This window comes from Vulpes vulpes, chromosome 8 (assembly GCF_048418805.1).
Source record: "Vulpes vulpes isolate BD-2025 chromosome 8, VulVul3, whole genome shotgun sequence".
Classification (NCBI taxonomy): domain Eukaryota; kingdom Metazoa; phylum Chordata; class Mammalia; order Carnivora; family Canidae; genus Vulpes; species Vulpes vulpes.
In genome coordinates, this window is record NC_132787.1 from 31,258,312 (window position 1) to 31,329,648 (window position 71,337).

At 38.4% G+C, this 71,337-nt stretch overlaps 4 protein-coding genes across 6 annotated transcripts; 3 read left to right on the forward strand and 1 right to left on the reverse strand.

Moving 5' to 3' along the window:
• Nucleotides 1–11,958: 11,958 nt before the first annotated feature.
• ART4 (ADP-ribosyltransferase 4 (inactive) (Dombrock blood group)) lies at nt 11,959–40,120 on the forward strand. 3 transcript variants are annotated; one of them, XR_012002952.1, is made up of 5 exons: nt 11,959–12,760; nt 14,761–15,469; nt 22,141–22,440; nt 31,412–31,607; nt 38,815–40,120. XR_012002952.1 is itself a non-coding variant. In XM_025995589.2 (3 exons), the coding sequence occupies exons 1-3, from the start codon at nt 12,575–12,577 to the stop codon at nt 22,230–22,232; spliced, it is 987 nt and encodes a 328-aa protein (XP_025851374.2). In that variant the 5' UTR covers nt 11,959–12,574; the 3' UTR covers nt 22,233–22,956. The 3 variants fall into 3 exon arrangements, 1 of the variants encoding a protein (XP_025851374.2); XR_012002951.1 differs by lacking the exons at nt 31,412–31,607; nt 38,815–40,120 and adding an exon at nt 25,394–28,287 and having other exon boundaries at nt 22,141–22,715; XM_025995589.2 differs by lacking the exons at nt 31,412–31,607; nt 38,815–40,120 and having other exon boundaries at nt 22,141–22,956.
• Nucleotides 28,286–29,172, reverse strand: C8H12orf60 (chromosome 8 C12orf60 homolog). Its single transcript, XM_025995590.2, has one exon. The coding sequence runs from the start codon at nt 29,158–29,160 to the stop codon at nt 28,429–28,431; it is 732 nt and encodes a 243-aa protein (XP_025851375.1). The 5' UTR covers nt 29,161–29,172; the 3' UTR covers nt 28,286–28,428.
• Nucleotides 38,831–40,120, forward strand: SMCO3 (single-pass membrane protein with coiled-coil domains 3). The gene has a single exon (XM_025995179.2). The coding sequence runs from the start codon at nt 38,831–38,833 to the stop codon at nt 39,506–39,508; it is 678 nt and encodes a 225-aa protein (XP_025850964.1). The 3' UTR covers nt 39,509–40,120.
• A 1,770-nt stretch (nt 40,121–41,890) lies between these two features.
• On the forward strand, nt 41,891–58,420 carry WBP11 (WW domain binding protein 11). Its single transcript, XM_025995181.2, has 12 exons — nt 41,891–42,127; nt 43,915–44,032; nt 44,497–44,528; nt 45,372–45,465; nt 48,312–48,508; nt 49,574–49,707; nt 49,916–50,115; nt 50,694–50,885; nt 53,479–53,580; nt 54,010–54,303; nt 55,290–55,472; nt 56,544–58,420. Exons 2-12 carry the CDS (start codon nt 43,969–43,971, stop codon nt 56,975–56,977), a joined length of 1,926 nt encoding a protein of 641 aa, XP_025850966.1. The 5' UTR covers nt 41,891–42,127; nt 43,915–43,968; the 3' UTR covers nt 56,978–58,420.
• Nucleotides 58,421–71,337: the final 12,917 nt, after the last annotated feature.

A 71,337-nucleotide genomic window follows, 5' to 3' on the forward strand; every position in this document is an offset into this window, starting at 1 on the left:
CTTTTTATGGATGTGTAATATTCCACTATATATTTTATATATGTAATATATTGTAATATATATATAACATTATATATGTATATATATAAAACATTTTCCTTGTCCATTCATCTAGTGATGGACACTTAAGTCTCTTCTATGTCTTGGCTTTTTTAAACAATACTGTAATAAACAGGGAGTTGCATATATCCTTTCCGGTTCGTGTTTTCATTTTCCCTGTAAAAATACTCAGTAATGGAATTATTGGGTCATATGGAATTTCTATTTTTAATTTTTTGAGGAACCTCCATACTGTTTTCCACAGTGGCTATAACAATTTACATTCCCTCCAACAGTGCACAAAGGGTTCCTTTTTTTCCATATCCTCACCACTTGTTTCTCATCTTCTTGACTTTAGCCACTCTAACAGGTATCAGGTGATATCTCATTGTGGTTTTGATTTGCATTTCCCAGGTGATCAGTGGTGTTGAGCATTTTCTCATGTGTCTGTTGGATATCTGGATGTCTTCTTTGGAAAAATGTCTATTCAGGTCCTCTGGTCACTCTTATTTAGATTATTTAGGGTCTTTTGGTATTGAGCTGTATAAATTCTTTATATATTTTGGATATCAATCCCTTATCAGATATTTCATTTTCAAATGTCTTCTTTTATTCAGTAGGTTATCCTTCTGTTCTGTTGATGGTTTCCTTTGCTAAGCAAAACCTTTTTAATTGTTTATTTTTGCTTTGGTTCCCTTGCCTTAGGAGATATAACTAGAAAAATTTACTATGGCTGATGTCAGAGAAATTGCTACCTGTATTTTCTTCTAGGATTTCCATGGTATCAGGCATCAAGTTTAGGTCTTTAATCCATTTTGAGTTTATTTTCGCCTATGGTGTTAGAAAGTAGTTTTGTTTTATTCTTTCCCATGTAGTTTTCCAGCACCATTTATTGAAAAGACTATCTCTTCCCCATTGTACATTCTTGTCTCTTGTCATAGATTAATTGGCCATCTAAAAGCGGGTTTGTTTCTGGGGTCTCTATTCTGTTTTATTGGTCTATGTATTTGTGCCAAGACCATATTGTTTTGATTACTACAGGTTTGCAGTATATCTTGAAATCTGTAATTGTGATATCTCCAACTTTGTTCTTTTTCAAGGTTGCTTTGATTATTTGGGATCTTCTGTGATTCCATATGGATTTGATATTGTTTGTTCTAGTTTTGTGAAAAATGCTGTTGATATTTTGATAGGGCCTGCATTGTACTGTAAATTGCTGTAAGTAATATGGACATTTCGACATTAATTCTTCCAATTCATGAGTTTAATACATTGTTGTATGCAGTTTGCTAATATTTTGTCAAGGATTTTTGCATCTATGTTCATCAGAGATATTTATTGACCTGTGGTTTTCTTTTTTTGTGGTGTCTTTTGTTTTGGTATCAGGATAATGCTGGCCTCACAGAATGAATTTGAACTCTTTCCTTACTCTTCTGTTTTTTGGAAAAGTTTGAAAAGAATAGGTATTAACTCTTCTTTAAGTGTCTGGTAGAATTTACTTGTGAATCCATCTGATCCTAGACTTTTATTTTTCGGCACTATTTTTTTATTACCTATTCAATTTTGTTACTTGTAATCCATCTCTTCAAATTTTCTATTTCTTTTTATTTTTTTAAGATTTTATTTGTTTATTCATGAGAGACAGAGAGAGAGGCAGAGAGAGAGGCAGAGGAAGAAGCAAGCTCCATGCAAGGAGCCCAATGCGGACTCCATCCCAGATCCTGGGATCATGCCCTGAGCCAAAGGCATACACTCAACCACTGAGCCACCCACCACCCAGGCACCCCTTTTCTATTTTTTTATTCCATTTTGAAAGATTGTAGGGGCACCTAGGTGGCTCAGTCAGTTAAGCATCTGCCTTCAGTTCAGGTCATGATCTCAGGGTCCTGGGATCAAGCCCCACTTCAAGCTCCCTGCTTAGCAGGGAGCCTGCTTCTCCATGCCCCTTGCTCATACTCTCCTGCTCTCTCTCTCTCTCTCTCAATGTCTCTCTAATAAATAAATAAAATCTTTAAAAAAGGATTGTATATTTCATGCTTACTTTGGCAGCACATATACTAAAGGAGTTTATGCATTTCTTCTAGGTTGTCCAGTTTATTGGTATATAAATTTTTGCTGGTATTCTCTTATAATCCTTTCTATTTCTGGACTATCACTTCTTGCTTCTCTTTCATTTCTGATTTTGTTTATTTGGGTCTTTTCTCCTATTTTTTACTTGATAAATCTAGTTAAGGGTTGTCAATTCTGTTTATCTTCTCAAAGGAACAGCTTTGGCTTTTATTGATTTTTTCTGGTTTTTTTTTTTAATTTCTATATCGTTTCTTTTTGCTCTCATCTTTATTATTTCTTTCTTTTACTCACCCTGGGTTTTTTGTTTGTTCTTTTTCTAGTTCCTTTCAGTGTAAGCTTAGTGTTTTTATTTGAGGTTTTCCCTGTTTCTTGATATAGCCTGTATTCCTATATACCTCCTTCTTAGAACTGCTTTCATTGTGTCCCAGAGAATTTGGACTTTTCTTTTTTTCGTTTTCATTTGTCCCAATGTATTTGTTGCTTTCTTCTTTCATTGCTTCATTGAGCCATTGGTTGTTTAGTATCGTGCCATTTAGTCTCCATGTGTTTGTGTTTTTTTCCAGTATTTTCTTGCGATTTATTTCTAATTTCATACTGTTTGGTTGGGAAAAGATGCATGGTATGATTTCAGTCTTCTTAACTTTTTGAGGCTTGTTTTATGGCCTAATATGTGATCTATTCTAGAAAATGTTCTATGTGCACTTGAAAAAGAATGTGTATTCTGTTGTTTTGGGATGAAATGTTCTGTATGTTTCTGTTATGCCCATCTGTTCCTATGTGTCATTCAAAGACATTGTTTCTTTGTTTATCTTCTGTCTATTGTTGTAAATGGAGTTCCCTACTATTATTGTATTACCATCAATTTCTCTCTTTATGTCTGTTAATATTTGCTTCCTGTATTTGGGTACAAAGGTATTGACAATCATTTTATCCTCTTATTGGATTGACCCCTTTATCATTATGGAATGCCCTTCTTTGTCTCTTACTACAGTCTTTATTTTCAAGTCTATTTTGTCTAATATAAGTATTGCTACCCCAGCTTTTTTCTGCTCCCATTTGCAGGGTGAATGTTTCTCTATCCTTTCACTTTCAGTCTGTATGTGTCTTTGGGTCTGAGGTCAATTTCTTTTGGTAGCATACAGATGGGTCTTGTTTTTTTATCCATTCCACCACTCCATGTGTTTTGATTGGAGCATTTAGGCCATTTACATTTAAATTAATCGTCGATAGATATGTACTTGTCATTTTTAAAAAAGATTCTATTTATTTATTTGAGACAGGGAGAAAGAGTGAGAGAGAGCATGAACAGAGGGAGAGAGAGAAGCAGATGCCCCACTAAGCAGGGAGCCTGATGCTAGGCTCATTCCCAGGACCCTGAGATCACAACCTGAGCCACAGGCAGATGCTTAACTGACTGAGCCACCCAGGTGCTCCTACTTATTGCCACTTAAAAAAATTGTCTTCTGGTTGCTTTTATAGTTCTTCTTTGTTCCTTTCTTCTTCCCTTGCACTTTCTGAGTGGTCAAGAAGTATTTATAGTGTTTTGTTTGGCTTTATCATTATTTTTTATGTATTTGTTATAGGTTTGGGGGTTGTGGTCACCATGATGTTCATATACAACATCTTAAGTAAATGGCAGTCCATATTAATTTGATGGTCATTTAAGTATAAACATATTCTAAAATTTGAAAAGAAGAGAAGAAATCTTTTTCTTCTCCTCTCCTCCCTTTTAACTCCCTTCTCCACATTTTATGTATATGTTGTCATATTTTTTCATCTTTTTATTCATATTTTTCTTACATCTAATTATGGCCATTTCTTTTCCACTTAAAGGAGTCCCTTTAACATTTCTTGTAAGGCTGGTTTTGTGGTGATGAACTCCTGTATCTTTTGTCTGGCAAATGCTTTACCTCTCCTTCAAATCTGAATGATAACCTTGGTGGATAGAGTACTCTTGGTGGTAGATTTTTTCCTTTCAGCATTTTGAATATATCATGACACTCCCCTCTGGCTTACAAAATCTTGCTAAAAAATCAGCTGACAGCCTTATAGTTTTTCCTTTATAGGCAACTTTTTATTTCTCTCCTGCTGCTTTTATGATTTTCTCTTTATCTTTAACCATTGACGTTTAATTATTACATGCCATGGTGTAGACCTCCTTGGATTCATCTTGTTTGGAACTCTCTGTGATTCTTAGAGTTGGATGTCTATTTCTGTCCTAAGATTAGTTTCTAGTTATTATTTCTTCAAATAAGTTTCCCATAACTTTCTCCCTCTCTTCTGGGACCCTTATAATGTGAATGTTTGTTCACTTAATGTTGTCCAAAAGCTCTCTAGCCTCATTTTTTTTTTTATTCTTTTCTCTTTTTGCTGTTGAGCTAGTGTGTTTTCCATTACCTTGTCTTCCAGATCATTGATCCATTCCTCTGCATCCTCTAACCTACAGTTGATTATCTCTACTGTGTTTTTTACTTCGGTTATTGTATTCTTCAACTCTGATTGTTCTTTTTTTTATATATTTTTCTATCTCTTTAGGTCTCATTGAGTTCTTCCACTTTTTTCTCTAGCCCAGTGAGTGAGTATCTTTACGATTATTACTTTAAATTTTTTATTAGGCATATTACTTATCTCTGTTCCATTTAGTTATTTTCCTGAGCTTTTCCTTATTCTTTCTCTTGGAGCATGTTCCTATGTCTCCCCATTTTGCTTGACTCTCTGTGTTGGTTTCTATGGATTAGGTGAAAAGGCTACTTCTCCTAAAGTTGAAGGAGTGGTCTTGTGTATGGTGTCCCCTGTGCAGCCTACGTGTGCTTGATGATTTTTGCTGGGTGTCTGGAGCTATGGTTATATATGCTAATTACCCTTTAAAACCATGGCTTCTTACAGAAAGAATAAAGAAAAATAACAATAATGATAATGATGAATGGATAAAAGAAAGAAAAAAGTTTAAAGAAGAAAAAGAAGAAATAAGAGAATAAGAAAGAAAATAACAAAACCAAAAAATAAAAACAAAACAAGACAAATTTTTAAAATAAAAAATAATAAGTTAAATTAAAATATTTTTAAAAATTTAAAAGCCCACAAAAATTACAGTCTGTTTTTGCACAACAGGGTGGCTGAAGTAGACTTGTGTACCCAGATCTTACTAAGGTCTTTACTTTGGTCTAGGCTTTTTAGGTGGGTGAGGAGAAAGAACTTTCCCACATTTCCTCAGTCCTCTTTTTTTTTTTTTAAGGTTTTATTTATTTATTCATAAGAGACACAGAGAGAAGCAGAGACATAGGCAGAGAGAGAAGCAGGCTCTTTGTGGGGATCCCCATGCGGGACTTGATCCCAGGACCCCAGGATCACAACCTGAGCTGAAGGCAGATGCTCAACCACTGAGCCACCCAGTGTCCCCCCCTCCCCATCTCTTTTAAACCTCAGCCATCTTACTGTGCCTCAGTGCCACCAGGGCTGGTGTGGGCTTAAGGATTCTAGGCTTGCTGAGGTTACAAGCTCCTTGTGATGACTGGACTCACCAGTTATGGTGTCTGAACAGGCCTGTTAGTTCCTCCAGACCCTCCAATTATGGAATCTGAATCTGCGTTTGGTGGAAACCAAACACACCTGATGGTGTCCAGACCCTGCTCTGGTCTATGCTTTTAAGGTGGACGGAGAGAGAATTCCTGCAATTTCTGGATACTTCTAAACTGTGGCTTTTTTCTGTGTCCCAGCACAGCTAGGGCTGGTGTGGTCTGGTGGACCCTGGGCTTCTGAGGTTGCAAACTTTCTGTGCCAATCTGACCCACCAGTTTCCGGACGGGACCTACTAATTATGGCATCCCAACTGGGGCCTTATGATGTCCAGACCCAGGCTGGGCTTTTTAAGTGGCATAAGGAGAGTGTTCCAGTGTCTTCGCGCTTTTAAAATCTGGCTTCTTTTTCCGTGCCCCAGTATGGCTAGTGCTGATGTGGACTGGTGGACCCTGGGCTCGCTGAAGTCCCAAGCTCACTGAGACAGCTGGACCTGCCCCTGACAGTATCCAGACCCTGCTCCCATCTAGGTGGAGTGAGAACAGAAACCATGTCCCTCTGACCAGGAAAGCTTTCTCGGAGCAGAATTCTAGCGCTGTCTCTTTTATAAGCTAGTTGCTCTTTTAAACCAGGACTTTTATTTCCTGTGCCCCAGGACACAGGGATCTGTTCCCAGGCCCTCAGTACTGTCCCTCCACACTGTGTTTACACAAGAGTGGAGGTTCCCTTCGCCACTGTGCCTCCATTTCTCTTGCTTCAGTTTGCCATTCTCTCTACCTTTGGTTGCTCTGTATCTATTTAGTCAGCCCTCAGTTCTTCTCCAGAAGGAATGGTTCTATTAACAGGTATAATTTGGTGTGTGCCCTCAAGGGAGTAAGTTCAGAGTCTTTCTATATCATCATCCAGAACTTCCTAAAGGACATTAAAGCACCACCTCAAGGTGCCTGGGTGGCTCAGTGGGTGAATGTCTGCCTTTGGCTCAGGGCCTGATCCCCGCAGGGGTCCTGGGATCAAGTCCCACATCAGGCTCCCCCACAGGGAGCCTGATTCTCCCTCTGCCTATGTCTGCCTCTTTCTGTGTATCTCTCATGAATAAAGAAATAAAATCTTTAAAACTAATAATAATAAAGCACCACCTCATTAACATAACTCAGGGGTGGTTGAAAGAGTCTGGTTCTGAATAACAAAAGACATCCATTTTAGCCTTTTGGCTCTGGATCTATTTCAGGAACCAGAAAAGATGCCCCTAAAGGCTCTTAGTGCTTCAGAAATTACAAAGGTCTTAGGAGGTGCGTGCCATAAACCACAGACAAGAGCAAATACATATTTATTTTTCAATATCTCAATACCCTAGGAACACACAATGGAAGTGTTCTGTCCAGAATGTTGAGGAGGAAATTCACAGTGGGTAGATGATGAAAACAAAGCTTTCCCAACACTGAGGTCCTATACTAAACAACAAAAAAAAAAAAAAGTGGAAATGAGAAAGATTAGATAACATGTTTCATAATGAAGCTATTGATCTAACAACTATTGTTACAAATATATTGAAATAATGGATGCAAACACACATCTCTCCTGCAATTTTCCTACTAACAGTGTATGACCGGAGTCTAATCATCAGGAAATAATAGATAAGTTCCAAACAAGAGACATATACAAAATAACTGGCCTATAATTTTCAAAAATGCCAAGATCAAAAAGCAATATGGACACTGAGGAAATGCTCCAGTTTAAAGAGACTAAAGAAACTTGACAACTAAATGCAAATGATGGTCCTGGAAAATAGAAAGAAAATTATAGGAATAGTTGATGAAATTTGTGTATGGACTATGCATACAATAATAGTATTCTCTTTTTTTTTTAAGATTTTATTTACTTATTCTTGAGAGACACAGAGAGAGGCAGAGACATAGGCAGAAGGAGAAACAGGCGTCCTGTGGGGGGCCTGGGATCACTCCCTGAGCCAAAAGCAGGTGCTCAACCACTGAGCCACTCAAGTGCCCCAGATAATAGTATTCTATAAATGTTAAATCTCTTGATATTGGTAATTGTATTGTGGTTATGTAAAAGAATGCCCTTGTTTTTAAGAAATAAATTCTGAGCTATTTGATGGTAAAGTGTGTTAAATTAGTGAAACAAGGAGGCCATTTGACTGAGATGGTTCTAATACCTTAGCAGTCTATTGTAAGCAAGCCAAAACCTAAGTGTGTGAAGACCTCAAATTTAAGAAATCAAAACCTAAAGGCAACCAATCACAAATAACCAACGAGGCTTTCCCAAATGAAGCAAATGCTTAATCTGTAGCCAATCAAATAATGTCCTTGCTTTGCTTCCCTTTTTTTCTATAAAAATCTTGCCCCTAACTCATGTTGGTAGAACTCTCCTAATCACTTCTGTGCTGGTGCTGCCTGATTTGAATCTATTTTTGCCCAAAAAAACTATTTAAAATTTTAATATGCCTCATCTTTTCACAGGGACATGATGTCTGTAATTAGTTCTTGAGTGGTTTAGAAAAAAGAGCAAGAATGATAGATCAAGTACAGCAAAATTTAGAAATCTAAACATATGTGTTACCTAACATGGATACAGTATATGGGAGTTCCTTAGACATATGCATGTTCCTTGTACAGACTTGCAACATTTCTGTAAGTTTAAATTTTTATCTAAATGAAAGTTAAAGACATTTGAAACGGAATTTTGCTCACTTTTGTAAGGGTATTGAGGGTAAAAAAGAACTGACAAGTTAAAATGTTAAAGCCACTCTGAATTACCAAATTTGGGGGGCTCTATCAAACTAGATATGTTTGAATATCTATGAATAACAAGGACTTTTGGCAGTAAAATATCCCCATTAAACTGACACGGGTCCAAAAGAGTTTAATAAGATCCAAACAGGAAATACTAAGTGCCATTTCAAAACCTTTAGGCTGGCAGCAAAATATACAGTTCCCCCTGGACAAGACCTTCTAGCAATTACTTTAACCTATGCTCTAAAAGTAGTTTTAGAAAACTAGTCTAGGGGCACCTGGGTGGCTCAGTGGTTTAGCGTCTGTCTTTGGCTCAGGACATAATCCCGGGGTCCTGGGATTAAGTCCTGCATCAGGCTCCCCACAGGAGCCTGCTTCTCCCTCTGCCTATGTCTCTGCCTCTCTGTGTGTGTGTGTCTCTCATGAATAAATAAGTCAAATCTTTAAAAAAAAAAAATAGAAAACTAGTCTAGAATGTTTAGAAAATTGGCAAAACCTTTTCTTAAACAGCTGCTTATTTAAAAAATTAATAAAAATTGACTTTCACTTTGTTGGATAGCCATGAGTTGGTCTTCAAAATCTTTGTAGAGCAAAAGAGGAGCCAGCATGCCTTGAGAAGCTGCTGTCAGTGGCACTAGGAAACAGGAAATTGAGGAAGAGAGAGGTAAAATACCTTGCCCAAGATCAAACATTAAGGACATGATAGCTCTAGGAATTAAACCAAAGTGTCTCTTTCAAAAGCCTGTGTTTATTCACTAATCAATCTGCTTCTGAGCCAGTATGGTTCATGGATCCGTTCCATGATATTTCATAGAAGTATCTCCATGTCTCGTGGTGACAGCCCTATAAGAGTGATGCCATCTCCATTTTTACGTGTGAAGAAAATGCTACTGGGAACTAACATATTCAAATTCACAAAAATGAGGAAGACATGGAGGCAAAAAACATCAACATAGTTATGTGCGATTTCAAAACCCATATCCCTTTTACTCATCAAGACAGCAAGAAATAGGGATGCTTGGGTGGCTCAGCAGTTTAGCATCTGCCTTTGGCTCAGGACCTGATCCTGGAGTCCCAGGATAGAATCCCACGTTGGGCTCCTTGAATGGAGCCTGCTTCTCCTCCCTCTGCCTATGTCTCTGCCTCTCTTTCTGTGTCTCTCATGAATAAATAAATAAAATCTTAAACACACACACACACACACAGCAAGAAATAGATTACATTTGGAAAAATTTGGTATCATCAAGAAAGTGATAACTAAGTGAATCCCAAGCTCTAAATTAACTAATATTAAATTATCACATGGGAACTTCCCTAAAACAGCCACCAAGGCAAAAGATGATTTTTTAATAACTCTAAACATTGTCAGAAAATATTGTTTTCATTTTAATCCAAAAACGTACACACTCTCACGTATCAGACTTCTTGTCTTTCCCTATTCCATTTCATGATCAGTGTTCTCTCTTCCCTTCCTCCCTCCCTCCTTTCCGCCTTCTCTCTCTCTCTCTCTCTCTCTCTCTCTCTCTCGTTCTTTCTCTGCACTCCGTCTCTGTCTCTCTCTCTCTTTCTTCTTTTTTTTTATTTTTATAAATTTATTTTTTATTGGTGTTCAATTTGCCAACATATAGAATAACACACAGTGCTCATCCCATCAAGTGCCCACCTCAGCATCCGGCACCCAGTCACCCCCAACTCCCGCTCACCTCCCCTTCCACCACCCCTAGTTCGTTTCCCAGAGTTACCTTCCCTTTCTTCTTTCCCTTCCTCTCTTCTTCCTCCTTGACATTCTGGACACAGTTGTATAAAAAGGTTAAAAAGGTTTCTGCTTCCCCCTAGTGGTATTGGTCTGGAAGTGGCAGTCACCATAGAAAATTCTGGACCTGGCAGTCACATTAGGAAAATAGCAAAACTTTACAGACAGTAATAAAATGACACTTTAGACTCCTCTAGAGTTTTTGGAGACAGGGGCCAACAGGATGAGAGGAAAGAACCTGTGTTCACAGACAGACTAGTTAACCTCACATGGCCTCAGGAAATGCACCTGTGACCAAGAAGTTAAACTATCTCCTTCTCACAGTTGTTTTGTGGATTGAGACAATATACTAAAGGGTCTTGAAGCACAGTACACTCCCACTAAAAGGTAACTATTATTTGCTTTTGACAGCTCTATAAGGTTAGGAAACTGAGGCTCAGAATGGCTTACTTAGTATCTTAAGTTAACTCAGCCAGCGAGCTGCAGAACTAAGCTCATAATCCAAGTTTTCAGACTCTCTAGTGTTCATCCTCACACCTCAGTATCCCAAATTAACAGGTGATAATGAGGAATCTTAATAATTTTAAAAGTCTTAAGGGGATATTTTCCAACACTACCTGTGTTTTCCATTAAATCCAAAAAAATATGCATTTCAATGATCTGTGGTCATACCTTCCAGAATTACGTCTTAAAATTGTGAGAAGCACAGATTTGTGTCCAAAATATGTTCACAGATCCTTACCTATAATAGTGCAAAGTTCAAGTCAAGCTAAACATAAGATATTTATGCAACAAACCTTTGTACAAATAATGACAATTGTTTTTACTTATTTATGTCATTTATTTCTCGGTGCCGGATGCTGTTGTAACAATTAGGAACAGATCAAAGCATTCAGTGAGGTAGGTGCTGTTCTGTTCTAGTCACTGATCAATCTGCTTCTGAGACAGATCCAGGGATCCACTCCATATTTCATTGCATGGTAACACCTATGGTGAGATATTGTGCAACAGTAAAAAAAAATCATGTTTTCAATAATTATTAAATTATATGGACAGGTGCTTACATTTAAAGTGTTAAGGTAGGGACGCTACATGGTTCAGTGGTTGAGCGTCTGCCTTTGGCTCAGGGCATGATCCGGGGATTGAGTCCCGCATTAGGCTCCCCTTAGGGAGCCTGTTTCTCCCTCTGCCTATATCTCTGCTTCTGCCTCTCTCTGTGTGTCTCTCATAAATAAATAAAATCTTTTTAAAAATAAAATAATAAAATGTTAAGGAAAAGACAGTATGAAGAATTGCATACTGTATCATTTCAGTCTAAATGTGTGTGTGTGTGTGTGTGTGTGTGTGTGTGTAGTATCTAAATCTAAATAGTACTGTTCTCCAGGTTATAGATTATGAGTAATTTTGCGTCCTCTTTCATATTTTTCTGAATATTCTGAACTTTTGTAATGAGACAGAACTGCTGTGATCATCAGAAAATTTAGATGAAAAACTATTTTAGGGTGCTAAAAAAAAAAACAGAATTTCTAAGAACAGGCTTTAGTTTCCCTTCACAGTTAAATAATGAATCGGGAAGTATAAATGGGAAAGATTTGCAAGAAAAACAATTACCCCAATGATGGGGAATGAAGGAAGGATGTTGAAACTAAAAGGGAAGTGCCTGAGGGAGGGTGTTTAAAGAACACATGTGTGGCATTAACTTAGCCTACTGGATCCTACTTTTGATTGATGTCAGCTGTTCAGAAGCTGTCTTCTGACAGTAGTTGGATTCACTATAGACTGAACTAGTGCGGACAGAGGGTGCGACACCTTCAGAAGAGAACACAGGGAAGACCTGTGACCCCAGAAGGTATAATTTCTGAATTGGAGAGTTTCAAAGTTACAATGGAAAAGCTGCAACAGGAGCCTTCTTTCTGACAGAAATCCAGAAGAGATGTGCTGCTTCCTACCAGCCCTCTCTGGCCAGGGCCTATCAGCAGCACCAAATGAGCGCGACAGAGGCCCACCTCTGAGATGGCATCTTCCCAGCCACTCGCGGGAGCCAATCATATCATCGCAATGGAAACCTGCAGCTCCAGATAATGTCACTTGGCCCCAAACACTGTACAGCGTGTGCCTTTCCTGTCTTCCTGAGAAAGTTGAGGTTGAGCTGCTGAGCCTGACCCTTGAAAAGCCTTTGGAATTCCTCCCGACACAGACTAGATAAGGGATTTATTTTTAATTGGAAATTTTAAGGCGTTTACTTTACCATCCCTTATTTGGTGCACAGATCTAGCTATTTCACGGAGATTTCAGCTCTGCCAATGAGCGGGAGCTGATACCTTTCCTCAGAAAAACTGGTTGGGGGTGGTCAGCAGAAGATTCAACAGGACATGAACAAGGGAAGTTCTTGCCTAGACCCACCCAGAGAAAACCCCAGAGAAGAGCGCTGAGCACTCATTTCATCATGAAGCTTCAAGAGCAGACAAGTGCTTTTAACACAAACGAATACCGTCCAGTGCCCAACAGAAGCAGGAGGATTCTTCTCCCAACTCCTACTGCAGCCCCTGCTCTGAGGATCTGGCTTCTTCCCAGGCAGCTTCCTCTCTTGATGCTGTTCTCGGCCCTGCAGACACCCACCCGGAGTTCTGAGGTAGGGCACAACTGAGCTGATTTCTTCACTGTCCATGCTCCCCGTGGCACTTTCCTGGTGCCAACCTTTAAGTGACCTGTGGTCACTTGGGATCTGATTCCATTCAGATATTTTAACAAATAATGCTGAAGGGTGTTGAAGGATGATGAAGGGTGCTGTGGTAGTGAAGAGTAGTGAAGGGTGTTGAAAGCAATTATTAAAAATCGTGGGATTCTTTGGAGTTTCTACATTTGGCATTATGGAAGCTAGAGGCATACTGTTACTTATATATTTTTTTAAGATTTTATTTATCTATTCATGAGAGACACAGAGAGAGAGGCAGAGACAAAGGCAAAGAGAGAAGCAGGCTCCCTGCAGGAGCCCGATGTGGGACTCGATCCCAAACCCTGGGATCACGATCTGAGTTGAAGGCAGATGCTCAACCGCTGAGCCCCCCAGGCATCCCTATAATGTTCTTTTCTTGATTCTCCATAAAATTTAAGTAAAATACTGCTTCTGTATTTCAAATGATGCAAAATATAGTCTGTTTGCTTTAGATTGTTTCATATGGATCAACTCCAAAAGAAGTATTATCATTTAAAATTCTATATAATGAAAAATAACCAAATGTTGAGAGATAATAGAGTACATAATTGAGATCTCATAATATATTAAAGTTTTTAGAGCTCACAAGATTTAACAGCACATAATGAGATGGATTTTGTTTTGTTTGGGCTTAAATAGATTCTGTAGACCTATTTGTAAACCTTCTGTAAAGAGTTGGTGAAAATCATTTAAGCAGTCTTAAAAATCTCCATTTTAGACACAACTAGATGTCTTCTCATCATAAATAACAGTAAAAACACAAAAAGGTATGTTTCTGAGTTTCAACTGCAGCATCTTTGACATTGCCTGAATGGAATCTTATAAGAAGCGCTGTTCACTAGAAAAGCACTATTTCTTTGTCAAGAAGAAAACATCTTGGAATTTAGATAATTGAAAATATGGCTCTAAAAAATAGAATGATGATACTTAATGAGCTTGTATTCAAATCTCTAACTTCAATTTAATCTGGGCTACATATTGACAAGTAGAATTCAATTGACTACCCATGGGAAAATGTCTTTTTCCCAATCCTGGGTTCTAAGAAAAAGGATGGTCCTAGGCACACCTCTCCTAACCACTATACCACTCCCCTGGTGGTTGGCAAGTTTAGTTTACTGGGAACATCAGGAACAATAACTGGGCATTCTGACTTTGACTCTGCTCTTCATCCTCCTGGGAGTTAGGCACATGCCAAAGGGCCTGAGCCCTGTGTTCCTCATGACAAGAATCTTACCTTTGGGCAGGCCACAATCCAACACTGTCTGCAGCTCAGTGGGCAAGTTTGCCTTGTTCCAGGGTTTACTCTTAACGAATCTTGCCATCAGACGTAAATATGTGTGCCCCAGCAATTCAGTAGTAAAGATGATATTTTAAATTTCATACATATACTCTTTTCCCCCAATTTTTTCAGATCCAGGTCAGAAGAGAGAGCTGTTATTTACTGGGGACCCCTTGGGAGAACCCAACATTACTCATCACTGAAGCTTTTTCTTAAATATGGTTCAGAGACTTAATATAGATTTTAGGTATTCAAAAAAGAGATATTTCTTAACACCCATGAGAGAATATGAAAGGGGTCAGCAGGGAAAAAGAAAGTATACATAAACTTCTAGATGATCATTTGTTTTCTTCAAAGCACTATGCAAAAATACTGTTTTTGTTTATACAAGAAGGTCACACCCTCCCTGGGAAGGTGAGGGGTTTTTTAAGCTTCTAGTAATATTTATCAAACCAAATTCAATCTCTGGCACAAGTCACTGATCCAGGAGGTATTAGGGCAGTGTAATGATTATGAGTGAAACTTCAGCAAATAAATTTTGAGGAAAAGACTCGGCTTTATGGAAAATAGACAGCAAGCCACCACAGCCTACCATCTGATCTGAAAAGCTATAATGAAGATTTTTCCTTTCCTATAGGTTGCAGTTAACATCGACTTTGACTTGACACCAGATTCCTTTGATGATCAGTACCAAGGCTGCAGCCCACAGGTCATGGAGAAGCTAAATCAAGGGGATTATTTTGCAAAAGAACTAAAAGCACATAGAAATTACTCTAGGATCTGGGCAAACGCCCACTTAACCTGGTTGAACAGAGCAGCAGATCTCCCCAGGAGCATGAATATTACACATGCTGTGGCCATCCTGGCTTATACATCAAACAACATTGTCCGCACAGATTTTACTAGAGCCATGGCCACTGCTGGCAGGTCCCCACAGCAGTATAAACACTCATTCCATTTCAAATACCTCCACTACTACCTGACTTCAGCAGTCCAGCTGCTAAGGGAAGAAATGATCCTGACGAATGACTCTTCATGTTATGAGGTACATCATGAGATGAAGGGTAACTATTTGAAAGCCAACAGAGGGGCCACCATCCGATTTGGCCAGTTCCTCTCCACTTCCCTCCTACAAGAAGAGGTACAGAAGGTTGGGAACCAAACTCTACTCACCATATTTACCTGCCTGGGAGTGCCGGTACAAGAATTCTCTCTCAGGAAGGAAGTCCTGGTCCCTCCCTACGAGGTGTTCAAAGTTGTAAATACGAGCTACCACCCTCAAGGAAATTGGTTGCAATTGCAGTCAGCTGGGAACCTGAGCACATACAACTGTCAGCTGCTAAAAGGTATTATGTTATTGTTCTAAATCAAATCTACTTGTGTCAGGATCCCAGAACACCAGTCTTTTTAAAAAGTTATTTTTCTGAGTGGGCCTGTGGGGGAAAATTGACCTTCAGGAATGGCAGAACTGACAGATTAGAAACCTGTCTTATTTCTTTTCCCTCCCCTTCTTTCTCAACTATCTCTAGAAAAACTGTGCTTCTTCAATGGCACTAATATGTGGAGACTTCTAGACACAGAGAGTAAACCTCTACTGAAAAAGATAGCACATAAAAATATAGCATTATTACCTTCACCCTCAAACTCATTTTGGTTTTTCGGGGGTTTTTTTGTTTTGTTTTGGGGGGGTTGTTTTCGTTTTTGTCATGGTCACTACAGGAATACGGAGTGCTAAGAGTAAAGCAGGAGGCATGATTTATTCATTCACTCTTATCTATTACTCATCTTCAATGTTCCAAGCACTGGGATGCGAGGCCCCAGGCAATATGAAATGAATAAAGCAAAATCACTGTCGTAGGCAGATTTTAAGTCTACTGAGACATAGAAATATGAGCAAATGTCCACACTCAAAAGCACTAAGCAATACACCAGATGTTTAAGCAATGGTTGTGGCTTCTCAGTGCTGGAAGCTACTCATTCTCTCTGGAGAAAGTGAGAAAGTCTTAATGATAGAGGACCACATGGGACTTGAAGAAGGAATGGGACAGGGTTGTAAAAGAAGAGAGGAAACGTCATTTTAAGCAGAAAACAACATACGCTGAATCAAAGAGATTTCAAACAGCCAGTGTCTTTAGGGAATCTGCACAATAGGACACAGGAAGAGACTAGGAATGGAAAAGGAATAGGGGATCGATTGGGGTGGGGAGACTTCTGATGGGCCTAATGGTTAAAATTATTGTGTTCTATACTAAGGGCTTTCTAACTTCATGCTAATGAGAAGTCATTGGAGGAGTGGAGCATCAATTATATCAGTATTTTAGCAAGAGTTCTGACAATATTGTGAAAAATGAACTGAAGCAGGAGAAACTGGAGATATCACAAAACAAAAAAATGTTGTTCAGATCTTTTTTAGAAAAATATGTGGCTAACTCCATTCCATCTCTGTATGATGCCAGCCACAGTCCCTGCACAAAATGGTAGTTCTGTGGCAAGTGCTATGCCCCGTTTGATTTATAAGGAAGATTGTCCTTATCCACATGTGCACTTGTTCACACTCACACTTAACTGCAGTGTCTACCTTTGAAATATCCCCAATCTTTCTCTATTCCATCATGATTGCTACTGTTAGTAATTCAAGCTATCAGCATTTCTTAGCATTTGGGGGCTGCAGTGTAACAAAGATCCTAAAACAGGCATCCACATTGAGGTCTTAGGCTTGCTTACTCTGGCCTATCTGCAAACACAAACCAGGGAAGAGGTGACCTATCAACACTTTTATCTCCTCCTGCCTGGCCTTGGAAGTGTGACAGGCAGCAATATGAGCGAACTCAGTCTGTTCCATGGAACCAAGAGATTAGTGTTTGCAGAGGAGAATGAAAACCTAGAGTATAAAGCAAACAATGAGATTCTGATAATAAATAAGGACAATCATAGCTACTTTCCAGGGTTCTCTGGAACTACACTTGACTAAGGCACTGTTGCTTTATTCTCATCATGATGAAGTTGAGAGAGAAAAATTTTTTCTCTAGGTCAATTCAATGAGCACAGTAAAATACATTAAGTAAAAAGTTGTAGAACATTTACATCAAAGAGGAGGAAAAAAGAGTATGTAATAGAAACTATTACCCATATTCTCTACTCTGTAAGTCTCAAAGAAAACTATTTCAAGACCCTCCCCCACCAAACTAATGATCTTTGCTTTCCTGTCAGGAAGCTGCTCAAACACAACTTTGAGTTAAGGCTTAGTTGGAGCAGCCATGCACATTGCTAGACCTTGGAAGCTTGGTTGGTCTTGACTGGATATTTGAAATCACAAATCATACGTGAGGGAATCAGTAATCTTTTGTTGCTCTGTAAGCTCTCTGTGGGCAGGGACATGACTACATAGTATTTAAGGGTTTGGCTTGGAATCCAGGCAATTTGATTCCAGATCCACTCTTTCTGGATTGCTATCCAACTTGTACCATTTTTTAGCTGTGTTCTCAGTCCAGTTGCTTAAACTCCCTATGTTTCTTTGACGATGTAAGGAGCATCATGATAGAGCCCCACAGGGTTCTTGTGAAAATTTAAAAAATAAACAAAATACTAAATTCCTTCTACGTGACCTACCATGTAATAAATGGCAAATAAGTGTCTTAACTGACAAGTAACACTCTACCTATCCCACCATCCTGGAGCAGTATTGGATTGATCCATACATGAAAAATGGGAGGAGGGAGGTGGTGTTTTTCTTTTCTGGGAGTCCTTCATTGGGAGGGAGTAAGAGCAGTGGACTCTTTCCAGACCTGTTTTTCTAGATAACTCTTATTGCACCGACATCAACCTCAGTTTAGAGATTCACAAATGGTCCCTAGGAGGCTGTCTCTTATCCCTTCAATTTTTTTCCCATGCAAAAGCCACAAGCTATTTTAACATCTCAAAAGATCCCTCTGAGTCAGTGACTTGTTTCCTTTCCTGTTCCCTCTTAATCTGACAAATATCATACTTAAAAGACAACATGAAGACCTTTAAAATTGGTCAGCCAGGATACCGTAATTCTCCCAATGAAAAGACAATAGGTCCAAGAGTACAGTTTCCCCGTCCTTTGATTTATTTCAAAATTGTTTCTGTTAACTTGTAACTACAGTTCTCAAGTTCAAAGAGTACTCAGGAATCTGTCAACCTCAGAATCAAAAGGTCAAATTGGTAGCATAAAATATTTAAGCAAGTCCATTTGCAAAAGAAAAATTAAGAGATTCTAAACTAACAGCTCTCCCTTCTAATTCTTCTCTCACCCCTCTTGTGGCCTATAGTGGTTACCATAGAAACAGATGTTTTCATGCCCATTGAAAGACTCAAAATATGTTATTTTAGCTATTTGTCCTTAAATGTTGCTTTGTTCAGGAAAATAATCCATGCCAAAAATCTACAAACACACAAATACATACTCTGTTCTGTACCATTGGATTCACAAAGAAGGATTTATTTGTTAAAATGTTTCACATAATCAAAATTCTTAAGCATGTTTCTAGAAAAAATACAGTCAACTTTTGTAGTAAGCCTGGTTTTACATACTAACTTTACCAGTTACTAACAGTGAGAACACGGGCAAATGGCTTAGTCTCTGTGTGCCTCTATTATGTGTAACATAGGGAGGAAAATCTAATGAAAATCTATCTTAAAGGATTCTGGTGAGTATAAAATGACTTATGCGTGTTAAAGCTCTTAGAACAGACTCTGACACTAGTAAGTACTCAAAATTTCCCTAAGCTACTACTACTGTCACATATGATTTACTTTATTAACTTCCTGTTCTTGTTTTCTTTTACTCTGGGTTTTATCTCAAACTAGTTTTCCCTATTTGTACCATCACATTAGCCTTGAAATTGAGTGTCTATCTGAGCTGCATGGATGAAAGAATGAGTAATTGAGGGGCACCTGGATGGCTTACTTGGTTAAGCATCTGCCTTCAGCTCAGGTCATGATCCTGAGGTCCTGGGATTGAGCCTCAGTCAGGCTCACGCTCTCTCTCTCTCTCTCTCTCTCTCAAATAATAAAAAAAAAAATTTAAAGAAGGAAGGAAAAAAAGAAAGAGAAAAAGGAGAGAAGGAGGGAAGAAAGGGAGGAAGGAAGGAAGGGAGGGAGGGAGGAGGGAGGGGAGGGAGGAAGGGAGGAGGGAAGGGTGGAAAGAGAATAGATTTTGGAGCCAGGAAGGGCTGGGCATATATGTTAGTAGCTATGTGACCTTGTGTAAATGACAACCTCTGAGCCTGTTTCTTCATTTATAAAATGGGGGCAAAAAGAACATTGTGCAAGTACTTGGCGTCCACCCTCTCAAACATAATTGAAAAACCCTGGGAGGGACACCTGGGTGGCTCACTGGTTGGGCGCCTGCCTTTGGCTCAGGTCGTGATCCCGGGATCCAGGATCGAGTCCCACATCGGGCTCCCTTCGAGGCGCCTGCTTCTCCCTCTGCCTGTGTTTCTGCCTCTCTCTCTCTCAGCCTGTGTCTCATGAATAAATGAAGAAAGAAAGAAAGAAAGAAAGAAAGAAAGAAAGAAAGAAAGAAAGAAAGAAAGAAAAAAGAAAAGAAAGAAGACCGACCCTGGGAAAGCACTTTGCATGTGGAAGTGGGATAATAGTTTCATGGCACAAATGTGTGCTTCACTGGTATTGACAGGCAAGAAAAAAACAAAGAAGAGACAGAAGAAACAATGCTTATCATTGTTTGAGTGCCAAATTTTTCATAGATAACTCTCTAAAAAAAAATAACACTTGTTAATCTCCACATTCTGATAGAAAGAGACTATAGATAGCATTTCCCTCCAAATATCAGATTAACTAGATATACTGCATATCAATTTTAGCTTCTGCTTTTCTTCAAGGGGTTGACTGTTTCTTTCTGAATAATCCAATATAATTCACAGATTCAGAGTTCATGAAATACAAGGTATAATAATTATGTATTTCTCCCCAAACTGTATACCCTAAGGCAGAGATAACCAAATTTATGTTATAATCCACCAAAAATAAATGATACTTATGTAGCAAATTTCATTCACAGAAGGTTTTCACACACATTATCTGTTTGATTCTTACAACTACCCTGTACATTGGTTATTGACCCCACTACACTGATTTGAATACTGAGGTTGAGAGAGGTTACATGGTTTGTGTGAGATTATTCAGCTTATAAATAGACAAAAGCTTAGAAATATGTATGCACTATTAATTTTCCTTGTCTACTCTTATTGGTAAAAATGAGATTTTAAATATTGTTTATATATATAGAATTCCAAGAAATTTCGGAAAACACAAGGGATTTTATGTATTATTATGTGAAAGCAATGGGAAAATACTTCTCTGTCATCTCATCATCCTATTGAACAATATGTTCAAATGTTGAGGCAATCACAGAGTTGAAGTTTTCCTAAATCAAACATCTTTTCTATCCTAAATAGTCACTGAAGGCTGGTTGAAAAGGAGATCCCACTCACTATTTAGAGCATTTTCTAAAGGTTTCCATCTTCCATCTCATTCTATATCCTCATCCCAGCATATTGCCAATCAGTAGTTTCTTGTATTTATTTTGCTTTCATCAGCCATACCCTAACTGGTTGCCAGTCTTCTCCATCTTTCCATGAAGAGCATGTAAGTATAGGAAGTACACACACACACACACACACACACACACACACACACACACCAAGCAGGATTGTATGAATACTTTTTGCCCACTTTGTAATTTTTTTTAAGATTTTATTTATTCATTCATGAGAGACACAGAGAGAGAGAGAGGCAGAGACATGGGCAGAGGGAGAAGCAGGCTCCATGCAAGGAGCCCGATGTGGGACTTGATCTGGATCCTGGGATCATGCCCTGAGCCAAAGGCAGATACTCAACCGCTGAGCCACCCAGGCATCCCATCCCACTTTGTAATAAAAAAAAAAAAAGAAAGAAAGAAAGAAAGAAAGAAAGAAAGAAAGAAAGAAAGAAAGAAAGAAAAAAAGCAAGCAAGCAAGCCTATGTGTGGACATGCCATATATGGAGAAACAATACTGTGGCTAAAAAGATAGAGTTGAGCCAGACTGCCTGAGTTGGAATGCTGCCTTCACTACATACCATATGTGAGATGTTTGGTTAAGTTTCTCCACAAATCAAAATGTCACCTTTTGATCAGCGGAAAATAAGGAGAATAAGAATAAATACCTCATAGATATCCTGTGAGGATCAAGTGAGTTAATTGATAGCATTGCTTAAAACAGACCACAGCACAGAACAAGTTGCTAATCAATGTTAGCTTTCATAATGGTGATGAAGATGATGGTAATTAAAATGGGGATACTGGTGATGGTGATGGTGTTGCTGCTGACAATAAAGACAGAAAATCAGGAGATCTCACACACTAAAGAAGAGATGGGTCACCTGGGGTAAATCTATGGACTTCTTGGTGCTGTTCCATTACCTGTAAAATAAACAAGCTCAGTTCTGTTAGTTAGAAAACAATCTACGAGGATACTTTTTTTTAAAGCAGCTAACTGGGGATCCCTGGGTGGCGCAGTGGTTTGGCGCCTGCCTTTGGGCCAGGGCGCGATCCTGGAGACCCCGGATTGAGTCCCACGTCGGGCTCCTGGTGCCTGCTTCTCCCTCTGCCTCTCTCTCTCTCTGTGTGACTATCATAAAAAATAAATAAATAAAGCAGCTAACTGCAAATATTTGTATTAGGAGTTTTCTACATTAAAAAATGAATCAAAGGACAAATTAGATAGTTTTTTTGGAGTTTTTTAAGATTTTATTTATTTATTTGAGAGGAAGAATAAGAGACAGAATGAGGAGGGGGGAGGCAGGAGGGAAAAGCAGAGCCCCCTGCTGATCAGGGAACCTGATGTGGGGCTTGTCGCAGGAGGAATCATGACCTGAGCTGAAGTCAGATGCTTCACCAACTGAGCAACCCAGGTGCATCAAGGTAGTTTTTCAAAAAACAAAAACAAAAAAGTCTGCTACCTAAAAAATCTCTAACTTTGTTTTGTTTTTACAGGTTCCGGCAAAAAGTACAATCCTGCTCCTATGGTTATTGCTTGTCTCTCCTTTTTGACCAGTGTTGTCATCTCTTCCAAAAGTGGAGTATAAATGAAACTTGTGGTTTTGCTTTTGCTGTGCCCTTTTGCTTGATGCCAGCCAGGGCACCCTGAATACCCTTGGGGACTCACTCTGCCTGGTTATCAACTGATATAGTGCTGGCTCAGCCTACTGCCTGTGAGTGGACCTAGAACTCAGTGTATTTCTTCTTCATGGACACAGATTTATCCTGGGATAGAAAAGGACCCAATCAAAGCTGGTGAGATACAGTCATGGTAATTTTTTGGAATTCAGATTGGGAATGGGGTGGGGGCCTTTTTACTGAATGAAGATTAATGAAAGCAGAGTATGAGTCTACAGTTGCTGGCAGCTATCTTGCCACCAGTAGGGGAAACTCTATCTCCTTGAGAATAGAGTGAACACAATGAAGGAAGAACTAAAAAATGATGGGGATCCCTGGGTAGCGCAGCGGTTTAGCACCTGCCTTTGGCCCAGGGCGCGATCCTGGAGACCCGGGATCAAATCCCACATCGGGCTCCCAGTGCATGGAGCCTGCTTGTGTCTCTGCCTCTCTCTCTCTCTCTCTGTGTGACTATCATAAATAAATAAAAATTTAAAAAAAAAGAACTAAAAAATGAAAAGAAACAGTTCTGATAAGAATATATGAGCCCCTAGATCCAACTATGCCTGAGTCAGAATCCTGGGCTTTTTTTATTACATAAATCAATAAATTGTATATTTTCATAAGTAATTTGAATTAAATTTCCTATCTCAAGTGATCAAAGGACTTTTTGGAGTTATGAATACAAGGATTCTCCATTATTTTTATTAGCCATCCTAAATGGGAACAAATTGAGAAGCTTGAGTTAGAAAGCACAGAACAAATTCTTCATCAAATGGAAAAGCTTTGAAACCCAGAGAAATAATTAAAGCAAATTTTCTTCAGAGATTTTTAAATCAGCATTCAAAGCCAAGCCAGTGTAGTCTCAAATAGGAGGAAATATGAAAACTTGAGAAATAAAAGGGAAAGTTAATCAAAGATGTTAGTGAAATCTCATTCACTGGCAGTAATGGGATGCCACACCTACTTCTACAGTATTACAAAATTTAGAATTTAAATTCATATGTTAATTTACAGAGGGACTTTATGGCAAATTGGATTTTAAGTCATCTTCAAAACTTTAGGTACATTTATTAGGAAAGCACATGGATGTGTGTGGATTTAAAGGAAAAGATATGGAAGAAAAAAATCTGATAACCAAGCAAATATCAAAGATATATCAAGTCCCCACTATGTGACAACAATTAAACAAAAGGAAGTATAAATCACCAAACCTCACAGCTGGGAATATTCTCTTACTGCCCTCAGGGGGTGACGGGGGTTGTTCTCCTGATTTCCAAAGACCCTGGTATTGGGCTAAATGGAGTAAAGGGGGAGACTAGCTCTATCCTTTGAGTTATGAAAGTCTATGCTACTTAGCCCCCCTGAGATTTGAGTAATAAACAATGAAAGTGAAATCAGTTCATCTGACCCCAGTAGGAATGTCTAAAGGGATGGTGTCTTGACAGAAGAGACACAATAGAGAGTTAGCTGCATAAAATCACCCAGTAGAGAATTTAGGCATCTAGTACTGTCATTCTTTACATGGCATTTTGAGAACAGGGCCAAGGGCATCTCTATCATCTAGCTTACATTGTCCTCTACACCAAATAAGGCAAGCATATAATTTCCATAGACACAGTTTACATGATTTATTGCCCAGGGACCTTGGCAAGTTAGTGGCTCCTGAGTAGAGAATTCTGTGGGCCTGGTTCTGGGAACAAGCTTTGCTCTGAGCCTTAGTGAGGCAGAGAAAAGCCTCCCAACATCTTGCATATTTTGTTTCTGTGCCATATAAATGCACTTATTGAGCCAGACTATGTACAAAACATTTTGGGGATTAAATGTTGAATATAATATGCCAGATCTTCTGAGAGTTTATAGTCTCTTGGGAGAAATTAAGAACACAAACAAGTCACGGAGGAATACCAAAAGAAAGGGGCAAGTCAAGTTTTCTGTTCAGAAGAGTTCAAGAGAGAAACTCCTGAGGCAAGGGAAGAACCAATGAGGCTTCAGGAAGAGGCAGCATTTGAGCAAGGCCTTGGGACACTGAGGTGGGAGCGAGAGACGAGAGGAAGAAGACAGTGAGTGTAGGTATGTGTCAAACGCTTAGAGCCAAAATGCATACAAATAGTAAGTACTTCAAATTTAGAGAAAAGTGAGATCCCACTGTCCTATGGTTGGAAACAGCTTTCTATGGGAAATGAGGCTCAAGGGAAGGCTTCAGAGGGAAAAGAGAGAGCTGAGTAGAAAGGAGACAGAGGATATAGGAATGATCAGTGTACATAAGGGTCAGGAAATAGGTGTGAGAGAGTGAAGCTGTAATGTGGACTGGAGAGGAAATTGCCACCCAAGCCAAAAAGTCAGCCTAATGCATTGGGTCTTCGTGAGAAATCCATTTTCTGAGTAAGACATTCTAGATAAATGACTCTTACAGCCACAGCATCAGTTTCCCTTAAGAACTTGTTAGAAATGTGAACTCTGGAGCCTGATCCCAAATCCGTAGAATCAGAAACCCAGGGCCTGTGTTTAAGAAGCCCTTCAGGCTTATGACTTATGGGATTATGATCCATAAAGGAATAACCAGGTTTTTGAAAAGATAACTTAATTCTTCCTCCTGCTGCTGCTTTATAGGGCAAATCTCCAGAGATAGAAGTTATTCTCTTGAGTGGTATAGATTTGTGGGTTGAGGATGAATATGCATATTTTACATTCCCTCAATCTCTCCCTATAGTCCTAAATTTTTGTGCAAGTAGCCAGTGAAATGGACATTTATTTAAATCAATTCAAAGTTCATGAAATCTTAGGAGATGAGTTTCAAAAAAAATTCACTGTAATTTCTTCTTTTAGTCTGAGATATCTTTGAAGATAAAATGGATAAATTCACATGGATTGCTAAAAGGGCTGACACTATAAAGTTGCATAGTATTTATCTCCTATAGTAACTTTTATTAATGCTTCTCCCTTCTTGTGCACACGAAAAAATAATCTGGCTTCACTTGTTTTATTTTTATCTTTATGATTCAATGTTCTTTTTTTAAAAAAGATTTTATTTATTTATTCATAAGAGACACAGAGAGAGAGGCAGAGACACAGGCAGAGGGAGAAGCAGGCTCCATGCAGGGAGCCCGATGTGGGACTCGATTCCAGGACTCCGGGATCAGGCACTGAGCCAAAGGCAGATGCTCAACCACTGAGCCACTCAGGTGTCCCTTTGATTCAGTGTTCTAATATGCCTATCTGATTGTCCCAAAGTTCCCTATTTGCTCTCACTTTAAAAAATAATAAATCCACTGAAAGAAAATTCCTATAGAGCTTGATTTTGCTTAGAGAGCCAGGACTCTTGGCCTGAGTTGTCCAATGATCTGAATCAAATTGAATTATAGTTTATGAACCAGATCTTCATTTGGTAAAATTGAACATTTATTGAGCTAGATGATTTCAGAGATGCCAACATGTACCAAACATTGGCAAGTGATAGAACATGGGAAAAAAGGGTATTACAAGCATTACAGGACTCCCTCACTGGCTTCCTTATCTTCTTGTAGTAAATACCCATGTGTTTTTTGTTTTGCTTTATGGCAGTTCACTTTTTCTTCCTCACTTATGCTTCATTCAAGTAGTGAGGTCACACTGTGCTCGCGGAGGAGGAATGAAACTAGATAGAAAGTAGAAACTAGTGAGTCTTCCCCCAGGTTGCTTTTCAAAACCTGAAGGAATTGAGAGCAATGAGAAGAACCCAAAATAAAGAATCTGAAAGACACATGCAATAAGAGTAATAGGTTTGAGAAGAGTGCATCCCCCCCGCCCAAGCCCCCAGTATACCCACCGGCTGGAAGCAACGGCAGAGAGGCAGTCATCAGAGTGGGCAGATTAGAAGTCCTTGGTGATGAGACAAGGCCTTTGAGAGGCCCTGTCAGTGATGGCCAGCTTCACAGGAGCCACCTGCCTCTGAAAACCCCTGCTGTGACTGAAGTATGCATGGCCCTTCCTAACCTCACAGGGCTATACTAGCTGCCATTCCCATTGACGTGTGGTGAAGACCCCCCCACTTGAACTGCCACTAGTCATGCTTCCTGTCATTTCATAGGAAGACTCTGCCCAGGACTATTCCTGGCCCTTGTCCCATTCATTTCCAGATGACTCCCCCAGCTGTTGCAATATCCCTGGACAGTCTGACGACCAAGAGCAGGCAAGTGAGGACCTGAATACACACAGGTTCAGAGAAAGTAACAAAGTGAGAGCTCCACCTCCCTTCTCCCACTTATATACATTTATTTTTGAGGACAGAGTAGCAAATGAATCAGAGCTCAAGAATGTCCTCAAAATAAGCCCTCTAGAGGATCACCTGGGTGGCTCAGTGGTTGAGCATCTGCCTTCGGCTCAGAACGTGATCCTGTGGTCCTAGGATCGAGTCCTACATCAGGACTATGTCTGCCTGTGTCTCTGCCTTTCTCTCCATGTCTCTTATGAATAAATAAATACAATCTTAAAAAAAATAATAAGCCATCTACTAATGGATACCTATTTCAAATGCTCAAGGTTTCAGCTTTGGAGCTGAGAGATAATGTAGAGTTCACGTCTTGAAACTCATCCTTTTCTCAAGCCCTCTAAGTCCTGAAACTTTCAAATCCCCTTGGCTCTTGCCACAGGACATTCTGAAGGTCTTCCTGTTTAGAGGGTACGGAAGAGATTCCTAATTCAAAATTACAGTGGTGATTCCAATGACAGCCTTGGCTTTGGGAGCTGAGCTCCTAACTCAGGCTAGCAAAAATGCAACTTCAAAGTATCCACAACTGAGGAGGTCATGGTGGCAACCTTGGTGGATGTGACTGCATCGCAGACTTAAAAGTACAGAAACAGAGTGTCTTTTTCCCCAACTCCATCAAATGCTCACAGTTTTTTTTTTTTTCTCTTTCAGTTTTTCATATTTCAGCCTAGTTTTTAAGTGTAGGGAAGTATGTTTTATTTGTAGGAGGAGAAAATGAGATTTCAAACTTGAGATGAGAACATGTTTGAATGAGGACAAACCTTAGGTATTCTCAGAAGAAAAATTCCAAGAAAGAACTAGTTATTCATTGCTTTTTTAAAATTCTCAACAAAGTTCCTGTTAGGTATCATGTAGAATAGGGCCGTCTTGAAAGCATACACTCTTTCCCATGGATAAGGGCCAAAGACTTTCTGGTAGGCAAGGGATTTGTCTAACCTTCCTTCCCCAATACAAGCACATCTCAGAAATCCTACTTCTATGAGTGTTACAGTGTTTTCTTTGAGAAAGGTTAGAGTACCTCCATTTTTGAAACTCCAATAGCTCCTAATTATAAGACCTCAATAGGAGACAGACAAGAATAAATCATTTGCCCTGGTCTTATCCAAGTAAGAAAACTATTACTCTTCATTGATTGTTCTTATTTACTCGTGGATAAGTCATACCAAAAGAATCTAGTGATGGCTTATGATAGGTAAGGCACTGATGATACACAGATTGGTATATGAGTGACAAAAATGCAGAAGGTAGGGGCACCTGGGTGGCTCAGTTGGTTAAGCATCTGCCTTCAGCTCAGGTCATGATCTCAGGGTCCTGGGATTGAGCCCCACAGCAGGCTCCCTGCTCAGCCCCACAGAAGCTCAGGAGTCTGCTTCTGCCCATGCCACTACCCCTGCTCATTCTTTCTCTCTCAATTAAATAAAATCTTTTTAAAAATGCAGAAAATTACTTTATATGTTTCCTGTGCCTGAACAGTAGTTTCTGCCAGATTATCTAATGATAATGTTTACATTTACCTGGACTTCTCACTGTAGTATCTAGAAATAGGACTACTAAGAGTAGAAATTAGTTTAGGGTTATTTTAATTATGCTTTAAGATGATATGTAATGTTTAGAGACATCCTCAAATGTAATACATTTCCTTGATGTTCTGAACAATATGTTATTTTTAGTAACTGCCATTTCAAGTAGATTTTCTTTGATTATTTTTATTTGAATAAAGCAAAACTTGAGGTAAATGGTCTACTGGGTGACTACTCTTTGTACTTCTGTCCTAACATAACTCATTTGTGGCATCAAAGGTCTTAAAACATACTCCAAATATTCACAGGATACGAAATGATTTTCTGATAGAAATGAGCAGTTCTGTTGCACTCCTACTAGTAATTGGCTTTCTTGGGCAGAGAAACCTTGGTTTCCATAGTATTTATGGCTTTTTGGAGGACTTCTAAGATTGGTGCTATTGTTTTGACAACTTCCTCCAACTGAACTGCGATTGACTTGATGGTATTCTTGGAATCCTCAGTTTCTAGCGCATCCTGCAATTTTTTCAAGATGTCTATTGTACCAATTTTGGATGGACCCGGACTTGTGTTTTTCTTGGATGTGTTGGCATCTGATTGCTCTTTGATGTCTTTTCTATAGAGGTCACCTAACTGAAGATTCATGACGGGATATTTCATCAAGTGTGAAAGAGAAGATTCCAAAATCCCAAGGATGTTACTACTATTCAATGCAGAGACAATGACTGGTGTTTGAACGGTTTTGAACACTTCTTTAGCTGACTGCTGCAACTCCTTTACATTGGTGGTATTCTCAACCATAGAGCAAACAGCTGTTGCAATCTTGGAATATAAAGGTTCCTTTTGCATTTGGTCATACTTTGTCTCCACTACAGATTGCATCTCTTTAAAAATTTTGAACATTTGTTCAAAGACATCCTTGGCATTATCATCTTCTTTCACAGTCATGGACTGGATCTGAGTATTCATAGTGCTGTTAAACAATTCAATAAGCATGTTAGTGAAGGCAGCAAGATCTTGCATGTGAAGGAAAAATGTTTTGGCAGCTTGAACCAGCCTCTCTTTATCCTCTTCTGATTCTGAAGACATTTCTCCAACAAAAATGTTTCAGTACTGCAAAATAAAGTAGTAATAAAGATGAAAACTTAAATTATATTTGTCAGCCATAAAGAGATTGACAGTATAATCTAACTGCGAAATTAACTACTGTCAAGGGTAGGAAAGCCACACAGGCTATAAAGCAGAAATGATCCTGTGCTTTAATAAAAATAACAACAAAAATAACTAAAAGACAGAATAGGGATGTTTCAAAGAATTTAAGCCACATATCAGATTTTGGATGGTACTGGATTCTCAATTGGATATGCTGATATTTTCTTAGGTATCACCCTAAATAACTATCCAATCTGGTGGAAAAGATTGTATAAGGCTTAAAACTTACATAGAAAGGCTCTGGTTCCTGTTAAGATAGAGCAAGCACACTGAGTACAACCAAAAATCCTGAACAGAATATATAAAGTAATTCTCAGATAACTCCGAAAGGTGGGTAACAGCAGACCAAAAGGATAGAATACAACACTTCAAGATGATCAAGGCCATCTCATGCAGACTCCCAAGATCTCTGTCTTGCCTAAGAATGTGTCTGTACTTTCACTGTAACTCACCCTCTTCTGCTATAGAGGGGAGTGTTGACGTCTCTAACCAATGTTGACAAGTAGAAGTCTGGGGGAGATACAAAAAGATAGGATTATAAACATTGATCCAGGGATCCCGAACTAGCAATCTGCAGGCATAGTCTGACCAGCAGGTGTATTTTGTTTGAAAAACAAAACCTCCAAAGATTTAGTGTTGCCTAGAGAATAAAATACAATTTCCTGGCATGGCATTTAAGGTAATCTACAAACTGCTCTTAATTTTCCACTAGTCCCCTTCCCTTCACTGTATTCACATATATCCTGGGCCACTAGCATAGTGGATTAATTTTGTTCCCTGAAAATGCTCTACAACATTAGCTCCTTTGTTCACAGTATCCCCTCCACCTGCATTAACTCCTCCCTGCCCTACTACCTACACACCTATTGAAATCCTACTTATCCATCCACATACTCTTCTTCCCTTTTTTCCTCTGTGCCCTTACACAGTAAGCCCAAGATATGTCAATTGCAAAATGACACACTGGGCCAAAGTAAAGTAACACCCCGCTTGGTCCTCCTTTAAAACTATAGAGCAGGGGATCCCTGGGTGGCTCGGCGGTTTGGCGCCTGCCTTTGACCCAGGGTGCGATCCTGGAGTTCCAGGATCAAGTCCTGCGTCGGGCCTCCGGCATGGAGCCTGCTTCTCCCTCCTCCTGTGTCTCTGCCTCTCTCTCTCTCTCTCTCTCTCTCTCTCGCTCTCTCTCTCTCTCTTTCTCTATGTCTATCATAAATAAATAAAAATAAATAAATCTTTAAAAAATAAAATAAAACTATAGAGAACTTTAGATTTTACACACCTCCTAGCTGATGTCCCCGTTCTGAATCCTCTACTCACCCATTAACAATAGAAATTACTGTTATTAATGTAAGAAGAATGGCTACCATTCAGTAAGTTTTTGCCATATATTAAGCACTATCTCAAATGCTTTACATGCATTATCTCAGTTGATCCATATGACAAATCCATAAATTACAAACTAATATATCACATCAATTAAAAAAATGAGATTAAGAGACTTTCCCAGGGCTACATGGCTAGAGAGTGATTATTTTGGGGGTACACAAAATAAGGACTGTCCAATTCTAAAACCTTTGTGTTTTTTCCATTAAAGTTTTATGGGGACTGGGTGATCTTCCTGCTTCTGAGATGTCCCCGCTGTAGATGAAACAATGGGGATGAGAACAGAATCAAGAAGAAGCATGGAAGACTCTAAGCTTTAAGAGAAAGAAGTTGATCTATAAGGCATTCCTATTGTCAGGGCATTCACCAACACAATAAGAGACGGTGATAAAGAGAAGAACTAGCCAGGAAAGAAGAGCACACACACAAAAACTGCATTTGGCTACAAATAATCTGGATTTCTAGCTCTTTCAAGAACGTAAACAAAGGCATCAGCAACAGATGTAGTATAAATGCAATAGAGACTAGAAGGAAACTTAATATCTGGAATAGCTAACAAGACAGAATGCCAGAAGCTGAGAGCTGCAATCAAAGAGCCATCTTCTCCGCTGAACTGAATTAGCTCAGTTGTACAGCACTTCTCAACAATTAACGTCCATGAAAGAACAGAAAATTAAATGTTTTCCCGTGTTATTAGTTTTTCAAATTAGACTGTTTCATACATACTTATTTTATATTAATATAGGAAACAGAAGAATTCTGAGAACTAGGAATGCAGAAGTACTCTATAAACCAGACAGGCAGAGGGACCCAGCAGAGACTAGCAAAGGCTGTAAGTCATCACATTCCATGGAAACACCCAGATGAAACCAGATGAGAAAGCTCTTCAACAATGCTCCTAAACCAACTGCTGGGACTACTGAACTCAGAAACACGGCAAGGTAAGCAATGTGGATATTTCTACTTGTATTGATATGATAATTCTGTTTCTCCAGATTAAAGGGTATTTGAGGTAACATGTTAATCTTCAATCCTAGCCATAAATGTGATAAAGTCACAAAATGACTTTGTTTTAGGAGGGTCTGCTGGCTCTTCCTTGTAATTATTTATTTCTCTGAAGACACCAGATAAAGAAGAAAATTAACAGCTTATATGACTGATTAAGTCAGAGGGGAAGACGAAGCAGTAAAGATATCAAATTTAGAAAGGATTAAGGACAAAATTACACCTGTGTATTGTTTACATGGATTGTAACATTTCTTTTTATGTCTCTAACATCAGTACAAGCACTCAGCATCAGTGAAAGAAATGTGCAATCTGATACTCACTAATTTATAGTGTTTCTGCTCCCTTATAAGTTACATTACATTTAAATGTCGCCTGTCTCCAAATAGACTGTTATCTACTTGAGGGCAAGGTCAGGAATCTTCTTTAGAAGAACATATATGAGAAAGAGTGTCATCACATCATTATCAACTTTTTGGTTTTTTAATTAAAAGCCAGGGTTTTAATTAAAAGCCAGGGTTCTTTAAATTAAAGAAGACTCTCTGAACTAGTTAGTAGCTGTTATTTTCTTTTGAAAAGTTTCTGGTTTCATCTATTCTTTATCCCCAAACTCCCAAATAAGTGAACTTTGCAGGCTAGCTGGACCCAACATGGATAGTGAGAATAGTGACAGCACAGAATAGCTTAAAACCTCAGAGAGCACTAATGACTAAACATTAGAGGCTGAGACATGTTTTCTTTGTCTCTCTTTCTTTAATTGTCACTATGGGAAAAGCTCAACAATACATAAAAATGGAGATCATAAAATAATAAACTGTCATATACCCAGAACCCAGCTTCAAAAATTATGACAACAGGTTGATCTTATTTCCTCCCTAACCCTACTCCATACTCCCAGATTTTTTGGAAGCAAATCTCAGAGATCATGGGTATCATCTCATCATTGACCTATTCACCATGTATTTCTACAAAAGCAAAAACTCTTCTTTTTGAAATGTAACTTTGTGCTTCCCAAAATAACAGTATTCAATAGAACTGTCTTTGGCTTTGAAACACACATAGTGCCTTGCTACAAAAATTTATTTTTGATGATGGTGTAAAAGTTTTTGGAATGCAATTTGCAATACGTATCAAAAGTAATAAAAACTTCAATTCCCAATGATTATATAGTTCTTCTGGAAATTTATCTTGAGGAAATAATCCAGATAATTGAAAAGGAGGGGGGGAAATGTTTATTAAAATGCCCACTACAATATTATGATAGGGAAACAATTAGGTATTTATTAAATTATGGTAGATATCTTATAGAATACTTTGTATAATAAAATTATTATAAAACCAGGAACCTGAAAATATGTTTAAGTAAATAAATATAAGATGAAAATTTTATTAACACTATTATTACAACTTTGTAAAAATAATTATACATTTAAACAAACCTTAGAAAGGAACAACCAAAAAAATTAAGATGGTAAGTTTATGGGTGTTTTTCCTTCTTTTTTTTTCAAGCGTTTATATATTAGTTGTAGTGATCTTGTGCTTTAAAGTACTTTTTAAATCAAATCTTTTTTTTTTTTTATTTTTTATTTATTTATGATAGTCACACACAGAGAGAGAGAGAGAGAGAGAGAGGCAGAGACATAGGCAGAGGGAGAAGCAGGCTCCATGCACCGGGAGCCCGATGTGGGATTCGATCCGGCGTCTCCAGGATCGCGCCCTGGGTCAAAGGCAGGCGCCAAACTGCTGCGCCACCCAGGGATCCCTAAATCAAATCTTTTATTTTCAATTTCTTCATGTTATAATTCTATCATCTATCAAAACACAGATCACGTCACTTTCTCCATGAAGCTTCCTCTAAACACCTCAAGTGTATTTCCCTCTTTAAATTTCTGTAATATTTGACATTTAGCTACTGTTATTTGCAAAAGTATCCTGAGAATTTTTCATTTGAATATGTGATAATGAATGCATTTTTCCCCAAAAAATCTAAAATAACTGTATAGTATCACTAAATAAATTTTAACTTTTAGATACAATCATCAATATATTTCTACTATTTCTTAGACGCTCGAGAATGTTGACTTCTCGTTGCAACAATATTGACAAGGTTAATTTTGTTAAGAATCTATTATCTGAAGTTACTCTGTTTCCATTCCAATCTCCGTTTCCAGGCTGACCACTGGTATCGGCATTAACAAGTTTCTTTTTTATTGAAATAACAAGTCAAAATACAGGTGATTTCCAAACTTCCTTTTGGCCACAGAACTCTCTCATCAAAGAAAATTTTACGCACCCACAATCAAGTAGAGCAACAAGAAAGCACAACTGCTTCAGCAACCGCTGGGGTGAAAAAGACATGCCAGAGACAGGAGCGCCGCCTGCTGGCCAGCAATTCTCCGTCAGCACGTCCTAGGGCTCTTGAGAACCTTCATGAACCATAGCAATAAAATACTCAAATAACAGTACAAACTCTGCAGTTCAGAAGTGGATGGTAACTGTGCAAAGCGAATTTTTCAGACAGGGAACACTATCATGTGATAATGTAAAAATCACATTTACCACACAAAAGGTGCAAGTAGTAAGAAATGGATTGAGAGGGCAACCCCGGTGGCGCAGCGGTTTGGCGCCGCCTGCAGCCCAGGGCCTGATCCTGGAGACCTGGGATCGAGTCCCACGTCGGGCTCCCTGCATGGAGCCTGCTTCTCCCTCTGCCTGTGTCTCTGCCTCTCTCTCTCTCTATCTCTCTGTGTCTCTCATGAATGAATAAATAAAATCTTAAAAAAAAAAAAAAATAAAGAAATGGATTGAGAATACCATTTAGCTACCTGTAGGCGCCAATCCTTAAAATTCATTTATAAAGTGACTTTGAAGTGACTTGTAAGGGGTGCCTGGCTAGCGCAGTTGGCAGAACACATGACTCTTGTTGACCTCAAGATCTTGAGTTCAAGCTCAGTGTTGGGCACGGAAAAAAGATTCTTGGTTTTTGTTTTGTTTTGTTTTGTTTTGTTTTGTTTTAAGATTTTATCTATTCATGGAGGGGGTTGGGGAGCAGAGGGAGAGGAACAGTTAGACTCCCAGATGCTCGGAGCCCAACACAGGCCTCTGTCTCAGGAATGGAAGATGATGTCCTCAATCAAAACTAATGGCCAGATGCTCAACCAACTGAGCCACTCAGGTGCCCCAAAAGAAATGATTTTTAAAAGACTGAATTTTAAAGTTGATATTTAAAAGGTCATCCCTGAAAATGTAGTAAGATAAGGAAAAGTATATGGCCCAGAACTCCTCTTAGGTGAATACTATATATTATTGGTAAGACATCACTTGAGGCTTGTGTAGGTAACAGCTATGATCTTCAAGAAAGGTGGTTCCAACTAATTGCTTTTGTTTTGCTGAGTGAAGTAAGCAATTTGAGAGTCAGAGCTAAACTGTCATGGGCAATAATGGAAATGCAGTACATGGCTAACTTTTTTCACGTGGTGTATAACCTCTCATTTAAATATCAAGTACAGGGCAGCCCAGGTGGTTCAGCAGTTTAGCACCGCCTTCAGCCTAGGGCCTGATCCTGGAGACCTAGGATCGAGTCCCCTGTCGGGCTTCCCGCATGGAGCCTGCTTCTCCCTCTGCCTCTCTCTGTGTCATGAATAAATAAATAAATCTTTTAAATAAATAAATAAATAAATATCAAGTACATATTTAAGAGTAACAATTTGATAAAGGTACAAGTTATTAACCTTCCCAGATGACTGAATGTTTCCATATGGCCCTAGTGTTAATACATGTTAACTTGCGGGTTGTTTGAAATTTGAATTTGCACAAATCAACCACCAACCTTATAATTTCAAAGGACATTTTACTTTCAACTCATCATGTCGTTTTAAGTCTGTCTTGACTACCTAACTAGATTAAAAATGCCATAAAAGCAGGGACGATGTCCTTTTCATTTTTGTGTGCTCCAGAGAGCCCAGCATGTTATCTAATACACAGTAAGGAACTAGTCCATTAGATAGATTGTTACTTAATTATTAAACTGTTTCCATCACCAGGCTCTTCAAATTTCACCTGTCCAAAAATAATTCATTAGTTTCACCTTCAAATCCTACCTCTCCCCCACCTAATTCTCTAACATTTATCTCATCCTTGCGATGGAAATAATTTTGAACTGTATTCAGTACTGGAAAAGTATCAGGTGGCAGGCCTGCTGAAAGATCTATTTGCATAAGGAATCTTCCCAAAGCCCTTCACCAAGAGAAAAGGAGCTAGGAAGGTAAGTCCAACTCAGAAAAATAAAAGTCCTTTTTCATTGATTTGAAACGTAATTCAGAGCACATCATGATGTCTTACTCAAACTTGTTACTGGCACAGAATTATAGATTGATATCTGGAAACTGGGAAGAAGAGTATAAAAGTACATGTGTCAGGCCATGGTTGGTTATATAAAAGAAAGAAAATATAATTGAAAAAGGGCTGGGTCTTTGATTTGTGATCTTTGATTGAAGTCTTTTCATCAATTTAATTAGCTACTATTCTTTTATTGTCTGGAGTTGTTTGCTCATTTAGCTATTAGATAACTACTGTTTTTCTTATTGATATCAATAGTCTTTAGAAATTCATACTTCATTTTTTGTGTACCATTCCCAATTTCCTTTTAGTTCTTTTTACATGGTATGGTCATCTTTGTTAGTCAAATTTTTGTGTGACTTTTTTCCTTTGGGTTTAAACTTATAAAGCCCTCCTCCATATAGACATTTGAAAATTATCCACTTCTGGCTGTTTTATCATTTTTTTACAGACATTACACTAACTTCTTAAAATTAATTTTTCACCCCCAAAACTAGCCCATTATGCCAAGAACATCTATAGAACAATAATTTCAATTATTATCAATATGAGAGTCTATGTTCATTATGTATTAAATGTATAGAAGGGTCTGTTTTCAGAACTATCTTGTTCCATGATTCCATCTACTCTTGTACCTATACAATACTATTATTTTTATAATGTTTTAATATTTGGGGAAGAAAAGTCCCATTATTACTCTTCTAAAAAAATAAGAAATCTCACCTATTTAGTTTTGTTTAATTTTATTTAAACTCTGAGGAGAAAAGGAAAAGAAAGTGGAGTTTTTATATCTGTGTGGGATCCGGGTATATTTTCTCTTCAAGTAAATAGCATCCTGATTTTTTATTTTATGATTAATTTGTCAAGGTGTATTAAAATAATGAGTTAACTGGGAAGAAACTGACCATTTGGAAGCATTCAACCTCCTCATTCAGGAGGAAGGCTCATCTCTCCTTTTGTTAGGCAAATAGAACCACATACCTTTTCTGGAAGCTATGCCTTCAGATAAGAGCAGATGATAGCTGCTAGAGATATTTTACACTTTCTCAGGCTAAGAAAGACTCCTCTCACCTAAATATCTGAATTGGAATGTTGCTGATGGTCTTCCAAACTCAGTCAGAAAGTGGTTTTCACTTCATGATAATATCTGAGAACTAGGAGTCAAAAAAAGAGAAAAAGTTGAATAGAAAATTTCTGGAAGAAAAAACAAAGAAATCAAAGTTCAGATTTGTGCAGTTTGCAACCCAAAGGAGGTGAGCTGGGGAATATTTAACAAACCCTCAACAATTTTTTTAAATGAAATTGAAGTATTTTCTAAGTACTGTTTTGTGGAAATTTGTGTAACACGTGGATGTGTGTGTGTGTGTGTGTGTGTGTGTGTGCTGGATCTGAATCAAAGATAAAATGAATTTCTGACCATGATAAGTTTATCCTATCAGGGGTACCAAGGCATTTTTCTAAACTGAACAACATAAATGATTATGTTTCCAATCCATTTAAAAAAAAAATGTTTCCCCTTTCTATTTCCAACTTATATTTTTATGACTTGGAGGATAGGCTATTTTCATGTTTCACGAGAGAAAAATATCTTCATTCTTTCATCCCATGCTTATGAGAGTACCCATATCTAGGCTAGCAGCCATGGTCTCAGAATAGATAGGGGCCAAATTCATCAGGATGTTGTTTACGAGAGAATGTGCCAGCTCCCACACAGATTTCATTTTCTCTTTTCTCCCAAGAGTTTAAAAATAAAAGTGCCAGGCACATAGTAAGCCTATTCAAGGTATGCATATTGTGACATTGTTCTACCAGGGCTCAAACTTTTTTACCCAAATAAACTCAGAAGATGCTTGTGCTTTTTTTTCTCTGAGCCAGTAGAACAGACACAAGAAGGCTCCTACCTGATTTGTTGTATTCATTCTATGGTGTACTCTTGCTACTTATTTTTTAATACCTTCGTGAAACGGCATCATCTTCTTACTAAGGCTAATTCTAGCTAATCTCCATCGTGCCCAAGTGCATTATAATAAGCCAGTCTAAATAATTTAAGTTATAAGCTTTGCAAATGGAGACCACAGATAGTTATAATTGTACTGTCCCCTGCACCATGCTCACTCTCCCCAAGCGAATTTTAATCTAAAGAATTTTGAATACATACGCTTAACATGAAAATTTTTTGTAAAGATTCTAGTATGTATATTGTCTTTAATGTCCATAGGCTTAGAGAACAAATAATTTGCCTGTAAAGACATATAGAGTGACTGGAATATTATAAATTAAGATAACAGTATATAAGCAAAATTAGATATTAATAGCCCTGTAAACTCAGAGATCTTAATATTCTTCTGGCCCTACTAATTTATCTCCAAATATTAGAGAAATCAATCTGGTAGATCTATTCAGTGTGGTGACTAGGGTTTGGGAAAATTAAGGAGTATTGGTAATCAAGAGCTAACCGTATCAAACTGCAGTCTATGTCAAACCTTATTAAATATGACTTGGAAATAATCACATTTATTTATTATTAATCAGATGCTTGATAAACACATATGTTTCCTAGCCAGGATTTCTCTCAACCACAAAAAATTAGTGCCTTAATTAATGCATCAGGAGGTTGCATTGTTACCCATATTTATATAAACTAAGTTTCATAAAAACTGTTTTGAAGAACCTGTTGAATTTTCTGAGGAATTCCTTAGCACAGTGCTATTTTTCCACTTGTAAAGTAAGATTCATGGCCAAATGCACACAGACAGCAGACATTTTTCAAAATTTTTAGTGAGGATTTACGACTTTATTTTTCAGAGACTGTATCTGAAATATGGCTCAGAGTGACTTCTTCTATCCAGAAAACCCACGGAGAAGGCAAGAAGTAAACCGTCTTCACCAGCAGCTACTTGATTGCCTATCTGATAGCTTCCATGCCACCAATAAGCTGATTGGGGTTTTAAACATGCACTTGGGGTGCAAGCTGGCCTCCATTGAGATGAAAAGAGATGGGACCATCAAAGAAAACTGTGATATCATCATCCAAGCCATGATGAAAATCCAAAAGGAATTGCAAAAGGTTGATGAAGCCCTAAAAGATAAACTAGAGCCAACCCTCTACAGAAAACTTCAAGATATTAAAGAAAAGGAAACAGAGAAAATTGCAATAGTACAAAAGGTCATTTCAGTCATCCTGGGAGAAGCTACTTCTGCAGCCAGTGCAGTCGCTGTTAAACTTGTAGGCTCAAATGTCACAACTGGCATCATTAACAAGTTGGTCACTGTGTTAGCTCAAATTGGTGCTTCTCTCCTTGGTAGTATAGGAGTTGCTGTTCTTGGCCTTGGCATAGATATGATATTCCGTGCCATCCTGGGAGCAGTGGAGAAAACACAGCTTCAAGCAGCCATTAAAAGTTATGAGACGCATCTGGTGGAATTCAAGTCAGCTTCCGAAAAATATCATCATGCCATTACTGAGGTCACCAACACAGTGAAACAGCAAATGAAATGAACAGCCACTGTGCCCCTGGAATATTTTTCTACTTCTCAATATAGTGTTTTGCTCCTTTGATTAGGTTCATTTTCTGTATGTTTCCAACATGGACAGAAATACAGTTAACAACTTGGAAAGATGTTTTAAGAGATGCTAAAATTAGATGACTCCAGAGTTTTGTATCAACAACAAATGCCTACATTGGTTGGTGCTAGAGGTAAAAGATTACATCCCAGGATGCTTCTTACTTTGCTCTACCAGATCAACTTTAGGTTAAATGCTATGGGTGTGGGGGTTACCTTTCCCTTTTCTAACTCCCCAAATCATTAAAATTTAAGTTGAATGAGGAGAGTTTTATTTCTACCACTAGCTTCAGACATCATTTAGTACTAAGGGGATGTACTTAGTAACTTCTGCCTAGACACTAACTGTGGACTTTGAGTGAAATAGAAATACTACCATAATTTGGACTCTCAGTTTTTAAGGCTAATTTTTAATAAACTAGGAGACACTGACATATGGGTTGTTTATCCTTCAGTGATAAAAGGACACAATGGTTCTGTAACTTCTACTAATTACACCTCATAAATTTGAATGGATTTTTTAAGAGATAAAAGTTAAAACTAAAAAGATAAAGGTTCTGTTTCTGTCATTGCAATCAACCCTGGCCAACTGTGGTGCGATGATTAGATAACCCTCATGTGAATGTTTGAACACTCTGGGACATTGAAAAAAAAACAAACATGCAAATCCCATCTACACGTGCATAAAATGTGTTTAGGAACCAGGGAGAAGTTGTTACTCTTTTAGGAATTTGCCATTTAAAGGAGAGCCGTAATTTATTACCTTACGAGTTTTCAGAAAAATGACATTTCATTTTCTACAACAGCAGAATGAAGGAAGCTGTTTCTGCTTCCCATTTCATTAATTACCTGATTTCAGAAAAATCCAGAGGCTTAAGGAGGCCTAATGGTTCAGCTAATATCTGCACACACAAGTGTTTTCTAAATCCTTCACCAACTAATAACTTCCCTTTGTGACTCTTAGCTTCTACTTACAAAATCATTAATAAGTTGCTGGTGCAAGAATGTGTTTGTTATAGCTGATTCTTGCATCCAAGTACAAAAAATGTCTCGAAGTTTTAAAAGCTCAGTGTATCTCAACAATTAAAAATCTAGATGAAAGACCAACTTTTCAGATGTACTCTTCATTTTTCTCTTCTGTCACTGCTTCTCAAAATTAGTCGGAAAACTAAAGTAGTTCACCTTCAAAATTAAGTTTGATTTTTTTTTTTTTTTTATTACCTAACTTACAACTCCTAAACTACAAGACCATGTTATTGCTCTTTCTGGGACTCAAGATTCGGCCTAAAACCAAATCAAGAATTTGCTAAGACAAAGGCTACTGTAGGTAAGGAACTGATTATAAACGTTTAAGCGCACCATGTAAATATTCTGCTGTTAAAAACCAATGTGTTATCTCCTTCGATAGTTTGGGGTGTTTATAATGGATAGTTAAGAACTGACCTCTGCAGACCTCCCATATTTTCCTATAAGGGATATTAAGATCAGTGATAACAAAGGGTATCTCTTAGAAGTTTGTTAAGTGTTTAAACTTACCCTTAAGGGGAAGAGGTGGGGGGGGGGGGGGTAAGAGTCGTGGACAGAAGGAAGAGGACGAAGACTGCACCTAAGTGATAATCCGCACATAGGTACAGTGATCTCATAAAGGACTCCTAGCCGGTGTAAAGACCGAAAGGCAGAAGCCAGTATCCATCAGCCTCGTCACTCGTAAATTTAAAACTTGCACACGTATCCCATTTCCACCTCAAAAAACAAAACAAAACAAAACAAAACAAAAAAACAAAACAACAAAACCTTATTGTAGATTACCGGAGATTAATCTATCGTTTACGAACAATCTGGGACTTTCACACGGGCACTGACGATTCATTCGCTCAGGTCTACAAACGTTCTGTTGTGCCTATAAACTTGGGAACGGCCGTGATGGTAGCAAAGCGCAACAGGAACACTAGCAAATGTTATTCAGGGATCCGTTTTCACACAGACACTTTCAAGAGACCGCACTTGCTTACATCATGAAAAAAAAAAAAACAAAAAAAAAAACAAAAAAAACTAACAAGTCCAGCCGACTGACCGCAAAACAGCACCCCAGCCCGAAAAGGCCGGTAACCTGCACAGCAGTAACAAGAGCTTCCGGAAGTTAAGTCAAATCGTCTCGGTCGGAGAGGCAAAGTAGTCCTCTCATCAGCCAATCACCTACCCGACCCGCTAGGTTTTTCTTTCTATTGGTCTAAAGAAGCGTCAATTACTGAGGTTCTGCGCCATGAGGGCGGGCCCTTAGCACAGAATCAACCAATACGGTATGATGTGGAGCGGAAGAGACTCTGGTCCTGGGAGTCTTGGTTCCTCTCTATGGTCCCAGGGCCGAGAAACGCTGTGATCCTGGATCCTTAGGAATAGGAAGTGACGTAAGGATGGCGGAGGGGCGCGAGGTTTCAAGATGGCGGTGGCTGGGTGGCTGACCGGCAGGCTGAGGTGAAGGCCCCTACGAAGTGGAAGAGGCCGAGAATCGTTCCCTCCCCGCTTCTCGCAGTCCCAGGAACCCAGCAGAAGTGTGAGTGTGCAGGGTTGTCTCACTCCGTTTCTCCATCTTTCTTTCCCGTCTCGGCCCCGGGCCCTGCGCGGCTGCCTCGGGGACACCAGGCCCCTCCGCCCCGTTCTTCCTCTCCGCGGTGTGGGTCTCCCGGGTCGGGGGCCGGGGGATCTTGGAGCCCGGAGCGGTGCGGCTTCTAGCGGTGAAGCCGCAGCTCGCCCGAGTCGGTAAGCGCCTTCTCTTGGCGGCCCGTTGGCGGGTTGCTCTAGATTTGACGTCTTCATGTTCCTCGAGTCAGGATCAACCGTCTCTGTGGTTTTGGCAGTTGCTGGTGCTGTTTTCTCTCTGGGTGGACCTGGGCTCAATCCCGCTTGAACCCCGGCCTCTTCGGTTCAGTATAGGGGTTCCCCCCGCCCCGCCACGGTTCTGTGGCGCGATTTCCTTATCGTTTCTCTTTTAGACAAAAAGCGGTTTGTGCAGACTAGGGCTGCATTGTCTCCTGTAGAAATTCTTCTAATTCCTGCCTGTTTTTTGTTTCACCTGTGCGAGAGGAGGGTCAGAACGGTAGCCCGAGGGGTAATTGAGAGAGGACAGCAAGGAAGATCGCAGGCCATCAAAAAAAAAAAAAAAAAGAGAGGCTGCATTTATATTAATTTTGCTTGTTTCCGCCTACCTTCTCACCTTCTCCCACTTTTTCTGAGAAGGAAACCCTGGACAGGGTCAGTTAGTTGCCACTGGAACAGCTCTGAAGCATTTTGCAGAAATGAAGGCATTTGAGCACTTGCTGAAAGAGGCCTTAACCAATGAACTTTTCTGACAAAATCTTCAAGGAAGAAGGGAGGGTATTATAATTAATTGTGTGGGCTACTGGAAAAATTGACCTCATGATCGTCCCTTTCACACCCTTTAAAAGTCTACTTTAAAGGGGGTGAATTTGTCAACTTTATTATTGGAAAAGAGTAAGTATTAAAAAGTTAAACAATTGGAATAAGAGAAAGAAGTAAAATAGCAGTGTCTTAGGTTAATAAAAATATTGACTTGCAAAATATTTTCCCTCAAACACATCCCTTTCGGTTACCATAAAAAAAAATAGAAGTCAGGAGTCAAGTAGGTGCTAGTAGAATAGTTCATGTCTTGGCGTTTTTGGACACTTCTTCGTGTAATACTTTCATTTTTAATATTTGCACTCTTAGTTACGTTGTTAGCTCTTGCGAGTCAAAAATTACATGTGAATTAGAACTAAATCTGAATTAGATTAGATCTCTCTCTCCATGGGGAGAGACAAGGGAGACATTTGTTGTTGAACCCAGATCATTACCTCATTCCCTTTTTATTCCTCTTTCACCCTACATAAAAACAAGGGGAGGGTGTAGGAAAAGGACTACTGGCTTTTCATATTCATGGTTTATCCTATATTAAAGCGGTTTGTGATTTTTTTTTTTTTTCAATTTCAGAATTAGTCCATGATCCATTAAAAATGTTAACAATCAAAGGAATGTTACTTTTTAGGACACATGGGTGGCTTAGTGGTTGAGCATCTGCCTTTGGCTCAAGGCGTGATCACCGGGGTCCTGGGATCAAGTCTCTGCATCAGGCTCCCCCAGGGAGCCTGCTTCTTCCTCTGCCTATGTCTCTGTCTCTCTCTCTTTGTGTCTCTCATGAATAAATAAATAAATAAAACCTTTAAAAAAAAAAAAAAACAAAAGGAATGTTACTTTTCAAGAGATTGGTAGAAAGAAATTTTGTAATATAAGAAGGAAGATATTTTGTAATTATCAGAAGAATAAACTCTGTCTTTGTCTTTGCAGGGTTTTTTGTTTTTTTTTTTTTAATGAACCAGGTAAACCATATAAATTGTCAACATGGGACGGAGATCTACATCATCCACCAAGAGTGGAAAATTTATGAACCCCACAGACCAAGCCCGTAAGTGTCCATTGGTGTGGAATGATAAAGAAGAGGAGTGATAAAAATTGCAAGCACTGGAGAATCTATTATGTCTTAATTATAAAATCAGCGTTGCTAGGAGTCAGTTAGTTGTATAAAGTTATCCAGTGTTGTAGGCACATGATGAAACCTTTAAACGTGCAAAAAAATTAATACTCATATGTTTAATTTGATTGACTTGCCAAGTATAATTGGCTTGAAACTTTCTTTTTGTATTTGAAATTTTGGACAGACTAGTGTTGAGAAACTTAAAGCAAAAATCTCTTAAGATTTTGGTTGACATAATTAAAGGTTGCTATTGGCATCTAGTGGGTAGAGGCCATAGATGCTGCTAAATGCAATGCACAGGATAGCCTCCCACATTAATTATTATTTGTATTAAATTAGAGAAAATGCAAGTGTTCAGGATTTGAAAGTTTTATATTTTCTCTGTCTCTCTCAAGGAAAAGAAGCCCGGAAGAGAGAATTAAAGAAGGTATGATTTCAGAAGCATCCTATTACCCCTAAGTGACGTTTCGTACATCTTATTATTTGGGATTAGTGGATTTCAAAACAACGTTTACAATTATTTGTCAGAAAAGATACTTTATGCTTCTTATAACAAACAATAAAATTTACTAAGCCAAAATACTGTACTTGGAAACTGAACTGAAATAACTTTACAGATAAGCTCATGATATCCTAATATTGTATATTTGATTATCTTTCCCACTGAGTTAAATAGATATCTTTGAAAGGATTTTTTTTGTGTGTGTGTGCTATTAAAGTATACTACTTTGTTAAAAGCTACTGATTTAGTGAGTGAAAATAAATGTGATTCTGAGTAGCTTTGTGGGTTCGTTTTCCTTATTATGTACCTATTGAGTTTGTGGCAAAGTGTTTTCCCAGAATAAGACAGTATTTACTTTTTAGTGTCATTCTTTAATACCTGAAAGAATACAGATTTTTAATACTTTTTAATTGAACTTTTCCTATTGCACTGGTTAGCATCAAATCCTGTAAAACTTTTCTCTAGTATATATAGTTTTAGAATTTAGCCCAAAAAAAATCTTAATTTTTTTAAGTAATTGCTAAAGATCTCACAAAATTAAAAGAACTCTTTGCCTTAGAAAGCACATGTACTAAATAGTGATTATCTTTTTGTCTAAAGTTGAAACTTTTTTTGAGAGCCAAAAATGACATGGCTTTGTTATGGTGGTTGAAGCAAGTGACCAGAAATCAAGAAGTTCAACTCAATTTAAATAGATTCTTGATGCAAATTGAAGTAGAATTTCAGGAAGGTCCAATTTTTTAACACAGTGCTCTTTTTTTTCCTAAGAACAAAAAACAACGCATGATGGTACGAGCTGCAGTTTTGAAGATGAAGGATCCCAAACAGATTATCCGGGACATGGAGAAATTGGATGAAATGGGTAAGAGTTTATTTTAAAAGGCTAGATTTTAGAGCAGAGGTATAGTCTGATACACAGAGGCAGGCAAACAGGTAATGAGTAAAGCAGCACAGATATAAGAAAAACAGAAAAGCATGATGACATTTGACACTTTGGGTTTAGTTTTAGCATCAGAAAAACAATGGAATGATGGGGAGCAGTTGCACACTGGGGATCTCCTCTAGAGTAAGATGGATGCTGTTATTTAGCTTGAACTAGTTGTTGAGAGACGACTGAAATTTTTTTAATGTTGGCAACTACCATGTAAATCTAAATATTAGGCTACCATGAATTGATCAGTTCCCCATTTTTTCCAGTGAGAAGATAAGACACTTGACCCACTAAGTAAGGTGGTAGAAGAAATCGTGAACTACTTAAAATCTAATTTTATAGAATATCATATATATCATTAGGCTATCTCATTTTTTCACATTTTTTTGAATGATTTTACTTAGTTTCTTCACATACATCTTCAGTATCACTACTTTTTGTCATAACTGGAATCACACAAGATAATCCTTGCCTCCAAGTTGCTTCAGAATTCCCTGTGTGATGTTCCCATAGGAAATTTTATTGCAACCCGTCTAATATTTTTAATATTAGAACATGAGATTTTTAATTGTTTTGCATCCTGCTCCTTTTTTTTTTCGCATAATGAAATGATCTTGACAAGATTTGTTTTCAAAGGTACTCAGTTTAAGTGGTTTGCCAAAGATCAGATAGTAGGTGAAAAAGGTACAGTGGATCTCAATAATACATTAAATGGGTTGAAAAAAAAAAAATCCAGGGGCGCCTGAGTGGCTCAATCGGTTAAGCATCTGCTTTTGGCTCGGGTCATGATCCCAGGGTCCTGGGAGTGGACCCCATAATGAGCTCTCTGCTCAGCAGGGAGCCTGCTTCTCCCTCTGCCTCTGCCTGCTGCTCCCCCAGCTTGTGCCCCCTCCCCCATCAAATAAATAAATAATCTTTAAAAATAAAAAAGTCCAGTTATGTGGGGTTATGGTTTTAGAGGTTCTTTTAATAATGTAACGTAGCTTGTGCATTTAGCCTGGGCTAAATTAAGTTTTATTTAATAATTAGTTCTGGATCAGATTGCTTGATCCCAAATCTTTCCCAGTTCAGCTCTAACTGATCCCATTTGTTGCCTCTGGTTTAAATATTACTGTGGGCAATTGTTATCCCTAGAGTGTCAAGACATTAAATGACCTATTAAATTCAGATTGATTTATGTGGTTTTAAAAGGAGATAATAGTAGTAATGGAGGTTTATTGAGCTCTTATTTTGCTACGCACCAGTTTTTTCCATATGCTATTTAATCCTTAAAACAACTTTCAGGTAGGTGTATTAACCTATTTTATGGATGAGGAAACTCAGGCACAGAGAGATTGTATACTTTTCTCAAGGTCATGCTATTAGGAAGTAGCAAACTGGGATTAAAACTGAGGCATTCAACACTTTCATTAATCACACCAAGAATAGTGTATGATGTAAGACTATCCTCTTCTGAATAAATCACCTAGGTTAAAAGGATTTAGGGAAGAAGATAATTAAACTTGTTATCTGTTGAAAAAAAAAAAAAAAGGAAAAGGAGGGAGAAGGGAATACTGTTCAGGGCTCAGTGCAAACTAGTTTAGGCAGAAGAAATACATATATTGACTCCCATAATTGGGAAATCCCAGAGGGAAGCCTTCCTAGAAAACATAGGTATGGTTATTGAGACTGTTCATCTGCCTGGTCTACTCTCTTGTTAGCTTCATTCAGCATATTGCTAATGAACTGCTTGGGATGGGAAGTAAGAATATGTGCTTGGAACTGGTGGGAGACAAGGTTGCAACTCTAGGTTTATTTTATCCCTCCTGTAAAGGAGCGTCACACTCTCACATTCACAAAGTCTCAGAGAATGATATGGTTTCAACTTGAATCATGTGCCAGTTGATCTCTGAGTCAGTCACTGGTGAGGAGAACAGAGGGAGGCACGTATAATTGACCAGGCAAGCTCGGGAGTCTTGTGCTAATAATCCTTTTTGGGGTAGAAGACCTGAAATTAAGCCCCCTGTTGAACACATGGAAAGAGAAAGAATTATATGGTAGTTAGACAATATCAGTCTGTTATAAAAATAATTAAGCTGCAAGCTGAACACCACAGGATATTTTGTGATCACTTAGCCATCAAAGCTTTGTTGTGAGTAGTTGATGTCCACATTTTCCAGATGAAGAAGCTAAACATAAGAGAATTCAAGTGCCTAAGATCTCAGAATTAAGTGACATAATTAATCTGTCTGGCTAAAGCCTCACTATACTATAGCAAGTTGTTAGCATAAATAAAAATTTATTTTTATGTAATTTTTATGTAATAAAAATTTACAGTAATGATGAAAATCAACTAATTAGATGACATTAGACTTAGAAAGTAAAATTAATGGCTATCTTAAAGGGGTGGAATTTAAAAAAATACCTATTGCACTTCTTTTTAATAAAATTTAAAATTTTATTAAATAAAATTTAATTTAATAACATTTAAGATATAAATCCCTGTTAAAAGCTTTATCATATAAGGAGATTTTATGGGGCAGCCTGAGTGGCTTAGAGGTTTAGCACCACCTTCAGCCCAGAGCGTGATTCTGGAGACCTGGGATTGAGTCCCACGTTGGGCCCTCTGCATAGAGCCTGCTTTTCTTTCTGCCTGTGTCTCTGCCTCTCTCTCTCCGTGTCTCTCATGAATAAATAAGTAAAATCGTAAAGGAGATTTTATTAAGTGATATAGCTAGTTGATACCTAAATGAAGTGACTCTTTGTTTTGAATCTCAGTATCTGCTCTTTTCTTTCAGAGTTTAACCCAGTGCAGCAACCACAGTTAAATGAGAAGGTGCTGAAAGACAAGCGTAAAAAGCTGCGTGAAACCTTTGAACGTATTCTACGACTCTATGAAAAAGAGAATCCGGACATTTACAAAGAATTGAGAAAGCTAGAAGTGGAATATGAACAGAAGAGGGCTCAACTTAGCCAATATTTTGATGCTGTCAAGGTAATCAAGTTTCTCTAGAGAGGTAAACTAAAATGTTATATTTAGATTTGCTTTTTAAATTGTTAATGGGAGAATTGGTCATGATGAACTTCTTCCTCTTGGCAGTTTCCTATCAAATAAACTTCATCATGGCAATTTCTTGTCAAACTATCTCATGAACCAACCAATCTTAGTGATGTATATTTATACAAGAGAAATTAATCCATCTGCCAGTATAGTAATAGCCAAAAACTGGAAATAGCCCAGATGTCCATTAATAGGAAAATGAATAAACAACCTAGAATATTTGTAAAATTGAATGTACTCAGCAATATAAAGAAATGCTCTACTGATACTCAAAACAACAGGAATTAAGAAAAAAATTTAATGGATAAATCTCAAAGCATGTTGAATTTCTATCATAGTTAGGATTCCATTTGTATGAAATTGTAGGACTAGCAGAATTAATCTATGAATGAAAGCGTTTGTAACGGTGGTTGCTTTGGGATAGTGTTAGGGATGATTGAGAAGAAATGTGAACTAGATGCATTTGTCAAAACTCAGAATTTAATTTCACTGGGAATTTTGTCTCAAAAATGTAAAAAAACCAAATGGTATAATTTTTGCAAAGCAGGTAGTATAGGTCCCCTTTTACAGATAAGGAAACCAAGGAACTTGCTTAGTCATACAGCTAGTATGTGGCAGAAATCCAACAAAGACTAATTTTAGAAACCCAAGCTCTACCATTGGATATATAGTATTTATAAGTTAATTGATTAAGTGTTATTTATCATACAGAATATTTAAAAGGATGGCTTTACTTTTAACAGTTAACCATAACCCAAAAGGATAAGTTAATAATAAGGGAGAAAAACAGCTGAGTTTTGTTTCTTTTAAAGATGATAGAGATTCTTTCCATTCATCAACAGACTTTGGAAATGTTGACAAATACTGATATTCTTGTTTTTCCTGATACTTAATGTTAGGTAGAAAGCAAATCCAGGTTATGAAACAGCAGATACTGAATTTTAACTGTTGAGTTTGTGGGTTGCTCTTATACTATTGAAAGATTTTTCTCTGTTTCAGAATGCTCAGCATGTGGAAGTGGAGAGTATTCCCTTGCCAGATATGCCACATGCTCCTTCCAACATCTTGATCCAGGACATTCCACTTCCTGGTGCCCAGCCACCCTCCATCCTTAAAAAGACCTCAGCCTATGGGTGAGGAAGCAGTAGCATAATTAAATAATATTTATTAAAAGTACCTTTTGACTGTCCACTGCCAAAATTATTGCAGTGGGAATTAAAAGGCAATGGGAATGTAAGCAGTGCCTTACTTGATTAAATGTGAGGTAAGAAATTCCTTGAAAATATTTTAGAAGAAGAAATAAATATTGTTAATGTGATTACTGTAAAATTTTCTTTACAGACCTCCAACACGGGCAGTTTCTATACTTCCTCTTCTTGGACATGGTGTGCCACGTTTGCCCCCTGGTAGAAAACCTCCTGGTCCTCCCCCTGGTCCACCACCTCCTCAAGTCTTGCAAATGTATGGCCGTAAAGTGGGCTTTGCCCTAGATCTTCCCCCTCGCAGGCGGGATGAAGACATGTTATATAGCCCAGAACTTGGTAAGGAGTGACTGTTCCTTTTTCTCTTGCAGCTTTTCCACTGTCATTTTTTTATGTTGGTCCTGTTTAACATCTTGTTCACCATCCTCAGAACTTAGGAGATAAATCATGATTACATATACTTACTAACAGATGGATAAATCATAGAATTTACCCAAGAAAAACCAACACACATTAGGAAGTACAGAAATATTTATTGTGTTTTAAATTAGGCTTTTTTTTGAGATTCCTTAAGCCTTGGATACCTGTTTTTTTTTTTTTTTCACTTTTATTGCTATCACACCAGAGCATAATTGTATATAGTCACTGATGTGTGTGTGTGTGTGTGTGTGTACCAGTTTCTAAGTAGAATTTGTTTTCAAATTTAAACTTTTTAAAAAATATTTTACATTATCAAAAAGATTTTAAAACTATTACCAAACAGAAATATTGTCAGACTATATGAAGAACTATTACATACAGAGTCATTTTAAATAATGAAGCTATTCTGAGTTAGCACAGTTTTCTGTGTTTTGGTATACCATGAAGTAGAGGATCCAGTCATCTTACTTGTTTCCTGCTCCCTTCTCCCTTTTCAGCTCAACGGGGTCATGATGATGATGTTTCCAGCACCAGTGAAGATGACGGATATCCTGAGGACATGGATCAAGATAAGCATGATGACAGTACTGATGACAGCGACACTGACAGGTCAGATGGAGAAAGTGAAGGGGATGAATTTGTGCACCGTGATGATAACGAGAGAGACAACAATGAAGAAAAGAAGTCAGGTATGTGCAAATGAAAGTTCATGGTATTGATAGTAGCAGACAAGATGAAGGTCCTGATTTACTAGTGTATCTGTGAAAGTAATTGTGAGCACCTTGAAAAGAAGGGTCATAGTTTTATTCATCTTTATATCAAAAAACTCAAAAGTTCTTGATACATAGTCCTCAGTGGACATTTGTGAGGGGAAAAAAATTAAGCAGAGTATGTGATAAAGAAGTCTATGTAATAAAGTTCACTTTGAGAGAAAAAGAGCTATTCAACAGCATACAGATGGGCTCTTGTGGGTCTGTATAGGAACAAAAGAATAACCACGTAACTATGTTGATTGAGAAAGCCATATTCATATCATTGGGGTTTTTTTGGTAAGTCTGCTTAAATATTTTTTTAAGGTTTTATTTATTTATTCATGAGAGACAGAGACAGAGAGAGAGAGAGAGAGACGGGCAGAGGGAGAAGCAGGCTCCATGCAGGGAACCCAATGTGGGACTTGATCCTGGGACTCCAGGATCACGCCCTGGGCCAAAGGCAGATGCTAAATCGCTGAGCCATCCAGGGATTTCCCCCTACTTAAATGTTTTTATCTGGAGCCATTTAAATTTCTGTGTTCATTTTGTCTCACATCAACCAGACCATAATTATAATTCTGGTACACCTGCAAGTAGACTCATGATTTAATGGAAGTATCCATAATATATGATATATATCCATTTGATTATTATAAAATCAAACTGAGTTATGTGTACTTTTAAAAAGTAGTTAAGGCATTCATCAAGATAAGTTTAAGCATCATGATAGATACTGAGCAATACAAAATGTATAATCTGCCACACCTCTGCAGTCTTTGAGTTTCTTTTAAAATTATTTTTGTCAGAGGACCTGCATGGCTCAGTGGGTTAAGCATCTGACTCTTGATTTCAGCCCAGGTCATGATCTCAGGATTGTGGGATCAAGGCCAGCCGCCTGTTCACACATGCAAGCGTTCACATGTGCTTGCTCTCTCTCTAAAATAAATAAGATCTTTTAAAAATAAATAAAAGCAAAATTGTTTTTGTAGTCTACAACAACATATTTATGTATTTGTAATACTGCTGATGTTCGTATCTGAAGTGATGAGAAGTCCTTGCTCTAGTATTTCATAAGAATCGTGGTTGCAAACCAAAAAGCTGTCTTAAAGGGGTGGATGGAGCTCATAACGAAAATTATAGACGACTTATATAGGAGCTAGTACTAGAAAGTACAGAGTTCTTAGAGCCACAGCAGCTTCATTTTTCTCTGGCATCATGTGATCCTTTGCCTCATTTTTCTTTTTTTCTGCCAACTTGTTTTACTTCTACATATTTATCAATGGATGTGTGCTGAAAGTGGCTATCCTGTGATTTGACATTCAACTAAAATTTGAGTTTTTACTACACGTAAGGAATTTTCCTAGACCAACAATACAAAATAGATAAAACTAAAGCCCTGCCCACATGGAACTTTGTAAATGTTTACCAGCTGCTCCTAATTTTGTACCATTTAGCATGATGTTTAATTTAATAGTGTCTAGTGGATAACCTGATTTGTCAGGTTAAAAAGGTGCTTTCTATTCCAAGTTTGCTAATAATTTTTATTATAAATATTTTATAAGCATCTGTTGAGATGTTATGGATTTTAAGTTGTGTACTGTAATGAATTCTATTCATGGCTTTTCTATTGTTCAACCTTATTTTGCATTTCTGGGACCAACCCTATATGTTTATGATGTGTTTCTTTTAAAGCACTGTTGGATTCAGTGTGGTTATAAAATTGGCCCTTGAACAACATGGGGGTTAGGAACACCGACCCTCTGCACAATCAAAAATCTGTGTATAACTTTGTGTCCCCCACAGTTTAGCCTACTAATAGCCTATTGTTGACCAGATTTTTTACTGATAACATGAATAATCAATTAACACACGTTTTGTTGTTGCATGTATTATATACTACATTCTTGCAATAAAGTAAGGTAGAGAATTTTTAAGGAAAATACACTCTCAGTACTGTACTATATCACAAAAAATCCACTGTGCAAGTACCCACTCAGTTCAAACCTGTGTTCAATGGTCAATTGTATTTTACAATTGGTTAGTTTTGGTATCAAGGTTCTGCTAGCTTCATATGTTCTGGATTGCATTCCATCTTTTCTGTTCCCTTTTATAGGAAATATCTGTAATTTAATGTTTGGCTGAACTTCTTTATAAAATTATTTGGGCCAGGTTAAAAATAGATTTTTAACTACCATTTCAGTTTTATATGTTGTAGTCTTACCACTTCTGTGGCCAATTTTTATAATTTTTATTTTTTTAAAGAAATGTCTATTATCTGGGTGTTCAGTTTTACTGGCATAAAGATGTTAATGGTATTCTTTAAGTTTTTGAAATTTATAGATTTTAAATCACAATAACATGTTTACCACCAGTTGGCCCTTCTTATACTTTCTTTTTATGGCTGTTTTCTATACTTAACTTCTGCCAAATAGTGAGCAGCATCCTATCTAGTGCTTTATCACATTATATAGGAAACATTTGCTGAGTTTTGTTGTTCTAATCCACCCTATTCTCTCCCTCTACCCCTTAGGTCTGAGTGTAAGATTTGCAGATATGCCTGGAAAATCAAGGAAGAAAAAGAAGAACATGAAGGAGCTGACTCCTCTTCAAGCCATGATGCTTCGAATGGCAGGTAAGACCGGGAAAGAAGAGTGAAATCACCTTTGGGTATTTCCTCCTGCCACTTCCTTTACATACATTTTCCTATTTAGTGTCTCAACAACTCTGAAGTAAGTAATAAATCCTTGTTTTTAAAAGTTAAGGTTTGGAGACATTTGGAGACTAGGCTGCCCAAGGTTACCCAGCTAGTAAGTGGTTAAACTGTCATTTAAATCCAGGTCTGTCTTGTTCTAAAGCCCAGGCTTGTTTCACTGCTCCAGTAGCATAGATGAGTAGAATACTATCTTGATTCCTTCACATCTAAGTAGTTTATTAAAGAAGGCTAGTTACTTGTTAATTTTTAAAAAGCACTTAATTGAGCATGTGTTTGCAGGCATTGCTATTTTGCAGGCTGTAAAAAATGAATCAACTCCCATTTCACCTGGTTTAAAATTTCTTCTAGGTCAGGAAATCCCTGAGGAAGGACGAGAAGTAGAAGAATTTTCAGAGGATGATGACGAAGATGATTCTGATGATTCTGAAGCAGAAAAGCAATCACAGAAACAGCATAAAGAGGAATCTCTTTCTGACGGCACATCTACTACTTCTTCACAGCAGCAAGCTCCCCCACAGTCTGTTCCTCCTTCTCAGATACAAGCACCTCCCATGCCAGGACCACCTCCTCTTGGACCACCACCTGCTCCACCTTTACGGCCACCTGGACCACCTACTGGCCTTCCTCCTGGACCACCTCCAGGTAAGTAAACACTGATATATTGTGAATAATTAACTAAGTCTACCTGTGATTAGAGTGACGAAGTCATTCTGAAAATATATATTAGTAGTGATGTTTTGTTTTTCCTAGTATAAGTCGCTAGGAGATAAAGGATAGTACAATTTACTTGTTCCTATGCCACTGTTCACAGTTCATAGTACTTCTGACAGCCCTCTTTTCCTCCAAAGCTCTTCTCTTTGCAGGGTTCTGTAGCTCGGAGGTTAGCAGGCAGAAACAGGAGTATTGAACCTGGGGCTTTCTTTAGTACTGTTATTTTTAATGACAAGTTGACCCAATTCAAAATTGATAGCTAATGAGATTAGGGTACAGTAAATACTATCAGGCATCCTTCCTTGGTTGGGAATTGTTGGAAGTCAGTCTTTAGAGACAAAGGGGATCAGTATTAATATAGTCTTTGGCATACAAGAATGAGAAGTTTGTTTTGAAGTTTGAACTTGGCAATTTATGATTTTATAGTCCTTCATCCTACAGTTGGCCAGTTAGGTTTTCTTCGCTTGAGTTCATCCCTTTTTGATTGGTGGTGCAAAGCACATTACCTCTCCTGTGTCATCTTCTGTCATCCTTGCCTACATATCTTCCTGTGTTTCAGGGGGAATGCTTAAAGCATTCTGCTTTATATTCCATTTTCAGCTTATTTTTGAACCCACTTAAAAATCTTTTCCTCTTTGTTCAGTTTCTAGCCCAGCAGAGCTGTGCTTAAAAAAAGTTATATTTTTTATCAGTATTGGGAAATAAAGAGAAATGATCCATAACAAGTTTAGCACTCTATCTCTGGTGCTCAGATATTTGTTGAGTGAATTCTTTTTCCACCTGTGTTTTGATCGGTTTTTGAAGTTACCTGATTTCAAGTTAAAATGCTAAGTCAGACCACATTCGAGTTATCTTTATACCAGTTACGACTTGGTATGTATTTCTCTTACATTAGTTTGTCATTTTTCTCTTTTCAGGAGCTCCTCCATTCCTGAGGCCCCCTGGAATGCCAGGACTCCGAGGGCCTTTACCCCGACTTTTGCCTCCAGGCCCACCACCAGGCCGACCCCCTGGCCCTCCCCCGGGTCCACCTCCAGGTCTGCCTCCTGGCCCTCCTCCTCGGGGACCCCCACCAAGGCTACCTCCCCCTGCACCTCCAGGTGAAGCTTTTAATTTCTACTACAAAAATTTAACTATTATAGATTTCATTTGCTCTAAGACATATTTTCACATCTCAATATCCTGAAGTCAAAGGGTATCCTAAAATGATGTTTTTTAACAGCTTTTGGCCTGGGTTTAAGTTGAGTTCTTCCACAGAGTATTTGCACTGGATTCTCCTTGTCCTGTGAGGGGCTTTTCCCAGCCAGAGACCACTTGGGATTAAATTCTCCATTTGAGTAGTGTGTTTTATGGGGGTAGGGGGCAATTGTAAAGTCATTCCATATATTTCCATATATTTTTTAAGTATATGTACCAACTTAAAGTTTGAAATTACAAGGCACATTTCCATGTGCTTTTATCATAGTGTACCAGTGTATTTCTGGCTTATTACACTGTCCCAGTCTAATGTGAAGGCCTCCTTTGAAGCTCCCCAGCTTGGACTCTCCATGGTATCTGGAATAATTATGAGTCTATATAAGCAATAGTATCTTAGGTTCCACGAAATTTGGCATTTTTATTCAGTCTTAAAAGTGGCATTTGAAGAAAATCAAATCTGCAATTTTGGGTAAATGACAGTGGTGTTGTCTGAGCCATCAAAGGACTTGAATTCTTTTCCATTGGTGGTAACATACCATGATTAGTTACATTCATGTCCTCTGATATTTAAAATTTCATTTCCTGGCCATTGGGTTACCTTTTTCAGGGGAGGAATGGTGTGCAAATCAGTAAATAATGCATGAGAATGTAACTCCCAACCTTGGCCTTGATAACATGTCTAGTATACAGCTAGAGTAGAGTCTTGGGCTTTCAGAGTTGAAATCATACTTGAAACCAGTTAGTGTTGTTGACTTTGTATTGTAAGACAGTACATTACTCAGAGAGGAAGAAAACCTAAATACAGGGGTATAGACTGAAAGTGAATATTATTTCACAATAAAATATTCCTTACTATCAAAATCTATTCCTGAGCATCATAGTTTCAGCTTGTTTTCTGTAAATTGCCCATGTTTAAAAAATTGTCAGCCTCTGTTTCTCATGGTGTTCACCTGCCTGTTTTCTCCTTCATTTAGGCATTCCTCCACCTCGTCCTGGCATGATGCGCCCACCTTTGGTGCCTCCACTTGGACCTGCCCCACCTGGGCTTTTCCCACCAGCTCCCTTGCCCAACCCGGGGGTTTTAAGTGCTCCACCCAACTTGATTCAGCGACCCAAGGCGGATGATACAAGCGCAGCCACCATTGAGAAGAAAGCCACAGCAACCATCAGTGCCAAGCCACAGATCACTAATCCCAAGGCAGAGATTACTCGATTCGTGCCCACGGCATTAAGGGTACGTCGGGAGAATAAAGGGGCTGCTGCTGCTCCCCAAAGAAAGTCAGAGGATGATTCTGCTGTGCCTCTTGCCAAAGCAGCTCCCAAATCTGGTCCATCTGTTCCTGTCTCCGTTCAGACCAAGGATGATGTTTATGAAGCTTTCATGAAAGAGATGGAAGGGCTACTGTGACAGCTCTTAATGCCAGAGCGTTTCTGTTCATACCAGAGGTTGGTGGGGAAAGAGGCTTTTACTAAACTTAGTGAAAGAGTGACTTTCACTGTCAGGGTATTTTTAAATTTCAGTTCAAGGAATATCCTAAAGTTTAGCCTTGTTCAGAATTTATTGCATATAAGAGAGGATTATTTCATTCAGAATAAATTGGTTATTGAAGCAGTGCTGCTAACATCCATTCCCTTTCATACCACCGTTTTCATCCGGTTTGTTCCCCTTCTCCAATTTTTTGGAAACTTGTGATCGAGGGGATCTTGTTACTTATTTGTTTTGATTCTCTTCTTGTGTGCAGTGGGCACTGGAGTAGAGATTTCTGAAAAAAACAGTTTATTTTACCCCATCTTGCCTTTTGTGTTTGAGTTATTTTAATATTTTCTTGTAAATATTTTGTAATATTTTAGTGAAATGGATCGCAATGTCATTTCCTAATACAAAGCAAGATATGTGGGAAGAAAATGTACAATTCTTTGATTAAAATTATTTCCCACTGACCTAAACTTTGAGTGTTTCGTGGAATAAATAAATAAATGTTCTACACCAAGATATCCTCTGTGTTACTGATGATATATAAATATGGTATCTGTGTTAGGGGCAGTAAAGAAGCAAGGATTTAAAATCTCTGTTTTAAGGAACTGCCATTGCTGGTACAGAATAAGAATCTTATTGAAAATATTGTTAAAACTAAGTTTTAAATTTTAAGGGATAAAGAAAAGAATTATTTTCCTTCGGGATTATACTGGCTTTGGAGAAATTGAAAGGTTATTTATTGTATAGAACATGAATCTTCTCAAGGATTATTTACTTTTCCAGAGCTTTGTGAGCTTAGTGATGGGAAAAGCTTCTTTTAAACTGTGTCTAAATTATTAGATAGCTAGAGAAGGTGACTACTATTATTTTATTGAATTTGTCAGTTTTATGAGCTTTTATTATTAAAAGACAAAATGAATGCTCAATATTGTTAATTTACATTGATATCATTTTCTTTAAAAAGTGCTTTAATAGCTAGTTCAGCTAGCCAGTAATCCTAATAATTTTCACAGATATTTTCTCCATCTTACAGATGAGAGTATTGAAGCTAAAGGAGTTGTGTGAATTAGCCAGTGGCCCAAAGTATGAATATTTTATGAACAAAGAAACACACGCACAGTGAGACAATGTGTGCATTGAGTTTAGACTAGACATACCTATTCTTACTTTGTATCTTAAATACCTGTCACATGAATCCCATGTCATCAAAAATTGGTGGTATCCTAAAAAAAATAGTACAATAATATGATAAGGCTTTTATTTTCTTGCAAGTGATTCCTTGATGGATTTTTAGATTTCTCTTCTGAGATCCTTTGTGTATGAAACTTTTCTTGGAAATTACTCTTTCAGATTAAAGCAAGTCTTGTCAAACCAGTCTATAGGTCATTTTCGATTTTTTCTTTTTTTAAGATTTTATTTGAGACCGTGAAAGCGCAAGCAGGGGGAGTGGCAGAGGGAGAGGGGGAAGCAGGCTCCTTTGTGAGCAGGGAGCCCGATGTGAGCCTTGATCCCAGGGCGAAGGCAGATGCTTAACCCACCGAGCCACCCAGGTGCCCTGGGCTTTTTTTTTTTTTTTCAGTATAGTCATTTAGTATCACCAGTAAGTGAATAGAATATTTGATCATTTAGATGCTAGGATGGAACACCATTCTATCATCATTAAGTCAATATTATACTTTAAATGTAAACAATTATTTGGTATTTGGTCTGTAATATTTTTAGTGTTCTTGCTTGAAGTTTATATTTTTTCTGAGATTTCTGTTTTCACATTTATTAGGCTGTTCAGTTTATCATAAAGTCATTTCCTAGTATCGCTAGTTTTATTTTCTGAAATGTCAGCTGTAAAATCTGGCACATTTGTATGTTACCTCTATTTGCAGGAAAGGGTAACCCGTTCAAAATTTGGATAGGTTCTGAGTCGGCATTTGTCATGATCATAATTCACACTGTGATTTCAAAAAAATGCTTGGGTCAATGTTAAGCTTGATAAAAATCTTTAATCAGATAATATGGATAAATACTGTTTCCTTCTCAGTGTCATTTTATTATATAATAATTGCCCCTTAAAGTCGTTTTCACAACAGTCTGCCAAGGCATGGAATCAGCATAAAGCCTTAGATGACATCCAAAGGTCAGTTTAGTTTCGATTCTAATTTTTTTGCACATTCCAATTTGTGCCCCTTATAAAACATTGCTTTGTTTATACAGATTCGGGAGGTATTTTTTAATATTTTCTTAAACTCTTTTTTACTTCAAGTAATTCTTCAGGCCACAAGATGCCACAATCACCACCCCATATGGAACTGCACACTCATGTTTTGTCTTCAATTCCAACTGCAGCAGGTCTAATACGTGGAAATGGTCATCCACCAGGACTGGTTTGGAGGACAGGCCTTGCAGCACTCCTGGAGTTAAAACCTTCACTGAGCAGGGCTGTACATAATTTCTATCCACCGGGTCCTGGGTTCAGGTATAAGTGAGCTGTGGGGAAATTTTTCTGTTCTTTACATTCCTGGAATTAAGAGCTTTTAGCAAAGGTCGGAGCTGGGACTTCTGTGAGACCAAAATAACTGTCTCCCTACCACAGTTCTCTTATTTCTAAGAATGCCTATGAGTGTGGCTGTGAAGGAAAGTAGATAGGACGGAGCAGGTGCTAAGGACTGAGCAAGCACAGGGGTTTTGCTGGATCAGCATGTGCAAGTTTGCTGAGGCTTAAGATCAAGGAAGGAGGGACAGGTTGGAGAATGAAAAGAGTGATTGATGGAATGAGCTACCTGAGGGTTTGGTATGCACATCATAAACTTCTGCAGATAGTCTCTGAGCTCCTACTGTGAGCTAGGTGCTGGGAAAACCATGGCAAGCAAAATCAGATGTTCCTATCCTCATAGAAATTTCAAGAGATAAGCATCAACATCTATATACTTCTATCTCATACCTTGAATACAGTATTTACCAATGCTAATTTTTTTAAAGAATTTATTTTACTTAACCTGTGCTCATGAAAAATTTGGAAAAAAAATCTGACAGCTATTATATGCTATGTGCCAGTGAAGATATAATTCATCATACCTTTATAATCTTTTTATGCTTTAGAAGCTTTTAAAAAAATGGAAATGTTGGGGATTCCTGGGTGGCTCAGTGGTTTAGTGTCTGCCTTCGGCTCAGGGTGTGATCCTGGAGTCCCGGGATCAAGTCCCACATCAGGCTCCCTGCATGGAGCCTGCTCCTCCCTCTGCCTGTGTCTCTGCCTCTGTGTGTGTGTCTTTCTCATGATAAATAAATAAAATCTTAAAAAAAAAAAAAAATAGGTACAAACTTAAAAAAAATGGAAATGTTTTCTCTAAAGGTTAGTAAATACTAAATATCAACAAATTACCTTAATTATTACCTCCTTGCTGCTACCAAGGAGGAAACAGTATGTTTAAAAAAAAAAACATAAGTTTGCAAACAAAAGACCACCGCTTACCCAATACATGTTTTCCTAGACCTATTATCCTATTCAAACAAACCATTTCTCCTCATTAGGCATCGAAGCCTAAAAATAAGCTACTATTGCATTTACCATAATGAATCCTTATTTAGTAAGAATTCTATCACATTTACCTGATAACTGATAAGTTAGGAGAATAAGTAGGAAAACTGATAAGTAGGAGAATTAACACTTTAAGAATACTGTTAAAAAAAATTTTTAAGTGTTTTAAGGACTTGTAAAGCAATATTGGGAAGGAAAATTAGGATCCAGTAGCATTTATATCATAGAATCTCAAGAAAAATTAGAGTCCAAGGGAAAAACAGAATTAACTCCATTATTACCACCGCACCCAGCAACCTTGACTCCAATAAAATGGGGAATGAGGTAAAAAAAGAAGGTAAGAGCCCAACTTCAGGCAGGGAGAGGGGGGAAAACATGAATATAGCTCTGAAATCTTGTCTAATTTTATAAAATACTCTACCCATGAATGAAGAGTCCATGCTATTTTGAAACTTGGACTTTTTTCTGGGAGTTAATAAAGGTTGCCATACTTAGGCGTAACATACTGCAAACAAAACCCCAAACAAACAAAAAAACTCCATACCTTCAAATAATATTTGTTGGCTTTTTTGAGTGATAAAGAGAATCAAAGTGCAGATAATGTAGAAATCCAGCATCTCCTACAACCATTTGTACTGCTGAGTAACCCAGATCACAGGAGGGCCTACTTTAAAATCTATATTTGTACTCTGAGAATTTATTCATAACACACATGTTTGAGAAAAACCTTATGGTTAACATTAAAAAGTAAAGAATAACATGAAAATGCCACATTTCTGGAGAAAAATTAGAACAATTATTTAGATAGATGACATGTTAATTTGGTTTTTTATTTTGTATTTTTGTTTCTTCTTTCAACTAGAACAGGGATCAGCAAACTTTGTATAAAGGGCCAGATGGTAAATATTTTGGGCTTTGTGAGCCAGAGAGTCTCTGTCACATTGACTCGATGCTGCCTTTGTAGTGTGAACTCTGCACTGCAGGCAGGTGGCCCGTCACACTCCCTGACCTCAAGGAAAGGACCACAAGAGATCCGCTCTGGGGGGTTGGCCTGAGAGGGAGTCTGGGCACTGCTAAAATCCAGAGGCCTGGAGAGTGTTTTCCCGGTGGGAGGCTGTAAGAAGGTAGTCCCCAGACTGAGTTGGGCTGCCAGGTCACAGAGAGACCATGCATTGTGGACACGTGGCTGGGACAGATGGCCACCTGATGTCCTCACACCTCACTGCTTACCCACCACTACCACCAGCAGCCTGAGCCAGCAAGACATATCCCTTCCTCCTATGAAGTCGCTCCCATACCTTCTACTGAGAGAGGCCAGCATACCTACCAAAATGGAAAACTTGTTAAAAGAACTCTGCCTCTTTTCACAGAGCAAGTACTGAAGTTAGAATGTGGAGCTCAGAGGCAGTAAATCCATAACTGACACATGTGAGTGTGAAGAAAACCCAGCCTTCTGTCACAACCTAGTCACAAAATTATTAGCACCGATTTCTCTGACAAAAACAAATGGAGTATTTCTCAAGCTGCTTCTTCCAGGCAACCGGTTAGGCACAGTTAGCTTATGTGCCCTAGCTAATGATAAAAGGTTTTTTAGGGAGTCAGTTTTATTCTTAAAAGATCTCAGGAGAACCCTGGTTGACTGGCAGTCTCCATGTCGGGAGTACATTAAATAAAACAAAGCTCAGAACTAGGAGGTGAGCAAAAAATGCTCTGAGAGACCCTGACAGACAGTGGTACTCACTAAAATTTTCTAATGGCTCTTCTACAGTTTCCAGCCTTCTTTGCAATTAGATTAAACATGGGGCTAGTTCTATTCAAGGGGCTGAAGCAAAGAAGAGTGGGTGTGAGTTCCTTTGCCTCTACCTCTGCTGCTGGAAGAGATGGGAGGTAGCTTTATATGGATGGTGAGTGGTGTGTATATATATTTTTATATATACATATATATGCATATGTATTTGTAGTGTGAACTCTACACTATTTTTTTATATATATGAAAAATGGCAAAACAGGCTGGAATCTCCAGGTTTCATAGACTTCATTCAAGGTCTGCTCTTATGAAAGTTTCAGGAACACAGAGATCTCATCTTCTCTGTTTGCTCTTGCTGGCAATCTGCAGGTCAGGGGTTTTATGAGGGAGTGACCTTCGTCCTGCCAGGCAAGGCCCAGTTAACATTCTTCCCCTATGGCAGTGGGGGTCTGCTCACTTTGTGTTTGGATTACCTAGAGGTCTGGTCCCCCTGAACTCCACTTTACACTTTTCCACTCTTCTATGGCCCCAGGCAATTGAATTGTAGCGATTGCATCAAGGGGTCTTTTTTGTCTTTTGGCTTTCACTTGGGCTGGCCGGTGAGAAGCAGGAGCTTTGAGGAAGGAAGGAAAGTGAGGCCGTGGGAATGACTCCCTTGGCCCCTCCCTACTGGCTGTCTTAGATTAGACTCCCTCCATTTTTCCTGTCATGCAGGCTCCCTCCACACAACCTCCTACCAGATCTGGTGAGCACTCCTTCCTTTCACTCCATCAAGCATAGGAGTGATAGTGGAGCCCAGCTGTCAGTAACTCTCTTCCAGGCAGTTGCCCTGCACCCTCCTCCCATCATGGTAAATAATCCCATCATTACACTTTTTTCAAATTACCGTATTTGGGCATGCCATCTGCTTCCTGGAAAGATCCTGGCTGATTGAGCTCATGATTTATTGAATAAATATAAGATTTATGGAATAAATAAATAACATGAAAGAAGGAAAAGTCATTGAACATAGATAACAAATGAGTTAAATCATAAAACTCTCAGAGTAGCGTTTGGCCCATGGGAAATATAATGTGCTTGCCAGAATAACATTTGTGAGGCAGGGAATAGTCTGGCTGCAGGGTGAAAGACCAGAGCTGGGGTACGCATGAGGAGACCACTCAGACTAGCATAGGAGGGTGGAGGAGAGGAGTTGAAGATCTAGTTCAGAGATAGAAAGCACAATCCTGAATAATCCATGTGACACAGGGGATGAGGCAGAAAGAGAAATAAGAACGGAATCACTAGCTGACAGCTTTGGTGGCGTGGCACTGACAATATTCAGGGGACTTATAAAGGGTGTGGTGCCAGTTTATTAGGAAACATATAATAACAACAGCTAACACTTGCAGAACATTTACTGTGTGCCAGGCATTCTTGGAACGCCTTCTGCCTTTTGTGCATGAATTTGTTCAGTCCTTACTACATCCGAGTGAGGCAGCTACTGTCATTTCCTTCATTTTACAGATGTGTCAATCGAGGCACAGAATGATTAAATAACTTGCCCAGAGTACCCAATGATCAGAGCAGAAATTCAGACCTAGGGAAGGGGGAAGTAGAAGGAAGGGAACTGGTCCAGATTGGAACAGGCTCAGGTTGAGGTCCCTAGGAGAAAACCTCATGGGAACCTGAAATAGGCAGAGAAAGTATGAAGTGCAGCAGGCTGGTAGGTAATATGGATCATAAACACTGACTCAGAGACAGGGTAATACAAAAGGGAAAGAGAAAAGCCACATAGAAGATGTAAGGTGATGAACATAACAATCGCAGGAACTTACTGAGCCCTTACCATGCACTCTTCCCTAACTGCTTTATGATAGGCATGGATGTGATTATCCTATTTTTAATGCATAAGAAAACAGAGGCTTAGCAAGCTTATAAATAAATGTCTAGATTTTTTATTGAGTTTAATGTTTTTTTCTGACATGAGTTCAAATCAGAATAAGTTACTGATTTGTATTTGGGCTGGGCAATGGGGAGCAGGATACTGGAAGACGGGAAGAAAGTGAGGTCATGGCATTTACTTAATATACACATTTAAATACATAAAAAACATATATAGGTATATACAAATATCATTTAAATTTAAAGCATCATTTATTATTAGCAATACATGGATTATCATGTTAAAGAAACCACAACATTCTTACCCTATACAAAGACACACACAAAAAGTTAAATTCAAGATAAAAAGTTCTTTGATGAACATGAAAACAAGGGGATGTTGTTAGAGGATTTGGATGTTTGAAGTATGTAAATGAAATACCCATAGTCAGTAGCTCCCTCTTTTGATGGTGCTTGGACACTGCCAACATTTGTCTTGAGATGTTCTTATCTATTTAGATGGTGCAGCAAGCTCTCTTCTGGGTGTCACATTTCATTCTTTAGCTATTGAGAAAGGGGAAAGGAGCCCATGATAGCTTGTAATTGGCCTCGACTATCAGCCAGGCCTTGGTGCTACTAGGAGTTGGCTTGACAGCTACACCTTGCTGTTCTGTGGAACATAACTTCATAGAACATCAACACCAGACAAGGCCATTCTGGACCATGAAAAATCAAACAAAAACAAGAATACTCTGTAATCATGTCTGAATACAAAACCACTAGCATTATCCAAATCACAAAAATGACCAAACAGCCCAATGTACATTAGCCAGATTCACCAATGACAGCTACAGTCTCACTACATTCCTTACATCTTATTAGATGTATTAAGTTACCAAATCAGACTTACCCAACCCACAGACTTACCCAACCCACATGCAATCCTATACAAAGCCCCTACACCAATGATCACAAACCGAAACCTATAATAAATCCTAATATCTTCTCAGTGAGACACCCCATATTTCCCCCACAGTATGTGTCTCCCATGCTGCAAGCAAAAATGCAACTTGCTCAACTACCAGTGTGTTCCTCATGGTGTTTGGCTGAAGGGCATAGACAAAAATACAGATTCAGCTAAAGCTCCCACTGCTAGGACCAAGACTCTCAACTTGGTAAGACTGTGTACATCTGAGACCCCTTGTGAGTCTCTATGGATAAGGTGCCACCTGCTTAGGGCCTGGAGATAAGTTCATGCTGAATTGAGTTCCTATATTTTGTTAAAGCTTCGGTGTTGAGTTAATTTTATTTCCCTTTGAATAAGAGTCGTTGGAATTTTTTTTTTTTTTGATTGTTCACATTAGTGTTCTTCGATAAAATTGGTTTTGGTCTTCTGTTCTCTGCTTTCATTGCTTGTTGGCTTGCTTGGTATTTTGTGTTGTCCTAAGAGGCAAAGTCCATGGGAGAGAGTGGACATAAGTCTGATAAGTCTGCTTTCGTGCTAACCCTCGAGAGATGAAGCATTCAATTCTCTTAAGACCAGCAACCATAGGACAAACTGCTTGGGGTCGCCATTTCTAAATCAGGTAAAGAGTTCAGCTTCATTCTTGTCTTTGTGTCTCAGCAGACTGGTCCATTTAGTTTTGTCTGTCTGGGCCTATGATTAGTGATGACTGGCCACTCTCCAAGTTGTGGGGACCAGAAATTACCCATTTTTATAAACCGTATTATTTTTCCTAGCCGTCACAATCTAACACTGCACCTCTTCCAGGCCAATCATTTACTTCCTTCATATTTTCTCATTTTAACAAAAATTTGTACACCTCTCTCCCTGAAAAACATAATGTCACCAGGGATATTTTAGAGTTGCAGGTACCACCTAGGCTTTTGACATGAACAAGATAGTTCATTTGAGAAGTACAAAAGCAGATAAACCCTCATGAGCAGATCATTGGTCTGATTTGCCTTTAAAAAATAGGTAACTTAGTACAGGGCCTATCGCTCTTTTGTTTCCATACATTGGAGTTAAGCAGTATTGGCTTTTTCACTGCATGGCTTGATAAAATTATCAAGGACCCGAGTTACTATCCAAATGTGCTACCATTCTCTTTTCTGTATGTATATGTTAAAATCTACTTTTCAACACCTAAACTTTTTTCCCTCTCCTTCTAGAGAAAACAAAGTAAAGCTTTACAGTGGTTATTTTGTATTTGCAGTAAGCCAGTTGGCTTTTCTTTTCTTTTCTTTGTGTTTGTTGTTGTTGTTCTGTTTTGTTTTGTTTTTGTTCCGCTTAACTCCATTTCCGTCCCTTGGGAAACAAACATTAGCTAATTTAAAAAAAATTTCAATTTGTCCAGGTCAAATTTCTTTTGCTTTAAACATTTGAAAATACCTACACTACACTAACTGGAAAAGATATGTGCACCCCTATGTTCATTGCAGTATTATTTCCAATAGCTGAGATATGAAAAACACATAAGTGTCCATCAATAGATGAAAGAATAAAGAAAACATGGTACACACACACACACACACACACACACATTATTCAGTCATAATGAAATCTTGCCATTTTGACAACATGGATGGACCTAGAGGGTATTATGCTAAGTGAAATATGCCAGACAGAGAAAGACAAATACTGTAGGATCTCATGTATATATGGAACTTTAAAAAAATACACACCAGGTTCATAAATACAGACCACAAATTGGTGGTTGCCAGAGCTGAGGGTGGGGGAGTATATTGGGAGGGTTGGGTAAAATGGGTAAAGAGAGTCAAAGGTACAAACTTCTAGCTATAAAATAATTAAGTGATGGAGATGTAATGTACAGCATGGTAACTATAGTTCACAACACTGTATTGCATATTTGAAAGTTGCTACAAGAATAAATCTCAAAAGTTCTTATCACAAGAAAAACAATTGTAATTATGAATGGTGACAGATATTAACTAGACTTATACATAAATATCAAATCATCGTTATACACCTGAAAATGTTATGTCAATTATGCCTCAATAAAACTTACTGTAACTTTCTACAAATGATACTTATAAGCAATATACCTTCCCTTAAGAAAGTAAATTAATTACCTAATTAATTACATCGTTTTATGAATTAGTAAGTCATCACTGTTTCTATAACTTCTTTAAAAGTAAAACTTACTTAAACTAATAGTAAAAATTCAAATAAAATTAAAGCAAGTTAAAAAAAACCCTATTCAACTAAATGTTATGATAAAAAAGGACATATTTTTAAAGGGTTCTTTACCAACATTGTTCTCAGCTTTGTAAAACAATGCTCTTGTCACTGTATATGCCCCGGGTTTCTGTATGTGTAAAGTAAAAGCGCAAAGGGTAAAAATGTATATCCATTCCATCACCATTAGTAAGTTAAACCAGCCTGTCAGCATTGCCTGGATAGAAGGTGATAACTTTTAAAGAACATTTTCTAATTATACAGCAAAATATAAGCAAATTAGGGCGTGTCCAGGAGTGCAGGGATCCAAGCTGTGAGAAGTCTTCAGGCCATGTCCTCCCTCCACGTCCATGGCTCCCCTTCCTCTGCCAGTCCATTAGATCTCCCATGTACCCTGTTCAGCTGGGCTTTTTTTTTCGATATCTCTGCTTACACATCTATACATAGGTTCTATGCAAGTATATTCCCCCTGGATGATTTTATCCACTGCCTATTTTTAGTTTTGACTCCCAAAAGACCTTAGCCCCTAGATTCTCTCACATCCAACTGCAGCCATCATCCTTTGACTCCTGTGCCTTGGTGTGTGCTGCCTCTCTGCCCAGAACAGTCTAGCAATGTAGGCTAACTGGCACACCTACACCTATCTCAGGTGCCATTCTCCCCAGGAGGCTAATACAAGTGTCTCCATTCCCTGTTACAGTAACGCCCTGGGTATCTCCCTTTCTTTACAATGTAGCCTGCTATATTGTAATAATCTTTTTTTTTTTTAATTTTTTTTATTTATTTCTGATAGTCACAGAGAGAGAGAGAGAGAGGCAGAGACACAGGCAGAGGGAGAAGCAGGCTCCATGCACCGGGAGTCCGACGTGGGATTCGATCCCGGGTCTCCAGGATCGCGCCCTGGGCCAAAGGCAGGCGCCAAACCGCTGCGCCACCCAGGGATCCCGATAATCTTTGTATTATATTACAGTCATTTTTCTGAACAGCTGGTCAGCAATCATAAAAGGTTTCACACATAATATATACTCAATAAGTTGTTAAACAAAAAGGTTGCATTTTTAAATTTGCGTGGCTGTACTTAAGCCATTAATCTTGAACTAGGTTGTCTGGAGGGAGGGATGCAAGTCAAGGTTTTAACCTGAATGGTTAATAAGCTTTAGCTATTTATTACTCTCTTTCCTGTTATAGATTGAGTTGTGGAGTCTTGCCATTGGTAAAAGAGCCACTAAACGTTTTTTATGGCTTGCTATCAGAAAAGCCATAGGATTGCTAGAATGCCATGCTTTTCTATTTCAGTAGGTCCCATAATTATTGCAACTCACTCAAAATCCAGTTGAACATGGAAATAAGAATAATTACTATTTGCTGAGCATGTTTCTACATGGGAAACTCTAGTGCCCTCATTCACATTAACTCAATGAATCCTCTGCAAAATCCACTGATATAAACTCTACTATTATGCCCACTTAATAAATAAAACTGAGGTTTAAAGAAATTGAGTAACATTTACCAAATCATCTAACTAATAAGGAGCAGAGTGGATTTGAACTTAAGTCTTGTTCCAGACAGCTGGAGTCCTTAGGCACCATGCTATATGACATTGCAAGGGCATTTGTGAAGCTTGCATATAGTAAGCCAGTCATCACAAATTATGGGGAAAGACTAAACCTTTTGATTCCAGGCCGGCAAAACTAAACAGACCAGTTCTCAAAGACACAAAGACAAGACTGGCCCCACAGGAAAAGCAAAGCACAAATCCTGCCCAAGTCACAGCCTGCCACATGAATGGCCTATCTTGGCAGGAAAGAGTACATGTGTCTATAAATACAACTATGGATTATAAATGCATTAGAAAAAAATCAGAATTCATATCCCACACAGTTCTGCTCTAAGTCTTCTTCTATGTGGTCTTGTGCTTGAAGCAATACTGTCCTTTTAAATTAACAATCATATGTTGGCAAGAACTGTTTGTTCATCAAGGATCGCAGGCTGCATTGATCTTGCAGGAGGTATGCATTTTTAACTGCCAATAAATTATTCAGGTTTTAAAAACTATCCAAAACAGAAATGGTGCAACAGAAATGGTGAAAGACTGACTGAGCCTTGCAGCAGGAAAAGTATTTGAGAAGAAACAGAATCCTTAGGGCAGTGGAGATGGTGTGGGGAGGGCGCTGTCACTGTACTTAATATTTTGCCTGTTTTGCTCTTCAGGTTAACAGAGTTAGATAGACTCCTGTGATCTTCAGAGGGAAAGGAAAAATTGCTTTTATTTTTCTTATAAACGTCTGGTGGCCCTAGTTTTTATTTTGTCACCATTTTGGGAACAATCTTTCAGGTCCCCCAAATCTTATATGAAATTAAGACTTAAATGTCAAAACCGGCACTGGTTATCTCCATTATATAGATAGATAGATAGATAGATAGATAGATAGATAGATAGATAGATAGATATACATATATGCCTAATGTGTATATAAACAAACAATCTGTCCTCAAAATTGGTGTTATGACTGTTTCACATATGAAGAAGCTTTCTGTGTGGAAGGTAGGAGTGGAGTAAATAGCTGTGGATATCTAGGCACCTGCCCATGGTACCCTTGGAGTCTATTGTCTCCAGAATATGGGGGCAATAATCTGACTCCTAACAGAAGTGTGTGTAGCCTGATCTTTGTATACCTCAAAAAAGATGACCATGTGGGAGAAATAATCCCAACATTCATTGCACAAACAGCAGAGAGACACAAGTGTCAATGGAAGCTGAAGGTGAATCCTTTCTCTGATATTATTTATTTGTTCATTGTTCTGCCTGTCTTCACATACCAAGAAAAAGAAGTGAGCTCCAAAAGGGTGGAAATCTAGTTGGCCTTATTCACAGCTGTACTCCCCCATCACCTAATATTGTACATGGCATATTTAAAAGTTCAGTAAATATTGGGGAAGAAATAAAGAAAGCCCGTGTGGGAAAAAGGGCCACCCATTACTAAGGATGAAGAAATACCATAATGTTTTTCAGGAAGACTTTAACTCTGACTCATAGGAAAGATGACTCCAAAGATGTGAGATCAGAACTGGAACCTGTCTTGTGGGCCCTGTGGGCTTTAATGAAACTTGTGGGAAAAGGTGAAATGGAAGGATCAGTTAAGGACAGAACAGGATGGCTAGTGTTTAACTTTTTAAAAGTGGATTCCTGATCTGAAATGTGTTACTGCCCGCATTTCGGTCATTTATCCTTATTTCAGTTTACTAAAGCACTGCGGTACAACTAAGCAATGCGACCCCTATGGGACTGTTGGAATGAGGTCATTACTCCAGGCCAGGGGGGGAACCTAAGAGCCTTCAAGCAAGGTATCTGTTGTTAGGAAGCAAAATCAAACTAATTACATTTCCAAAGAAGTATAGTATGATGGGGACAAGGCCATCATGAGAAAATCGTTTTTAAAAAGCTCCTAAGCATAAGTAACTCATGACTAAAGACACTGCACTGTTATGCAACATGGGTGTTGGGGGAACAAATTTACTCATGACTCATGCTTCTGTATTACACATATCACTGGAGGTTCCCTTCATTTTAAAGAAATGTGAACATAAATGTGTCTATTAAAATCACCTGCTATCCAAAACATGAAAACACAACAGCTACCAGGCTGAGAAAAAAAAAAAAAATCTGTTGACACTGTCTACTTTTCCAAGACGGAAAGTTACTCCACCTTTTGAAAAGTACGGTCGGGAGCCAACTTCCTGCTCGACACCAGCTAACCCCCCACTGCGCCTCCGGAACTGGGTCCTCCGGAGCAGCCCAGACGGGACAGGAGAGTGAAGGCCCTGGGGATGAGACGTACAAATAATCCCCCCGCCGCCCCCGCACGCGCACCCCACTCGGCCCCTCCTTTGCTTTAAGGCGAGAAGGGACCCCAGCTCCGCCCACCTCCAGCCCGCGCGCCCCCCGCGGT

Bases quoted from the DNA above. Each gene is read 5' to 3' on its own strand.
- ART4 (XM_025995589.2), top strand. From the start codon at position 12,575: ATGAAGCTTCAAGAGCAGACAAGTGCTTTTAACACAAACGAATACCGT. The intron at 12,761-14,760 runs GTAGGGCACAAC...CCTTTCCTATAG, and splicing joins CACCCACCCGGAGTTCTGAG to GTTGCAGTTAACATCGACTT. The intron at 15,470-22,140 runs GTATTATGTTAT...TTGTTTTTACAG, and splicing joins CAACTGTCAGCTGCTAAAAG to GTTCCGGCAAAAAGTACAAT.
- C8H12orf60 (XM_025995590.2), bottom strand. From the start codon at position 29,160: ATGTCTTCAGAATCAGAAGAGGATAAAGAGAGGCTGGTTCAAGCTGCC.
- SMCO3 (XM_025995179.2), top strand. From the start codon at position 38,831: ATGGCTCAGAGTGACTTCTTCTATCCAGAAAACCCACGGAGAAGGCAA.
- WBP11 (XM_025995181.2), top strand. From the start codon at position 43,969: ATGGGACGGAGATCTACATCATCCACCAAGAGTGGAAAATTTATGAAC. The intron at 44,529-45,371 runs GTATGATTTCAG...TTTTTTCCTAAG, and splicing joins GGAAGAGAGAATTAAAGAAG to AACAAAAAACAACGCATGAT. The intron at 48,509-49,573 runs GTAATCAAGTTT...TCTCTGTTTCAG, and splicing joins AATATTTTGATGCTGTCAAG to AATGCTCAGCATGTGGAAGT.